At 43.2% G+C, this 69,477-nt stretch overlaps 2 protein-coding genes across 2 annotated transcripts; one reads left to right on the top strand and one right to left on the bottom strand.

Moving 5' to 3' along the window:
* Positions 1-38,436: 38,436 nt before the first annotated feature.
* On the top strand, positions 38,437-43,257 carry LOC120060013 (uncharacterized protein K02A2.6-like). The gene is made up of 3 exons (XM_039009083.1): positions 38,437-38,754; positions 39,770-41,347; positions 42,298-43,257. Exons 1-3 carry the CDS (start codon positions 38,437-38,439, stop codon positions 43,255-43,257), a joined length of 2,856 nt encoding a protein of 951 aa, XP_038865011.1.
* A 4,740-nt stretch (positions 43,258-47,997) lies between these two features.
* sgpp1 (sphingosine-1-phosphate phosphatase 1) lies at positions 47,998-68,878 on the bottom strand. The gene is made up of 3 exons (XM_039009572.1): positions 67,705-68,878; positions 64,855-64,944; positions 47,998-52,724 (listed from the first exon to the last, which is right to left on the bottom strand). The coding sequence occupies exons 1-3, from the start codon at positions 68,551-68,553 to the stop codon at positions 52,173-52,175; spliced, it is 1,491 nt and encodes a 496-aa protein (XP_038865500.1). The 5' UTR covers positions 68,554-68,878; the 3' UTR covers positions 47,998-52,172.
* Between the last annotated feature and the right edge of the window lie 599 nt (positions 68,879-69,477).

Here is a 69,477-nt window from a genome sequence, read left to right as displayed (position 1 = left end):
TGGCTGGCGGCTCTGGCTGCTCATGGCTGGCTGGCGGCTCTGGCTGCTCATGGCTGGCTGGCGGCTCTGGCTGCTCATGGCTGGCTGGCGGCTCTGGCTGCTCATGGCTGGCTGGCGGCTCTGGCTGCTCATGTCTGGCGGAAGGCTCTGGCTGCTCCTGTCTGGCGGAAGGCTCTGGCTGCTCCTGTCTGGCGGAAGGCTCTGGCTGCTCCTGTCTGGCGGACGGCTCTGGCTGCTCCTGTCTGGCGGACGGCTCTGAAGGCTCAGGACAGACGGGCGGCTTTGAAGGCTCAGTACAGACGGGCGGCTTTGAAGGCTCGGGACAGACGGGCAGTTCAGGCGGCCCTTGGCAGACGGACAGTTCAGACGGCGTTGGGCAGACGGGCAGTTCAGGCGCCGCTGGGCAGACGGCAGACTCTGGCCGGCTGAGGCGCACTGTAGGCCTGGTGCGTGGTGCCGGAACTGGAGGTACCGGGCTAAGGACACGCACCTTCAGGCTAGTGCGGGGAGCAGCAACAGGACGCACAGGACTCTGGAGGCGCACAGGAGGCTTGGTGCGTGGTACCGGAACTGGAGGTACTGGGCTGGAGACACGCACCACAGGGCTAGTGCGTGGAGGAGGAACAGGGCTCTGGAGACGCACAGGAAGCCTGGTGCGTGGTGTAGGCACTGGTGGTACTGGGCTGGGGCGGGGAGGTGGCGCCGGATATACCGGACCATGCAGGCGTACTGGCTCCCTTGAGCACTGAGCCTGCCCAACCTTACCTGGTTGTATGCTCCCCGTAGCCCGACCAATGCGGGGAGGTGGAATAACCCGCACTGGGCTGTGTAGGTGAACCGGGGACACCATGCGTAAGGCTGGTGCCATGTATGCCGGCCCGAGGAGACCCCCAAGAAATTTTTGGGCTTGACTCACAGGCTTCCAGCCTCGCTTCCGTGCTGCCTCCTCATACCACCGCCTCTCGGCTTTAGCTGCCTCCAGCTCTTCACGAGGGCGGCGATATTCTCCAGGTTGTGCCCATGGACCTTTACCTTCCAGTATTTCCTCCCATGTCCAGGAATCCTGCGATCGCTGCTGCTGCTTTCCCCCACGCCGCTTGGTCCTTGGGGGGTGGGTGATTCTGTAACGGTTTCTCTCTTCCTCTTCGTCTGAAGAGGAGGAGTAGGGATCGGACCAAAACGCAGCGTGTTGTGAAGACATGATGAATATTTATTAAAGCAAAGACGAACACAAAAAAACACTTGGAAAATTACAAAACAACAAAACGACGTAGACAGACCTGAACTTGTGAACTTACATAAACACGAAGAACGCACGAACAGGAACAGACTAACCAAACGAACGAAAACGAAACAGTCCCGTGTGGTGCGACAGACACAGACACAGGAACAATCACCCACAAACAAACAGTGTGAACAACCTACTTTTGTCAATAGGGGGGCGCCATTTCGACTTTGTAAAAATTCGTTCCCAAATTAAACTGCCTCTTACTCAATTCTTGCTCGTACAATTTGCATATTATTATTACTATTGGATAGAAAACACTCTCTAGTTTCTAAAACCGTTTGAATTATTTCTCTGGGTGAAACAGAACTCATTCTGCAGCACATTTCCTGTCAGGAAGTGAGATTTCTGAAATCGAGGTCCCTGTTCTAGGGTCAGTTTATAAGTCCCCATGTAAGCTATAGGGCTACATGCACTGCATACGCCTTCCTCTAGATGTCAGTAAACGGTGGGAATTTGAATGGAGTGGATTGCACCATCTGGGCCACTATAAAAGCTCATGGAACGGAAGTACCGTTCTTTTCAACGGGGCGCCTGGCGCAAGAGGGACATCACAATGGCGTCCTGCAAAAGCTTTCGTTTTAGCAGTTCTATATCTCCGGTCATGTTTTTATTCGTTATAGGTGTTAAAGACATCATAAGGTAGTTAATTTAAACTGACTTATAGCAGTTTATATCAGTTTATTGCGATTTTCTGGGATTTCTTTGTGACGCGCTATCACGAGTTGGACACCTCTCCAGTGGATGGCTATCGTTAGCTGCTATTTCTACAGGAGAAGAGGACATCTTTCAACCAAAAGACGATTGTTCTGGAGAAAGGACACCTTGCCCAAGATTCTGATGGAAGCTCAGCAAATAGTAAGCAGTCTTTATGCTGTTAATTCGTATTTATGTTGACAAATGTCAAATAATAATTCCGCCATGAATTTCGGTGCGGTCTCGCTTTAGCGCACGCTGTATTGCGCAGTAACGTTAATTTTAAAAATCTAACACAGCGGTTGCATTAAGAACTAATGTATCTTTCATTTGCTGTCCAACCTGTATTTTTTTAGTCAAGTTTATGATTACTTATCGATTAGAATAGGTGCCTCTCCAAGATGGCGCCGGACAGATTGCTTGAAGTTTTGGCCACTAATCACATTGTATAACCACGATTTGTGCCGCTAAATATGCACATTTTCGAACAAACCCTATATGCATTGTGTAATATGATGTTACAGGACTGTCATCTGATGAAGAATATCAAGGTTAGTCAAAAATTATATATCTTTTGCCTGTTTGTTACGATCGCTAACCTTTGCTGCTGGTAAATGGTGTTGTGTTTCTGGCTATTGTGGTAAGCTAATATAATGCTATATTGTGTTTTCGCTGTAAAACACTTAGAAAATCTGAAATATTGGCTGGATTCACAAGATCTGTGTCTTTCATTTGCTGTACGCTGTGTATTTTTAAGAAATGTTTTATGATGAGTAATTAGGTAATACACGATGGTCTCTGTAGTTATTCTAGTTGCTTTGGTGAGAGTTGTGATGGTGGCTGCAATGGTAAACTATGATTTATACCTGAAATATGCACATTTTTCTAACAAAACATATGCTATACAATAAATATGTAATCAGACTGTCATCTGATGAAGTTGTTTCTTGGTTAGTGGCTATTTATATCTTTATTTGGTCGAATTTGTGATAGCTACTGATGCAGTAAAAAAATGGTGGAGTAAAAAAAGTGGTGTCTTTTGCTAACGTGGTTAGCTAATAGATTTACATATTGTGTCTTCCCTGTAAAACATTTTAAAAATCAGAAATGATGGCTGGATTCACAAGATGTGTATCTTTCATCTGGTGTCTTGGACTTGTGATTTAATGATATTTAGATGCTAGTATTTACTTGTGACGCTATGCTAGGCTATGCTAGTCAGCTTTTTTACTGATGGGGGTGCCCCCGGATCCGGGTTTGGGAGGAACTAGAAGTTAATATGGTTCTCAATCAGAGGAAACGTAAAACACCTGTCCCTGATTGAGAACCATATCAGGCTAATAGACAATGAACCTAAACATAGAAACACAGAACATAGAATGCCCACCCCAACTCACGCCCTGACCAACTAAACACATACAAAAACAAGGAAAACAGGTCAGGAACGTGACACACTGTCACGCCCTGGCCTTAGTATTCCTTGTTTTCTTTATTATTTTAGTTAGGTCAGGGTGTGACATGGGGAATGTATGTGTTTTTGGATTGTCTAGGGGTTTGTAGGTTAAATGGGTCAGTGGCTTGTCTAGGGGTTTTGTATGTCTATGGCTGCCTAGATTGGTTCTCAATTAGAGGCAGCTGTGGTTCATTGTCTCTGATTGAGAGCCATATTTAAGGCAGCCATAGGCATTGGGTTTTGTGGGTAATTGTCTATGTAGAACATTTGTAGCTTTTGTATTGCACTTACGTTTGTAGCTTCACGGTCGTTTGTTGTTTTGTTTCGTTTTGTTATAAGTGTTCGTTTCGTGTTTCACTCGTCTCAAATAAAAGAGATGTATTTTTCACACGCTGCGCCTTGGTCCACTCATTATCCTCAAGACGATCGTGACAGAATTACCCACCAGAACGGGACCAAGCAGCGTGTCAAGCGGCAGCAGGAACATACACAGGATTTATGGCAATGGGAGCAGGATCTGGACTATACTACGTGGGAGGAGATCGACAGGTGGGCGATCGACCCAGGGCGAATGCCGGAGCCCGCCTGGGAATCTCTGGAACAGTGCGAGGAGGGATACCGGCGAATGGAGGCAGCACGACGACGCGGTAGGAAGCCTGTGAGTCAGCCCCAAAAATTTCTTGGGGGGGGATACAAGGGAGTGTGGCGAAGTCAGGTAGGAGACCTGCGCCAACTCCCCGAGCTTACCGTGGAGCGCCAAAGTACGGGCAGACACCGTGTTATGCGGTAGAGCGCACGGTGTCTCCTGTACGTGTGCATAGCCCGGTACGGGTTATTCCACCTCCCCGCACTGGCAGGGCTAGATTGGGCATTGAGCCAGGTGCCATGAAGCCGGCTCAACGCGTCTGGTCTCCAGAGCGTCTCCTCGGGCCGGCATACATGGCACCAGCCTTACGCATGGTGTCCCCGGTTCGCCTACACAGCCCAGTGCGGGTTATTCCACCTCCCCCGCACTGGTCGGGCTACGGGGAGCATACAACCAGGTAAGGTTGGGCAGGTTCAGTGCTCAAGGGAGCCAGTACGCCTGCACGGTCCGGTATTTCCGGCGCCACCTCCCCGCCCCAGCCCAGTACCACCAGTGCCTACACCACGCACCAAGCCTCCTGTGCGTCTCCGGAGCCCTGTACGCACTGTTCCTTCTCCCCGCACTCGCCCTGAGGTGCGTGCCCTCAGCCCGGTACCACCAGTTCCGGTACCACGCACCAGGCCTATAGTGCGCCTCGAGAATTCAGTGTGCCCTGTTCCTGCTCCCCGCACTAGCCTTGAGGTGCGTGTCTCCAGTCCGGTACCACCAGTTCCGGCACCACGCACCAGGCCTACTGTGCGCCTCAGCAGGTCAGAGTCGGCCGTCTGCCCAACGCCGCCTGCACTGCTCGTCTGCCCAGCGCCGTCTGAGCTGCCTGCCTGCCCAGCGCCGTCTGAGCCATCCGTCTGCCCAGCGCCGTCTGAGCCATCCGTCTGCCCAGCGCCATCTGAGCCATCCGTCTGCCCAGCGCCATCTGAGCCATCCGTCTGCCCAGCGCCATCTGAGCCATCCGTCTGCCCAGCGCCATCTGAGCCATCCGTCTGCCCAGCGCCATCTGAGCCATCCGTCTGTCCCGAGCCTTTAGAGCCGCCCGTCTGTCCCGAGCCGTCAGAGCCGTTCGTCAGTCAGGAGCCGCTAGAGCCGCCAGTCAGCCAGGATCTGCCAGAGCCGCCAACCAGCCAGGATCTGCCAGAGCCGCCAGTCAGCCAGGATCTGCCAGAGCCGCCAGTCAGCCAGGATCTGCCAGAGCCGCCAATCAGCCAGGATCTGCCAGAGCCGCCAATCAGCCAGGATCTGCCAGAGCCGCCAGCCAGCCATGAGCAGCCAGAGTCGCCAGCCAGCCATGAGCAGCCAGAGTCGCCAGCCAGCCATGAGCAGCCAGAGTCGCCAGCCAGCCATGAGCAGCCAGAGTCGCCAGCCAGCCATGAGCAGCCAGAGTCGCCAGCCAGCCATGAGCAGCAAGAGTCGCCAGCCAGCCATGAGCAGCCAGAGCCGCCAGTCAGCCAGGATCTACCAGAGACACCAAAGCTGGTATTGACAATGGTGGAGTGGGGGTCACGTCCCGCACCCGAGCCGCCGCCATAGGAAGGCCCACCCCGGACCCTCCCCTTCTGTGTTAGGTTTTGCGGCCGGAGTCCGCACCTTTGGGGGGGGGGTACTGTCACGCCCTGGCCTTAGTCTTCTTTGTTTTCTTTATTATTTTAGTTAGGTCAGGGTGTGACATGGGGAATGTATGTGTTTTTGGATTGTCTAGGGGTTTGTAGGTTAACTTCTTCTGGCTGCAAGCCCGAGGCCGGCCACAATATGACAACAGCCACTTCAAGTGCAGGGCGCGAAATTCAAAATATATTTTTTAGAAATATTGAACTTTCACACATTAACAAGTCCAATACAGCAAATGAAAGGTACACATCTTGTGAATCCAGCCAACATGTCCGATTTTTTAAAATGTTTTACAGCGAAAACAGCACGTATATTTATGTTAGCTCACCACCAAATACAAAAAAGGACAGACATTTTTCACAGCACAGGTAGCATGCACAAAGCCAACCTAACTAACCAAGAACCAACCAAACTAACCAACAAACAACTTCATCAGATGACAGTCTTATAACATGTTATTCAATAAATCTATGTTTTGTTCGAAAAATGTGCATATTTCAGGTATAAATCATAGTTTACATTGCAGCTACAATCAGAAATTGTACCGAAAGCAGCCAGAATAATTACAGACACCAACGTCAAATACCTAAATACTCATCATAAAACATTTCTGAAAAATACATAGTGTACAGCAAATGAAAGACAAGCATCTTGTGAATCCAGCCAATATTTCCGATTTCTTAAGTGTTTTACAGCGAAAACACAATATAGCGTTATATTAGCTTACCACAATAGCCAGAAACACAAGCCATTCCCCAGTAGCAAAAGTTAGCGATCGTAACAAACCAGCAAAAGATATATAATTTTTGACTAACCTTGATAAGCTTCATCAGATGACAGTCCTATAACATCAGGTTATACATACACTTATGTTTTGTTCGAAAATGTGCATATTTAGAGCTGAAATCAGTGGTTATACATTGTGCTAACGTAGCATCTTTTTCCCACAACGTCCGGATATTTTTCTGACACTTTTTCTGACACACATATTCTGACCAAATAACTATTCATAAACATAACTAAAAAATACATGTTGTATAGGAAATGATAGATACACTAGTTCTTAATGCAATCGCCGTGTTAGAATTCTAAAAATAACTTCATTACGACATCCAGCTTAGGTATAGCGAGAGAGTACCCAAAAGCTGGGCGCAAACGACTAGCACAACATGTTCGACAGATATATGAAATAGCATCATAAAATGGGTCCTACTTTTGCTGATCTTTCATCAGAATGTTGTACAAGGGGTCCTTTGTCGGGAACAATCGTTGTTTGGATTTAGAACAGCCTTTTTCCCTCTCGATTTAGCAAGCACACTTGCCAAGTGGCGCGAATCTCTCCATCGTCAACAAACTCAGAGAACGGAACACGGCAAAACTCCCAAAAAAATTTCAATAATCTGATTCAACTATATTGAAAAAACATACTTTACGATGATATTGTCACATGTATCAAATAAAATCAAAGCCGGAGATATTAGTCGTCCATAATGACAGCTTATCAGAAGGCAAATCCAGGTCCCTTCTCGCGCTCTCCAGAAAACAGGAAACTGGTGACACGTCATACAAAGAGCATTTATTCGAGCCCAGATCAAGTTACACACTCCATTTCTTCTCTCACTGCTTGTCGACATCTAGTGGAAGACGTATGAAGTGCATTTAAACGAATAAATATCAAGGACTTTAATAGGCAGGCCCTAGAAGAGAGCATCGATTTCAGATTTTCCACTTCCTGTCAGGAAGTTTGCTGCAAAAGGAGTTCTGTTTTACTCACAGATATAATTCAAATGGTTTTAGAAACTAGAGAGTGTTTTCTATCCAATAGTAATAATAATATGCATATTGTACGAGCAAGAATTGAGTACGAGGCCGTTTGAAATGGGCACCTTTTATCCGGCTACTCAATACTGCCCCTGCAGCCCAAACAGGTTAAATGGGTCAGTGTCTTGTCTAGGGGTTTTGTATGTCTATGGCTGCCTAGATTGGTTCTCAATTAGAGGCAGCTGTGGTTCATTGTCTCTGATTGAGAGCCATATTTAAGGCAGCCATAGGCATTGGGTTTTGTGGGTAATTGTCTATGTAGAACGTTTGTAGCTTTTGTATTGTACTTACGTTTGTAGCTTCACGGTCGTTTGTTGTTTTGTTTCGTTTTGTTATAAGTGTTCGTTTCGTGTTTCACTCGTCTCAAATAAAAGAGATGTATTTTTCACACGCTGCGCCTTGGTCCACTCATTATCCTCAAGACGATCGTGACACACACTGTCTGTTGTGGTTCCTTGGTTCGTAGTTGCAGAGCTGAACATATTGTAGCTTGTCATCTTTCTGGATGTTTCCTCTGTATACAAAATGACTGCATCAATCTGGGCAAAATGTATATAGCCTGACCAGTTTGGTTTTATACAAATTAACTTAAACCAGCACATGAAGTGCAATCTGTATTTGGGCAACGACAACATTTTTGTTTTGGCTCTGTAGTCAAGCACATTGGATTTTAAAAGATACAATGACAATGGGGTTAAAGTGCAGTCAGCTATAATGTGTTTTTATTCATATCAAATGAACCATTTAGAAATTACAGCATGTTTTGAATTATGTCACTTTCCAAATAAATACGTATGTTGGGGAATATTGTTCTTTCTTTTCCCCAGTTATAAGAACTATAGTATTACCAAACATGATTTTTGGCTATTATTCGAAACTCAGTGATCCAACCAGATATAACGGTAGCTAACATTAGGTAATAAGCAAGCAAAAATAAGATAATGCACATACCTAAAAATCCCAGGTCTCAAAATGATTTATTTATTTTATCTTCACAAGTTCATTAATTTCACTTTTAGCTATCCCCAACAACTTACATTATGGGATGGCTAGCTATTAGCCACCAAAATGTCAATGCGGTAGCAGCCCGCACAACAGCTTATAATTCCTTCAGCTGTGTAAAGACGTTGGTCAGGGTTAGCTTCTAACTAGCTAGTAACAGGATGAGCTAGCTAATGTTAGCATTATGCTACAGACTGAATGCAGCTGGCTAGTAGCAACACTTTGTTAGCTACATTACATAGTCTACACAACAACGCCATTCATGGCGATAAAATATATTTAGAACTTTACTTTTCGCACCATTACAAGTTTCCTCAAGTTTGACGGAAAGTTTTTGTAGGCAGCCACCTCCACCATCTTTGGTAAGCAGAGCTTACATTCCATAATGTGAGGATCTGTGTTTATTGCACTATAACCCAATACTACATCACGTGATTGAATATTAGCAACTGTTGGCCTGGGCGCCTGGGTGTCTGTGTGTGTGTGCTGGAAGTAACAGTTAGCCCCAGATAAGTGTGCTGGGAAGCTGTGGTTAGCCTTGAGCGAGAACAGTGTGCTTTCTATGCAGGTGCAAGTGGCTCAAACAATGTTACAGAGCTGTCTGACCTCAGTCTCTGGTGTGTGGGAGCGTAATCTACACAGCAACAGCGCCAGACACCAAGGAGCGCCAAGAGGCTGGGACCAGTCTGAGCGCCAGCGATAGGCTGAGCAAAGTTTAAACCACGCTCAGCCTCTACTGTGATAAGCCAACAGACGGGTTGGAACTACGTCTGTCACAGTATAAGAACAGCTGTTTACTTACATCCTGCCAGTTCTCTGTTCTGCCATGCGAGGTGATACAGAGAACCCGTATATACGAAAATTGCATTTACCATTTATCGCTTGAGTTTAATAAAAATACTTAAAGTATATTCAGTGACTCTGAATCACATTTTGTCCTGATACCAGATTTGAATTGACGCAAATCCCTTATATGGTGACCCCGACGTGATCTGGTGAAGGACTTCGCTGGACATTGGCGTGCCAGCCAATTGACCATTGCTGTCGTCAGACGGGTGTGTCTCACAACTCCAGACCGGTCAACTAAAAAGGTAAGCAGAAACCTATTGTGAAAAACTAAATTTCTGCACATTGGCATTATCCAAATTTAGTTTTGTGAGACAATTGTTTGATGTAAGTGACCAAATTATATGATTGATAAAATTTGAAATATAAATAACAATAGCTGTTGAATGTAAGAAGCGTATGTTGTGGTGAATGCAATTTTGATTGGCCAAGTAAACGTAGGTATAACAGCGAATGTACTGTACTAGATACTGGGTATCAAGTTTGATTGTAGTTAATAAGTCGGGGACTATTAACAAGTGTGTGTGTGTAAGCGTAGGTGTAACAGCGAATGTAATGTACTGGATACTGGGTATCAAGTTTGATTGTAGTTAATAAGTCAGGGACTATTAACAAGAGTGAGTGAAGTCCTGGAACTACTGTTGTCAGAACGTATGAGTGATGTACATTAGGTATTAGTCGGCGTACTAATACTGGTTTGAATGATCTGCGGATAACGGTACAGGCGGGGACCTGTGTTATACTGAGATTGGCTTACTGAGTGACTGGCGTACAGTAGGTATTAGTCGGCGTACTAATACTGGTTTGAATGATCTGCGGATAACGGTACAGGCGGGGACCTGTGTTATACTGAGATTGGCTTACTGAGTGACTGGCGTACAGTAGGTATTAGTCGGCGTACTAATACTGGTTTGAATGATCTGCGGATAACGGTACAGGCGGGGACCTGTGTTATACTGAGAATGGTTTACTGATTAAAGTTCATTGGGTATTAAGTCAGAGCGCTACTGCAAAGTTTGAATGACCTGCGGGTATTTTTGAAGTTATAACATTTAGCTATTAAGATATAAACTGAACGTTTTAGCAGCTTGCTTAGTTCAAATTGAAAGGCTAATTTATTCAATATAAATAGTGAGGCGATTTCGATGTAATACGTTGTCTGTTGCCTAAATGGTCTACTGGAATAACATATTGAGAATCGAGTCGTATTTAAATAACTGAATCCAATAAGGGACAGTTACCTACATCTAATGAATTCTAATAATATATCTAAATATAATAATATTTCTAATATATCTAGATATCTAAACATGGGTATAACTTATTGCAGGATACAACTGCAATGAACTGAAGTTGTAGGCAGGAAAAGGCTCTGGTATTCCAAAATGTGTTTTTTCCTTATGGATTGACTGATGTAGTTTGTACATTTGGCGCATTACATGTTACTTTTAAAGTCTTGGACATTTCATAAGTGTGAAGCCGAAAGAGAAGAGAAAGTTGTCAAGTTTGTTTTTAACCTTAAGATAGAGGTAAGCGCTGAATGTTGTTGACAATGGGTATATATATATTTTCCTACTGGTAAGAATACAAGAGTTTCCATGTTTTAGACCGCTGGTGAAAATGAGTCATGCTCTCTAAGCTATATCGGGATGTAAGGGATTCAGTGGGACATTTGCAGTAGAGGTCTGAATAGTTGAATCGGAAACATTCTTTGATCATTTCTGATTACTGTTGCTGGGTTTTATAGTTTAGGTAACACCAGTTAATTTGAGCAGGAAGTTAATGTATTCTAACATTATAATCTGTTTCCATTACGTGGAACAGTGTCTGGTCATTAAAGTGGATTGCAGTTTGAGATTAACATTTTTACAGGGACAGTGGACATTAATCAACGTTTCAGTAAAAGTGCCGGTTTTAGCCAGCCGGCTAATTTTCAACCGCAGTCCCTTATTAAAAACATTTACAGTAACAATACAGACAATCACAGAGCAATAGCACAAAAAGCAACAAAACAAAATACATAAAAGCAACAAAGTGTTTCAACACCTCACAAGCTACAGGCAACATGGAAAGTGACAATACACAGCTAGGGATTATGTTCACAAGTCTGATTGGCCTTTAGCCAGCCATTCACCTTGTGGATCTGCTGCCATAGGTTTGGGTTTTCTGTAAAGTACTGAGTGGAGGGGGAGCCAGGCCATTTAGGATCTTGAATACAAGACATGCATCGGTGTACTGCACAAGATTTTTCCAACTCAGGAGCTCATGCTGAGAATGTAACAGTGCTGATGGCTATTGGGCTTTCTATCAAGCACTTTGAGAGCCTGTTTGTAGACAGACTGAATGGGTTTTAATGTTGTACAGTACGCTTGGGCCCAACTAGTCAAGCAGTATGTATGTTAAGGAGACGTAGAAGACCACGTTTCAAACAACTTTTTAATAGATGCCTGGGATCAAATATCACTGATTCCTTACACTGAGAAATTGACTACATTTGCGACAGTAAAAAAGAATAACATTTAGTAACGATACCAGGATAACGTTATATGGTTATGGAAAAGAGAGACTAGTCAAATAATATAATATGGGAGTGAATTGTTAGACTCGGTGGCGAGATATACTTTGCTGTGTCTAATGGTAGCACATGCTAAATTAAGCGCACATAAACGTTGGGGTACATTAAAACAAACGATTAATGATTTGAGGGAGTACAATGGACTTATCATTATCATAAACCTTTGGGTTACTGATTATGATATTAGTATAGTGAATGCTAATGAAATGTTTTTAAAAATTCCAGGATAATGGGGGTAGTCATTTTCTCTCTTTGGAATGTTTCCGGAGGCTATGGGCTTGGGGGAGCAGTGAGTGAGATAAGGCCGTAAACTACCAAATTAAATAAGGCCTGGCCATTTTTGTTTGTTTTTACCTTAAGGTTTGCAAATACCCACATACAACACACTTGTTTTGACTATTTGTTGGTGTTCTATTTCATTTGGGTTTAGTGAGTTTTCCATTTGTCTTCATGCCAAGGTATCTTAAAAGGGGCACACACACACATGGACATTTCTGAAGTTTTTCTTTTCTGAGTTTTAATTGAACACGTGAATTCTTTTAATAAGACATGTACTGGAAACTTACTGGAAACCTGGGATACGAAATGTATGAAATGTTTGACCGTTTTTCATTAATTAGTCTAATATAGCAATAAACACTTCTTTGAAGGGTTTGCATGACCTATGACCTCTGTCCTGACTTTCCAGTGTGGTTTGATCAACCTCATTGGAAAGCCATTTGGATAATGAATTTAAGGTAATTTGTAATACTGATTTGAATGTAATTTGTAATATTGATAATTATGATGAAGTTTATAGTTCTTAGCCATATTTGTGATTTGGACCAATGGGAAGAAGGAGAGGGCGTTGCCTTTGACTAAGGGTAGGCTGTCTTAAGTCTATTTTACTATGACCATATGGGTACAATTATTTTTCTTTATGGAGTTATTAAGGGTAGTGATTCTAATTAAATTTTGTTATTTGAAATAATTTTTAGTTTTTGACCAGTAATAGTGTTGTTGTTTTTTTGTTTTGTTTTTACATATTACTCACATTGGGAGTCGTGTCAAAATGGGTGGAGGTAACAGTCCTCTGTGGTTTTGGATTGAAGTTTACACACCGTGAGTGATATGTAGGGGTGTATTGTTGTGTTGTTTGTTCTGTTCTGTTTTGATACAAATCTCACCAGATTAGGTCTGCTGGATTGTTGTGATTTCTCCTGATGGGTTATAGGTCTAACTTCCTGATCCCGTGGCTCTGTGATGAAGATGAAAGTGTGATGGGGAGTGTAAGCCAATTTGAGAAGAAAAAAATTCAATGGAATGTGTTGTTATTCTCTTTGACATTGGTATTAAGAATAATTGGGAAAAGTAATAATTTATCATATAGTCAATGCTTGTCTGGATTTCCTGAATCAAAAATGAACTGAACTTAACTGTTGTTCTGATATGTCCTCTCTTTAGGTTATAATGAAAGGTGATGTCAGTCGGTCTCTTAATGCATGGAAGAGATAATTGGACCAAAAGGTGTGTGTACCTCAAAACCCCCTCTAACTGGCTGAAGAAAAGCGAAACGAAGGCGTTCAATACGGCCCTGTCCACACCACTTCTACCGAGAGACCTAGGTCCGAGCCAGCAACCGGTGTAAAGCATCCAATCTAAGCTGTTTTTTCTCTCATGTCTTTTCTCTCAGGAATGTGACAGGAGTCCATGTGGTGTGAGCATGGGGAGAAATCTACACACCGTAACTTCTCTTACGTTTCTGGTATAATGGTTGATGAATGGACAAGACATAATGGGTGGTAAAGCTGGTGGCGGCTCAGGTGACACATTGAAATTGGGACATTATCATGGGCCATCCACTTTGAACTGTAAAGCTATCTGAAGAAGACAATGAAGAAGATGGCAGAAGAATCAGTGCCTGAGGGGGTGAGTTGGTCAACTGTGCCCAAAATTGATTTAGACTTGTTTAAAAAGCAAAAAAAGAAATGTCCTCTCACAGTCAACTGCGTTTATTTTCAGCAAACTTAAAATGTGTAAATATTTGTTTGAACATAAGATTCAACAACTGAGACATAAACTGAACAAGTTCCACAGACATGTGACTAACAGAAATTGAATAATGTGTCCCTGAACAAAGGGGGGGGGGGTCAAAATCAGAAGTAACAGTCAGTATATGGTGCGGCCACCAGCTGCACTAAGTACTCCGGACATTTCTGGGGGGAATGGCCCTGGCCCTAGCCCTCACTCTCCGATCCAACAAGTCCCGGACGTGCTCAATGGGATTGAGATCCGGGCTCTTCACTGGCCATGGCAGAACACTGACATTCCTGTCTTGCAGGAAATCACACACAGAACGAGCAGTATGGCTGGTGGCAATGTCATGCTGGAGGGTCATGTCAGGATGAGCCTGCAAGAAGGGTACCACAGAGGGAGGAGGATGTCTTCCCTGTAATGCACAGCGTTGAGATTGCCTGCAATGACAACAAGCTCAGTCCAATGATGCTGTGACACACCGCCCTCAGTCCAGCCTTTCTCAGCCTATTGCAGACAGTCTGAGCACTGATGGAGGGATTGTGCGTTCATGGTGTAACTCGGGCAGTTGTTGTTGCCATCCTGTACCTGTCCCGCAGATGTGATGTTCGGATATACCGATCCTGTGCAGGTGTTGTTACACGTGGTCTGCCACTGCAAGGACAATCAGCTGTCCATCCTGTCTCCCTGTAGCTCTGTCTTAGGCGTTTCACAGTACGGACATTGCAATTTATTGCCCTGGCCACATCTGCAGTCCTCATGCCTCCTTGCAGCATGGCTAAGGCACGTTCACGCAGATGAGCAGGGACCCTGGGCATCTTTCTTTTGGTGTTTTCAGAGTCAGTAGAAAGGCCTCTTTAGTGTCCTAAGTTTTCATAACTGTGACCTTAATTGCCTACCGCCTGTAAGCTGTTAGTGTCTTAACGACCGTTCCACGGGTGCATGTTCATTAATTGTTTGTGGTTCATTGAACAAGCATGGGAAACAGTAAACCCTTTACAATGAAGATCTGTGAAGTTATTTGGATTTTTACAAATTATCTTTGAAAGACAGGGTCCTGAAAAAGGGGCGTTTCTTTTTTTGCGGAGTTTATATCTCTGAATGTGTACATTTCTCAATTATGAGGTTTGCATCTAATTCAGGTATAAAATGAATGAGTAAAGATGAAACTATTTGTGAAATTATGTAATGTGAAACCTTAATGTGAGAGAACTGTATTCCCTTTAAAGTTTAACTAAGTCATTGGTCCGCCCCCGTGACCACAGACATGATCTGACATCATAGAACCACCTTTTCTATTGTTACGAATAAAAACTCCTCCTGAGAAAATCCTCTTCAGACCACACGTACCTAAGTGGACACTGAGGGGGCACAGGTTTGAGTTTAGACTAAGCAAACCCACAGCGTGAGCTGTGATTGCAAATAGTTATTGATTTCCTAACCATACCACGTGGAGCATTGGCTACACGGCTGGAAATTTTTCAACTCTGAGACTATCGATCCCTACAGAATAAGAGCAAACCTTAGATACTAATTACTAGTCTGCAGCTAGAAATGATGTAAACCTGGGAATGCGATTACCGACAACCTCCGAAACATCTATTCTATGTGAACATTTCTGAATGGTACTCTGAAGTATCTATTCTAACCACAAAAGACTTCAGGGAAGCAGAGAGAAAGAGACTCAGAGGAACTCTCCAACAGACGGACTGACGATTCCAACAGAGATCATGACTACACACTGGGCGTAAATATATATTGATTGCAATTATTCCTGAATGAGTGAGCGTTCATGTGCAAAGGATTACCATCTCAATTAATACAATTATCAACTGTGTAGTGATCCCTTTTGTCTTTCCCGCATGTTCTCAGTCCACACCCACTTCCCTTTGTCCACCAATCCGTCATATCGGCTTAGCCCACTAGGGAACCTCCCCTATCATTTCCTTGTAACCATATCTACTGTTTGTTTGTTTATGCATTTCTGTGATTATTTAATTAGTTAGTAAATAAATGATTAAGCCAATTGGTGTATGGATTATTCATAGGAAAGGTTGGGTTCGTGCAGATAACCAATAATTTACGACGTTTGGAATGAGACTGACGTGAGCTAAGTAATAATTAATTAATAAGAAGACTAATTGATCAGATATTAAAATATCTGAAGAGTTATATTAGGAAAATTATAACTTTGTAATCTGAAGATTTTCCTTGGTGTCCCGACTTCCTAGTTAATTACATTTACATGATTAGTTTAATCATGTAATAATAATTACAGAGAATTGATTTGATAAAATAACAGTCTTCACTTTTAATGATGCCTAAGACACGACAATCCTGTGGTGGATAAGAGGACATCCCAGGGACTCATCTGGACTAAGTTAAAGGGGAATTTCAACATGGCTCTGCCACGGCATATAGTCATTAACAATGTCCCCTCTACATGCACAGAAATATGAGCCCGTGCAGAGAAGCATGAGATTGAACTTCACTGAACTTTCAACAGTTTTCCCCTTTAGTTAACACTATGAACATTTCTCACTACTGTGGGAATTGTGATCGAATCAATGCAATACTAGCCACTTTCAATGTAATATACCGAAACAAAACAAACTATGCAACATTTATTAAGCAAAACGAAGGCAGAGTGCATTGGAGTAGGATTCTATTGCATTGACAGACACACTCAGGCCCATACTCTACACAAACCGGTGTGCCATAACCAATCAGAGCTGCAGCAGGCCTATATGCAAATATACTGAACTGAACTGTGTTTAGGCTACAGTATGAGTGGTCATGAGTAGATGTGCTTGTTTTGAGATCAAAGTGAGAGCTGCATGTAGCCACGTGTGCACAATTGTTCATATTCTTTGCTAGTTAGTGAGTTATTAGCCCAGTTATAGCAACAATGGGGAGTGGTTTCTTCCAACAAGAGCACAAAATGTGTGCATTTCTAGCCATCTTTGAGAAGCTAGTCAGGTAAAGAGAATTTTTATGTCTTAAAGGGGAAGTGTTGTATTTTGAGATGGTCTTGAATAAGCTAAGTAGCCAATAGGCAGAGCGTAGCATAATTTGTCTGATTTTCTGTAATAATGGTATGGAAATAATAATACATTTTATTTTGTAAAGTGGTTTCTTGCATTTAACACATTTTCAGTCACCTCCTTGTCTGTCGCAAAGCTAACTAAAAAGCAGCATTCCCCAAGTGAGGATGGCTTTCACTTCAGCAGTAATAAATTCATGATCTTCTTTGAGGAAAAGATCATGATCATTAGAAAGCAAATTACGGACTCCTCTTTAAATCTGCGTATTCCTCCAAAGCTCAGCTGTCCTGAGTCTGCACAACTCTGCCAGGACCTAGGATCAAGAGAGACACTTAAGTGTTTTAGTACTATATCTCTTGACACAATGATGAAAATAATCATGGCCTCTAAACCTTCAAGCTGCATACTGGACCCTATTCCAACTAAACTACTGAAAGAGCTGCTTCCTGTGCTTGGCCCTCCTATGTTGAACATAATAAAAGGCTCTCTATCCACCGGATGTGTACCAAACTCACTAAAAGTGGCAGTAATAAAGCCTCTCTTGAAAAAGCCAAACCTTGGTCCAGAAAATATAAAAAACTATCGGCCTATATCGAATCTTCCATTCCTCTCAATTTTTTTTGAAAAAGCTGTTGCACAGCTACTCACTGCCTTCCTGAAGACAAACAATGTATTCGAAATGCTTCAGTCTGGTTTTAGACCCCATCATAGCACTGAGACTGCACTTGTGAAGGTGGTAAATTACCTTTTAATGGCGTCAGACCGAGGCTCTGCATCTGTCCTCGTGCTCCTAGACCTTAGTGCTGCCTTTGATACCATTGATCACCACATTCTTTTGGAGAGATTGGAAACCCAAATTGGTCTACACGGACAAGTTCTGGCCTGGTTTAGATCTTATCTGTCAGAAAGATATCAGTTTGTCTCTGTGAATGGTTTGTCCTCTGACAAATCAACTGTACATTTCGGTGTTCCTCAAGTTTCCGTTTTAGGACCACTATTGTTTTCACTATATATTTTACCTCTTGGGGATGTCATTTGAAAACATAATGTTAACTTTCACTGCTATGCGGATGACACACAGCTGTACATTTCAATGAAACACGGTGAAGCCCCAAAATTGCCCTCGCTAGAAGCCTGTGTTTCAGATATAAGGAAGTGGATGGCTGCAAACGTTCTACTTTTAAACTCGGACAAAACAGAGATGCTTGTTCTAGGTCCCAAGAAACAAAGAGATCTTCTATTGAATCTGACAATTAATCTTGATGGTTGTGAGGTCGTCTCAAATAAAACTGTGAAGGACCTCGGCGTTACTCTGGACCCTGATCTCTCTTTTGACAAACATATCAAGACTGTTTCAAGGACAGCTTTTTTCCATCTACGTAACATTGCAAAAATCAGAAACTTTCTGTCCAAAAATGATGCAGAAAAATTAATCCATGCTTTTGTTACTTCTAGGTTAGACTACTGCAATGCTCTACTTTCCGGCTACCTGGATAAAGCCCTAAATAAACTTTAGTTAGTGCTAAATACGGCTGCTAGAATCCTTACTAAAACCAAAAAATTTGATCATATTACTCCAGTGCTAGCCTCCCTACACTGGCTTCCTGTTAAAGCGAGGGCTGATTTCAAGGTTTTACTGCTAACCTACAAAGCATTACATGGGCTTGCTCCAAATCTTTCCGATTTGGTCCTGCCGTACATACCTACACGTACGCTACGGTCACAAGACGCAGGCCTCCTAATTGTCCCTAGAATTTCTAAGCAAACAGCTGGAGGCAGGGCTTTCTCCTATAGAGCTCCATTTTTATGGAATGGTCTGCCTACCCATGTGAGAGACGCAGACTCGGTCTCAACTTTTAAGTCTTTACTGAAGACTCATCTCTTCAGTGAGTCATATGATTGAGTGTAGTCTGGCCCAGGAGTGTGAAGGTGAACGGAAAGGCTCTGGAGCAACGAACCGCCCTTACTGTCTCTGCCTGGCCGGTTCCCCTCTCTCCACTGGGATTCTCTGCCTCTAACCCTATTACAGGGGCTGAGTCACTGGCTTACTGGTGCTCTTTCATGCCGTCCCTAGGAGGGGTGCGTCACTTGAGTGGGTTGAGTCACTGACGTGGTCTTCCTGTCTGGGTTGGCGCCCCCCTTTGGGTTGTGCCGTGGCGGAGATCTTTGTGGACTATACTCGGCCTTGTCTCAGGATGGTAAGTTGGTGGTTGAAGATATCCCTCTAGTGGTGTGGGGGCTGTGCTTTGGCAAAGTGGGTGGGGTTATATCCTTCCTGTTTGGCCCTGTCTGGGGGTATCATCGGATGGGGCCACAGTGTCTCCTGACCCCTCCTGTCTCAGCCTCCAGTATTTATGCTGCAGTAGTTTATGTGTCGGGGGGCTAGGGTCAGTTTGTTATATCTGGAGTACTTCTCCTGTCTTATCCGGTGTCCTGTGTGAATTTTAGTATGCTCTCTCTAATTCTCTCTTTCTCTCTTTCTCTCGGAGGACCTGAGCCCTAGGACCATGCCTCAGGACTACCTGGCATGATGACTCCTTGCTGTCACCAGTCCACCTGGCCGTGCTGCTGCTCCATTTTCAACTGTTCTGCCTGCGGCTATGGAACCCTGACCTGTTCACCGGACGTGCTACCTGTCCCAGACCTGCTGTTTTCAACTCTCTAGAGAGCAGGAGCGGTAGAGATGAATGATCGGCTATGAAAAGCCAACTGACATTTACTCCTGAGGTGCTGACTTGCTGCACCCTCGACAACTACTGTGATTATTATTATTTGACCATGCTGGTCATTTATGAACATTTGAACATCTTGGCCATGTTCTGTTATAATCTCCACCCGGCACAGCCAGAAGAGGACTGGCCACCCCTCATAGCCTGGTTCCTCTCTAGGTTTCTTCCTAGGTTTTGGCCTTTCTAGGGAGTTTTTCCTAGCCACCGTGCTTCTACACCTGCATTGCTTGCTGTTTGGGGTTTTAGGCTGGGTTTCTGTACAGCACTTTGAGATATCAGCTGATGTAAGAAGGGCTATATAAATACATTTGATTTGATTTGAAGTGGAAAAACAGGTTAATGTCAACCCCTGCATGTTTTTTTTTAAAGTCTCATGGAATCTTTTTCACTAATGTTCGTCATCATGCCAGGGTGGTGTTCTGTGCCTGGCTGTGCTAATTACAAACAAGCATGGGAAAAAAGTTCACCGTTCTACGTACCAGAGAATCCCCTCGATTCTGCCAGTGCCTCATGGCTATCAAAAATTATGCAATGATCAAAGATTATCAGAGGGATTTTCAGGCTGAACTGAAGGGGACTCCATTTCGACAACAGCTGAGAAGTGACCATCGATTTATTTATTTATTTTTTCATTCACAACAGAACGGAATATTCTCAATTATAGGTAACCTAACGTTAGCTAGCTTGCTAGCCTAGCTGGACAAACTGGGTAAGTTAGCTAACGAGCTAACATTACAGTCCTGTATTAAACTCTGAAAGCCATCAGTTAAATCATATAGCTATCTTTTGGTATACACACTGTCAATCAATTTTGCTTATGCCATGTTAGTCATTGCTAGACTGGTAGTTACCTTCAGCAGAGCACACATGTTTGTTTGTTCAATCTATCTTTGACTGACGTTAGCTAAAGTAAGCTAGCTAATGTTACTCTTATTTGGTATCTCAATTTGGTAGCAATCTATTCCACCCTTGTTTGCAAAACACTCCATTACTAAAAATGGAATTGCAGATATAGCAAACTCACTCTGTGTGTTGATAGCAATGATGGATGTGTATAAATCATCTATGGTTGGTTACTATTGGCTGGGTTTTCGTGCATCGGCAAGACAGAACTGCCACCTCAGGTAAGACAAGGGGTGGTGGTCAGTGTCTATTTGTCAATATTCTAATATTAAGGAAGTCTCAAGGTTTTGCTCGCCTGAGGTAGAGTATCTCATGATAAGCTGTAGAACACACTATTTACCAAGAGAGTTTTCATCTATATTTTTGTAGCTGTCTATTTACCACCACAAATTGATGCTGGCACTAAGACCGCACCGAACGAGCTGTATAAAGCCATAAACAAATAAGAAAATGCTCATCCAGAGGTGGTGCTCCTAGTGGCTGGGGACTTTAATGCATGGAAACTTACATCCGTTTGACCTCATTCTATGTGCAGCCAGAGGGAAAAAAACTAGACCACCTTTACTCCACACACAAAGACGGGTACTAAGCTCGCCCTCTATTTGGCAAATCTGACCATAATTATATCCTCCTGATTCCTGCTGACAAGCAAAATCTAAAGCAGAAAGTACCAGCTCAATACGGAAGTGGTCAGATGACGCAGATGCTAAGCTACAAGACTGTTTAGCTAGCACAGACTGGAATATGTTCCATGATTCATCCAATGGCATTGAGGAGTATACCACATCAGTCATCGTCTTCATCAATAAGTGCATCAATGGTGTCGTCCCTACAGTGACAATACGTACATACCTCAACCAGAAGCCATGGATTACAGGCAACATCCGCACCGAGCTAAAGGGTAGAGCTGCCGCTTTCAAGGAGCGGGACTCTAACCCGGACACTTACAAGAAATCCTGCTATGCCCTCGGACGAACCATCAAACAGGCAACGCCTCAATACAGGACTAAGATTGAATCCTACTACACCGGCTCCGAACTCGTTGGATGTGGCAGGGCTTGCAAACTATTACGGACTACAAAGGGAAGCCCAGCCGTGAACTGCCCAGTGACATGAGCCTACCAGATGAGCTAAATGACTTCTATACGCACTTCCAGGCAAGCAACACTGAAGCATCCATGAGAGCACCAGCTGTTCCGGACGACTCTGTGATCACACTCTGCGTAGCCAATGTGAGTAAGACCTTTAAACAGGTCAACATTCACAAGGCTGCAGGGCCAGACATATTACCAGGACGTGTACTTTGAGCATACGCTGACCAACTGGCAAGTGTCTTCACTGACATTTTCAACCTGTCCCTGACGGAGTCTGTAATACCTACATGTTTAAAGCAGACCACCATAGTCCCTATGCCCAAGAATACCAAGGTAACCTGCCTAAATGACCACCGACTCGTAGCACTCACGTCTGTAGCCATGAAGTGCTTTGAAAGGCTTGTCATGGCTCACAACACCATCATCACAGAAACCCTAGACCCACTCCAATTTGCATACCGCCCCAACAGATCCACAGATGACGCAACCTGTATTGCACTGCCATTTCCCACCTGGACAAAGGAAACACCTACGTGAGAGTGATGTTCATTGACTACAGCTCAGCATTCAACACCATAGTGCCCTCAAAGCTCATCACTAAGCTAAGGACCCTGGGACTAAACACCTTCCTCTGCAACTGGATCCTGGACTTCCTGATGGGCTGCCCCCAGGTGGTAAGGTTAGGCAACAACGCATCATCCACGCTTATCCTCAACACGAGTGCCCCTCAGGGGTGTGTGCTTAGACGTAGCCTATTCTCCCTCAGGACATTTGGCATAGGTCCTCAGATCCTCAAAAAGTTATACAGCTGCACCATCGAGAGCATCCTGACTGGTTGCATCACCGCCTGGTATGGCAACTGCTCGGCCTCCAACTGCAAGGCGCTACAGAGGGTACTGCGTACGGCTCAGTACATCACTGGTGCCAAGATTCCTGCCATCCAGGACCTCTATACCAGGTGGTGTCAGAGGAAGGCCCTAAATATTGCCAAAGACTCCAGTAACCCTAGTCATAGACTGTTCTCTCTACTACCGCACGGGAAGCGGTACCGGAACCCAAGTCTAGGTCCAAAAGGCTTTTTAACGGCTTCTACCCCCAAGCCATAAGACTGCTGAACAGATAATCAAATGGCTACCCAAACTATTTGCATTGATCCCCCATTTTTTGTTTACGTTGCTGCTACTCACTGTTTATTATCTATGGATAGTAACTTTACCCCTACCTACATGTACATATTATCTCAATTACCTTGACTAACCTGTACACCCGCACATTGACTTGGTACTTATTGTTATTTTTTTACTTTAGTTTATTTATTAAATATTTTCTTAACTCTTATTTTTCTTAACTGCATTGTTAGTTAAGGGCTTGTAAGTAAGCATTTCACGGTAAGGTCTACACCTGCTGTATTCGGCGCATGCGACAAATACAATTGTATTTTATTATATTTAGTTGGTTCTCAGGCAGTCTCAGCTGGCTAGCAATCTTGCTGCAAATTTAGTGACACTAGTTAGCTAACAGCAAGCTGACAATATTGAAATGTTCATGTTAGGTATGCTTACCTAGCCAGTCTAAGATTAGTGGGGAGGGTAAGCGTTTACTGCTGCTCTTTAATTATTTGTTATTTTAATTATTTATTTATTTTTACTTAACACGTATTTTTCTTAAAACTGCATTGTTGGTTAAGGGCTTGTAACTAAGCATTTCACTGTTAGGGCTCCTGAGTGGCGCAGCGGTCTAAGGCACTGCATCTCAGTGCAAGAGGTGTCACTACAATCCCTGGTTTGAATCCAGGCTGAATCACATCCGGCTGTGATTGGGAGTCCCATAGGGCGGCACACAATTGGCCCAAGGCCGTTATTGTAAATAAATATGTCCCATTCAGTTGATACCTTTACCAACAAAGGTGTGTTGCCCTATGTCCCTTTCACAAAAAGTATAAAATGCTAACACCACGACCATGTCTTTCCAAGAGATGTGCAGTACCAGCAAATCTTCTGCAAATAGTTGGTGGTTAAGAAGCCCTACACCACTTTCGGCAGAGTCTTATCCAGCTGGCCAATCACCGCTGACAGGACAAGCCCATCGCCATAAGCACAAAGAGTCTCAGCTTCCCCAGTCCACCATGCCAAACACAATTGCCAGTGTACCGAAGCCGGATAAAGGGCTGTGGTTGCGGTGAATGGCAAGCTGGATAAGACTTTGCCGAAAGTGGCGTAGGGCTTCTTAACCATCAACTGTTTGGTCCTCTTGCACTAATTAGTATTTTTACCAATCAGATCAGTTCTGAAAACAGATCTGATGTGATTAAGACCAATTAGTGGAAAAAAGATCAGAATTGGGATGCCTGTGTAAACGGAGCCAGTGTGGCTCAGCATAAGACCATGGTCTCCAACCCTGTTCCTAGAGAGCAACCCTCCTGTAGGTTCTCTCTCCAGCCCGTTTTAACTAACCTTGTTCAGTTTATCAAGCAGCTAATTATTAGAATCAAGTGCTAGATTAGGGTTGGAGTGAAAACCTACAGGACGGTAGCTCTCCAGGAACAGGGTTGGAGAGCCCTGATATAAATATGGATATCAATCTTAAACATTTGTCTGCCCTTATGGATTTACATAAGATATTCATATAAGCTGTACAGGGCTCTGTATCATCTAAGAGATGCTAGACATTCAGATATCCAAAGAATGTTTCTTTATTTGTCATATTCTGAAATACAGGGGAGTGTACACTATGTAATGCTAACTCAAGAGAATTGGGTATTCAACAAGAACGTTATATGGTAAAAGTAACATACAAAAAGAATAGTATGAACTGTGTAGTACAGTTCAGTGTGTCCGAGTGTGTCTAAGGTGTAGACTCAAGTGCAGAGAATTGTAGCTACAGATTATTACACCAGACAATGCGATTTACCAAAAGATTTTTGCAGGCATCTTGTCTATTTCATGTATTCTCTCATTGATCGAGGCAGTGCTGCATGTCATGTGGACAGAGACCTGTCTCAATCAATGAGTGAGAAGACTTGAAATAAACATGATGGCGGCGCACAAAAAAAGTCTTTATTTTAATAACAGAGCATTTTCTAAGTTCAAACTGACCCCCTGCAACTGGACATGGACATTTTATGAGACTCCTGTTTCCCCAGAACCGAGGACGAAGACAGCATCATCAAGGTTGATCGAAAATTCTCTGTGCTACACCAAACAGTACCTATCCTGTAACTCCCAGTAATGGATACCAAAAATCTTTGGTTAAATCACATTATCTGGTGTAACAATCTGTAGTTATGAGAACTGGTGATCAGCAGATGGGAGGAGTGTTTTCACAATCAAACTGCCATTCAGCTCCTCGTGAGTCATCTGCTTGAAATACAGCATCATGTCTAATCCTTTGAGAGGGATACAGTTTACAGGATGCAGTTTTGATACAATGACACATGCAGGCAAAGGTTTCTGTTTCTGTATCTAGAATCCCCCCCGGAAGAAGCCCAGACACCACACGGTATTGTCAGAAAGACAAAAAACGAAACAAATTATAATATTGTACAGTTTGAACAGTTGAACCATGCCAGCATAATATCAACATTAGGGTAGACTAGTTGAACATGCATACATGTGCACAGACCCAGATTACATTTACAAAAATGTGTAGCCTAATAGAAGGAAATATGGCATAACTCTTAACCTTTGCACAGTGACCAGACAGTGCAAATGAGCCTAGGTAGGTAGGCAGACAGTATCAACATACAGACATGTTGATCAGGCATGCTAAGGCAAATATTTTTATAGTAAAACCAGCTTCAGTTTTAGAGGTTAACAGTAAATTGTTGTATTGTTTCTCCTCCCTGATTGCTAGTAAAGTTAGCTTGCTGGATATGGAATACTCATTATTTACATCTGTTTGGAATCCTATCTTGCATCATGCCTATCATTTTGTGGGATTAAAATGCATACACAGTCATAATCATAACCAATGTCAACCCTCGTCAATTATGTTACATAGCTAGCTAGTAAACGTATTTACAGTTGCTGATGTTACACGTTTGCTAACAAGTTACAAATGCAAGGCATGGTGCATGTTATGTACGCCTCTAGGAAGAGGGAACGCAACACCCTGCTACAACTCAACTCCCCGTGGAGTAAAAGAGGTATGGGATTGTAGGTGCGAGTAAGGATGACAAAGGCAGAGAATTTACCGTTTACTTTGAATTTATTCCTTCACACGGTAAATTTGGGGAAAAGGGGCTGAAAGGAATCAAAGTAAATGTCAAAGCCCCCTCTCCTACCTTACCTGCCTACCCACTAGTTACCTAACTTAGCACCACCTGGTGCGCTAACCAAAACACAGGGGGTGGTCCGCCCAGGTCTTACCTAGTGTGTATAGATAGTAAATACTACGGGTTATGTATGCCCACAGGCCTCTTGCCTAAGCACTCCCTAGGTGCTTTCCCCTTCCCCCCTGGGAACAAATGAAACAGAATATTACAAACAATTTCACCAAAAAAACTCTGAGAAACACAGGACATCAAATAAGCTCTATCTGACTGAGCAACAAACTAACACAGAACATTACCATCAGCTCTCTCAGCCTGACACCGCCTGGTATAGAGGTCCTGGATGGCAGGAAGCTTGGCCCAGGTGATGTACTGGGCCGTATGCACTACCCTCTGTATTGCCTTGCAGTCGGAGGCCGAGCAGTTGCCAACCTGTCAGGATGCTCTCGATGGTGCAGCTGTAGAACCTTTTGAGGATCTGAGGACCCATGCCAAATCTTTTCAGTCTCCTGAGGGGGAATAGGTTTTGTCGTGCCCTCTTCACGACTGTCTTGGTGTGTTTGGACCATGTTAGTTTGTTGTTGATGTGGACGCCAAGGAACTTGAAGCTCTCAACCTGCTCCACTACAGCCCCGTCGATGAGAATGGAGGCATGCTAGGTCCTCTTTTTCCTGTTGTCCACAATCATCTCCTTTGTCTTGATCATGTTGAGGGAGAGGTTGTTGTCCTTGCACCACATGGTCAGGTCTCTGACCTCCTCCCTATAGGCTGTCTCATCGTTGTCAGTGATCAGGCCTACCACTGTTGTGTCATCAGCAAACTTAATGGTGTTGGAGTTGTGCCTGGCCATTCAGTCATGAGTGAACAGGGAGTACAGGAGGGGACTGAACACGCACCCCTGAGGGGCCCCCGTGTTGAGGATCAGCGTGGCGGATGTGATGTTACCTACCCTTACAAGCTGGGGCAGCCCGTCAGGAAGTCTAGGATCCAGTTGCAGAGGGAGCTGTTTAGTCCCAGGGTCCTTAGCTTAGTGATGAGTTTTGAAGGCACTATGGTGTTGAACGCTGAGCTGTAGTCAATGAATAGCATTCTCACATACAGTTGAAGTTGGAAGTTTACATACACTTAGGTTGGAGTCATTAAAACTCGTTTTTCAACCACTCCACAAATTTTTTGTTAACAAACTATAGTTTTGACAAGTCTGTTAGGACATCTACTTTGTGCATGACACAAGTCATTTTTCCAATAATTGTTTACAAACAGATTATTTCACTTATAATTCACTGTATCACAAATCCAGTGGGTCAGAAGTTTACATACACTAAGTTGACTGTGCTTTTAAACAGCTTGGAAAATTCCAGAAAATGATGTAATGGATTTAGAAGCTTCTGGTAGGCTAATTGACATCATTTGAGTCAATTGGAGGTGTACCTGAGGATGTATTTCAAGGCCTACCTTCAAACTCAGTGCCTCTATGCTTGACATCATGGCAAAATCAAAAGAAATCAGCCAAGACCTCAGAAAAGACATTGTAGACCTCTACAAGTCTGGTTCATCCTTGGGAGCAATTTCCAAACGCCTGAAGGTACCACGTCCATCTGTATAAACAATAGTACGCAAGTATAAACACCATGGGACCACGCAGACGTCATACCGCTCAGGAAGGAGACGCGTTCTGTCTCCTACCAGATGAACGTACTTTGGAGAGAAAAGTGCAAATCAATCCCAGAACAACAGCAAAGGACCTTGTGAAGATGTTGGAGGAAACAGGTACTAAAGTATCTACATCCACAGTAAAACGAGTCCTAAAACGACTCCTATATCAGCAAAGAAAAAGCCACTGCTCCAAAACCGCCATAAAAAAGCCAGACTACGGTTTGTAACTGCACATGCGGACAAAGATCGTACTTTTTGGAGAAATGTCCTCTGGTCTGATGAAACAAAAATAGAACTGTTTGGCCATAATGACCATCTTTATGTTTGGAGGAAAAAGGGGGAGGCTTGCAAGCCGAAGAACACCATCCCAACCGTGAAGCACGGGGGTGGCAGCATCATGTTATGGGGGTGCTTTGCTGCAGGAGGGACTGGTGCACTTCACAAAATAGATGGCATCATGAGGGTGGAAAATTATGTGGATATATTGAAGCAACATCTCAAGACATCAGTCAGGAAGTTAAAGCTTGGTCGCATATGGGTCTTCCAAATGGACAATGTTACCATGTTACCCCAAGCATACTTCCAAAGTTGTGTCAAAATGGCTTAAGGACAACAAAGTCAAGGTATTGGAGTGGCCATCACAAAGCCCTGACCTCAAACCCATAGAGAATTTGTGAGCAGAACTGAAAAAGCGTGTGCGAGCAAGGAAGCCTACAAACCTGACTCAGTTCCACCAGCTCTGTCAAGAGGAATGGGCCAAAATTCACCAAACTTATTTTGGGAAGCTTGTGGAAGGCTACCTGAAACGTTTGACCCAAGTTAAACAATTTAAAGGCAATGCTACCAAATACTAATTGAGTGTATGTAAACTTCTGACCAACTGGGAATGTGATGAAAGAAAAAAAGCTGAAATAAATCATTCTCTGTACTATTATTCTGACATTTCACATTTGTTAAAATAAAGTGGTGAACCTAACTGACCTAAGACAGGGAATTTTTACTAGGATTAAAAAAACTGAGTTTAAATGTATTTGGCTAAGGTGTATGTAAACTTCCGCCTTCAACTGTACGTGTTCCTTTTATCCAGGTGGGAAAGGGCAGTGTAGAGTGCAATAGAGATTGCATCATCTGTGGATCTGTTGGGGCGGTGTGCAATTTGGAGTGGGTCTAGGGTTTCTGGGATAATAGTGTTGATGTGAGCCATGACCAGCCTTTCAAAGCATTTCATGGCTACAGACGTGAGTGCTACGGGTCGGTAGTCATTTAGGCAGGTTACCTTAGTGTTCTTGGGCACAGGGACTATGGTGGTTTGCTTGAAACATGTTGGTATTAAAGACTCAGACAGGGAGAGATTGAAAATGTCAGTGAAGACACTTGACAGTTGGTCAGCGCATGCTCGGAGTACACGTCCTGGTAATCTGCCTGGCCCAGCGACCTTGTGAATGTTGACCTGTTTAAAGGTCTTACTCACATCAACTGCGGAGAGTGTGATCACACAGTCATCCAGAACAGTTGATGCTCTCATGCATGTTTCAGTGTTACTTGCCTCAAACCGAGCATAGAAGTTATTTAGCTCGTCTGGTAGGCTTGTGTCACTGGCCAGCTCTCGTCCGTGCTTCCCTTTGTAGTCTGTAATAGTTTGCAAGCCCTGCCACATCCGACGATTTGATCTTAGTCCTGAATTGAAGCTTTGCCTGTTTGAAGGTTCGTTGGAGGGCATAGCAGAATTTCTTATAAGCTTCCGGGTTAGAGTCCCGCTCCTTGAAAGCGGCAGCTCTACCCTTTAGCTCAGTGCGAATGTTACCTGTAATCCATGGATTCTGGTTGGGGTATGTACGTACGGTCACTGTGGGGACGACGTCCTCAATGAACTTATTGATGAAGCCAGTGACTGATGTGGTGTACTCCTCAATGCCATTGGAAGAATCCCGGAACATATTCCAGTCTGTGCTAGCAAAACAGTCCTGTAGTTTAGCATCTGCTTCATCTGACCACTTTTTATAGACCGAGTCACTGGTGCTTCCTGCTTTAATTTTTGCTTGTAAGCAGGAATCAGGAGGAGAGATATGGTTAACAATTCTAATTAAATCTATAATCGGCTTCCTATTTCGCAACACAGCATCCTTCTCTCATGCTGCCAAACATACCCTCATAAAGCTGACCATCCTCCCAATCCTCGACTGCAATGTCATTTACAAAATAGCCTCCAACACTCTACTCAATAAATTCGATGCAGTCTATCACAGTGCCAGGCGTTTTGTCACCAAAGCCCCATATACTACCCACCACTGCGACCTGTATGCTCTCTTTGGCTGGCCCTCGCTTCATACTCACCGCCAAACCCACTGGCTCCAGGTCATCTACAAGTCTCTGCTAGGTAAAGCCCCGCCTTATCTCAGCTCACTGGTCACCATAGCAGCACCTACCCGTAGCACGCGCACCAGCAGGTATATCTCACTGGTCACCCCCAAAACCAATTCTTCCTTTGGCCGCCTTTCCTTCCAGTTCTCTGCTGCCAATGACTGGAACGAACTGCAAAAATCACTGAAGCTGGAGACTCATATCTCCCTCACTAGCTTTAAGCACCAGCTAGCAGAGCAGCTCACAGATCACTGCACCTGTACATAGCCCATCTGTAAATTGCCCATCCAACTACCTCATCCTCATACTGTATTTATTTATTGATCGTGCTCCTTTGCACCCCAGTATCTCTACTTGCACATTCATCTTCTGCACATCTACCATTCCAGTGTTTAATTGCTATATTGTAATTACTTCGCCACCATGGCCTATTTATTGCCTTACCTTCTTATCCTACCTCATTTGCACACACTGTATATAGACTTTTTCTACTGTACTATTGACTGTATGTTTGTTTATTCCATGTGTAACTCTGTGTTGTTGTATGTGTCGAACTGCTTTGCTTTATCTTGGCCAGGTCGCAGTTGTAAATGAGAACTTGTTCTCAACTAGCCTACCTGGTTGAATAAAGGTGAAATAAAATAAAACATTTAAAAATAAATAAATGGTCAGATTTGCCAAATGGAGGGCGAGGGAGGGTGAGGGAGAGCTTTGCACGCGTCTCTGTGTGTGGAGTAGAAGTGGTCTAGAATATTTTTTACCTCTAGTTGCACATTTAACATGTTGATAGAAATTTGGTAAAACTGATTTGAGTTTCCCTGCATTAAAGTCACTGGCCACTAGGAACACCGCCTCTGGAAGAGCGTTTTCCTGTTTGCTTATGGCGGAATACAGCTCATTTAGTGCGGTTTTAGTTCCAACCTCGCTCTGTGGTGGTATATAGACAGCTTTGAAAAAAACTGATAAACTCTCTGGGTAAATAGTGAGGTCTGCAGCTTATCTTAAGATACTCCACCTTAGGCGAGCAAAACTTTGAGACTTCCTTAGACATCGTGCACCAACTGTTGTTTACATAAATGCTTTCCCCCCCCCCCCCCCCCCCCCGTGTCTCACCAGAGGCTGCTGTTCTGTCTTGCCGACAGTGTATATAACACACCAGCTATATGTTCTTAATATCGTCGTTCATCTACGACTCGATGAAGCATAAAATATTACAGTTTTTAATGTCCCGTTGGTAGGATATACGTTCTTTCAGTTCGTCCCATTTATTTTCTAGCGATTTAACGTTAGCTAGCAGAACGGAGGGCAAGGGTAGATTAGCCACTCGTTGCCTGGTTCTCACAAGGCACCGTGATCTTTTGCCTCGGAATCGCAGTTTCCTTCTCCAGCAAATCATGGGGATCGGGGCCTGATCGGGTGTCAACAGTATATCCCTCGTGTCCGACTCATTGAAGAAAAACTCTTTGTCCAGTTTGAGGTGAGCAATCCCAATTCTGATGTTTAGAAGCTCTTTTCGGTCATAGGAGACAGTAGCAGCAACATTATGTACAAAACAAGTTACGAACAACGCGAAAAAACAAACAAAATAACATGATTGGTTGAGGGACGATAAGACGGCAGCCCTACCCACCGGCATCATCATGTTCTATAACTTACTTAGCTAGGCAAAGTATTTGTCATCTGCTCTCTTGGTGCTGGCATCAGCTGTAGCTGAGCTTCTAACGTTAACTAAATCCAACTCTTTGTTTAAAATCCTCTTCACTATATTCAGGTTGAAAAATGTATGGTTGAATGTCACCATGTAGCTAATAGATGCTCCATCGTCGAATTTGTGTTGATAAGAGGAATCACTTGAAACCATCGCGTCTGGTCAGTTCTTTCAGTTTTGCCCAAAGGATTGTTGTTAGTGTCCGCCTCCTTTTCAAAAAAGTCTGCCTTGGGGGAGGGACGGATGCTAGAGCAGGAAGCAAAGCCCAACACAAGTTGTAGTCTATCAGAGACTGGAAAAACTGTTTCCTTGTACATTTAGCAATGAATCCGCCAATATGAACATTGCTGAAAGACGTGAAATGGCTCTATCGAACAAGGACAACCACATCTACACCCACAAAAACGTGTAGTGCGATCAGTATTAACACAGAACCTTCGCGAAATGCCACTACCACCCCCCCTCATCAATACACTGGAAGCTGTCATATGGTGTGTCATTCAGCGCTCAAAGCCTTGACCTGCATTCTTCCTAGGTAATCACATCTCACTTTTCTACAAATGCCTCAGATATGATGAACACAAGCCAAGATTCCCCCAGGATGAAATTCCCCTTTAAAACCTGTTTGGGCTGCAGCCCGACACCGGTACACTTATGACAACATCCAGCTCAAGTGCAGGGCGCGAAATTCAAAATATATATTTTTTAAATATTTAACTTTCACACATTAACAAGTCCAATACAGCATATGAAAGGTACACATCTTGTGAATCAAGCCAACATGTCCGATTTTTAAAATGTTTTACAGGGAAGACACAATATGTAAATCTATTAGCTAACCACGTTAGCAAAAGACACCACTTTTCTTACTCCATCAGTTTTTTACTCCATCAGTAGCTATCACAAATTCGACCAAATAAAGATATAAATAGCCACTAACCAAGAAACAACTTCATCAGATGACAGTCTGATAACATATTTATTGTATAGCATATGTTTTGTTAGAAAAATGTGCATATTTCAGGTATAAATCATAGTTTACATTGCAGCTACAGTCAGAAATTGCACCGAAAGCAGACAGAAAAATTACAGACACCAACGCCAAATAACTAAATACTCATCATAAAACATTTCTGAAAAATACATAGTGTACAGCAATTGAAAGACAGGCATCTTGTGATTCCAGACAATATTTCCGATTTATCAAGTGTTTTACAGCGAAAACACAATATAGCGTTATATTAGCGTAGCCACAATAGCCAGAAACACTTGGGCGCCGACGTCCAGTTCACATGCACGACAGATATTAGAAATAGCATCATAAAATGTTTCTTACTTTTGGTGATCTTCCGTCAGAATGTTGGACAAGGTGTCCTTTGTCCAGAACAGTCGTTGTTTGGATCTGGAACGGCAAATTTCCCTCTTGATTTAGCATGGGCACTTGCCAAGTGGCACGGATCTCTCCAACGTCAACAAAGTCAGAGAACGGAACACGGCAAAACTCCCGAAAAAATTTCAATAATCTGATTAAACTATATTGAAAAAACATACTTTACGATGATATGGTCACATGTATCAAATAAAATCTAAACCGGAGATGTTAGTCGTCCATAACGACAGCTAAACAGAAGGCAAATCCATGTCCCCTTTCGCGCGCTCCAGAAACAGGAAATGGACGGTCACGTCATACAAAGAGCTTTAATTCCACCTCAGACCAAGATAAACACGAAATTTCTTCTCTCACCGCCTCTTGACAACCAGGGGAAGGTGTATGAAGTGTACGTAGACTCTTACGTATCATGCCCATGTATAGGCAGGAAGTTGAACAGAGCATCGATTTCTGACATTCCACTTCCTGGTCAGGAAATGTGCTGCAGAATGAGTTCTGTTTCACTCAGAGAAATAATTCAAACGGTTTTAGAAACTAGAGAGTGTTTTCTATCCAATAGTAATAATAATATGCATATTGTACGAGCAAGAATTGAGTACGAGGCCGTTTGAAATGGGCACGATTTAACTGGCTACTCAATACTGCCCCTTGCAGCCATAAGAAGTTAAATGATGAGTTATCCCGCTCTGTTGTTGGGATGACCTCTTTGGTACAGACTCTCCCATACATATTTTGGCAACCTGTTACGAAAACTAAAGAGAACGTTGGGTTATGGATGTAACCGTGGTTCTCTGAGTAGAGTAACGGGTCCCCAAGCTTTCATGTCGTTCCTCCGCCTTCGTGGGGTTCAAGTAAAGTAATACCCAGTATGTCACGCCACACCGCCTTTCATAGTGATAGGTCATGTGGGTACAGTAAGAGTGTGACGTGACTGTAAACATCTTTGATATTAAGCATCTCAATCACATCGCATGAAGGGGAAGGAGTTCCCATAAGTCATTTGGAGAACCGTTACTTTACTCAGAGAACAATGGTTACATCCGTAACCCAATGTTAATGTTAGCTAGCTTGCAAGTGGAAAGTTGTTGAAGGGTTCACTCAGACAGTACACATTCTGTGGTTCACTTCTTGAAAGACCAAAATAAGTTTTTACATTTTATTGAACCTTTATTTAACTAAGAAAGTCAGTTAAGAACTAATTCTTATTTACAATGACGACCTACCCCGGCCAAGCCCTCCCCTAACCCGGACAACCCTGGGCCAATTGTGCGCTGCCTTATGGTACTCCCGGTCACGGCCGGTGTGATCAAACCAGGATCTGTATTTACTCCTCTAGCACTGCCGTAGACCGCTGCGCCACTCGGGAGTAACATTTTAATTCAATGCCCAGTATGAACCACAAATACAAAAAACGGAAAATAATATCTGTAACATCTGCACTCTTGTGGACGTCACAGGACACATTCCCGGCGAAATAGTGTGAAGGATGGTTTTGTTATCTTTTTAACAATAATATATGCCTTATAGAAATAGGACATGTTAATCACAAAACATAGCGTGACTGCAGAAAAGCCGGATATCTGGATCCTGTGTGCTGTGAGGCTGGGACCAACCACGCTAAGCCTCTACTGTGACAGGCCAACTAAAGTTGGAACTACATCTGTCACAGTATAAAAGAAGATGTCTGTACTATTTCAGTCAGTTCTCTGCTTTACCCTGCGTGGTGATACAGTGAACCCGTATATACGAAAATTGCATTTACCATTTTTTGCTTATGTTAAATAAAAATACTTAAAGTATATTAGGTGACTTTGAATCACATTTTATCCTGATACCAGATTCGATTGACGCAACCTTTTACATGGTGACTCCGACGTGATCTGGTTGAAGGACTAGGCTGGAAACTGTCCGGTAGATTGGACATTACTGTTGTCGGACGGTGTTTCTCACAAAAAAGACCGGTCAACTAAAAAAAGGTAAGCAGATACCTATTGTAAATAACTAAAGATCTGCACATTGGCATTATCCAAATTTATTTTGTGAGATACCTGTTTGATGTAAGTAACCAAATTGTATTAGTTTATATTGGTAAATGATCATAAGGAACACATAGTGGTGAATGCAATTTTGACTGGCCAGGTATTCTATGATATAACGAACAAATGTGATGTACTGGGTGAGATGCCAAGCGTGTATGAATAAGGGTGAGATGCCCAATGGGCTATATGTCCAAAAGCATGAGTGAGGGTGGGGATTAATGCAACAGTGAATGAAGTGTATTAAGGTGAGATGCCGAGTTTGTATGGTGTAAGTTGAAGCTTACTGGTGTGAATGAAGATTTAGAGACGCTCAAATCGTATGAAAGAAGTACACTTGATATTTCAGTAGGAGCTGGTATCAGTTTGAATGAGGTCAGGGACCTTCAGATGAGATGTCTACGTTGTATTAACTGAAACTGCCAACTGACTGCAGTACATTAGATATTTCAGTTGGAGCTGGTATTGGTGAGAATGATTTTTAAAGGTCGCGGACCTACGGATGAGATGTCCGTAACAGAGTTATATCATTGAATATTGAGGAGGTGTGCATGAAATTCGAGAAAAGTGATACAGTAAAGTACGTTAGGATTGGCCCTGAATGTATACAATTTATACCCTCCATATTGTATGTGACTGTGATTAATTTGAATACATATTTGATAAACATCTCTTATATTAGGGATTGTTATTTTCATTTAGTAATAAGTACTATAGTTGAGGAGTTTTTAATTAAAGAGGGCAACGGTGTAAATGTAAATCTGTTGAAGGAATTTGATTCCTATATGTTCATTAACCAATTTAATTATACAAAGCAAACACTCTGTCCGTTTATAAGAATTTGTAAAATCCTTATTTGCATAAAATAGACATAGACCAGTGGCCAAATGTAATCAGTAGTGTTTATTCTCGAAAGTGCTCAGACGTGCATATAAGAAAGGGCCGTTCTTTGTGTCCCTTCTTTTGCTAGCGCACATGCATACACACTAATCTGGATTGTCTCCTGAGGCTTTTTGCCAGTTTATTACCCCTTAGCTGACAGTTCCAGTCCCCCCCAGATACGGAAAACCCAGAGGTCTTGAACTATTCTCCCTTATCTCCACAGAATTGGAGCTGAGTCGGTTCAAACATAGGTTAACTATCAATTTCGTTTTCTTTAGAGACACACAGACATTCCTTTCTACCCTCATAAAAGATCCAATACCTCTTCCTTATAAACTAACATTATTCATCCATATAGAAACACAGTAATTCAATTAGTTATAGTTATAGCTGGATGGGTACATGGTTTGGTCATTTATTCATAAAATTCATAACAATATCCCTATGTAAACGCATATCCTGATTTGAACTGTACTAATCTATTAGAACATTAGACAATAATTACCAAATCTGTATATTTAACCACAATGTTGAATTTAGCATTGGGTATTGTGGGAAATTGACTTTTTAACTTAATTGATGAGTATTAAGTAAGGTACATATTAGATACGGGGAACGTGATACAATTTGTACATTCCCCACCGGGTGTGGCTGTGATTGACGGGTGGATTACCTTATTCTCCCGTGTCCAGTTAAATAATTACTGTTTCAGAGATATAAGTATATTAATAAAAATAATAGAAAAATTAGTTGAGCCCAATTTTAAGCCTTAAAAATATATTCCTATTTCAACATACTCCAGGAGATAAATAAAATCATTACCATGGAACTCCAAAAAATTGAGAAGGTGTTGAAGACACTGAAATCCACATTAGAAATAAATGGTGGAAAAGAGGGAAAGGAATGGAAGTATACAGAGGAAAAAAACTATACAGAGAATGGACAGAGGAGGGCAGCATTGTCGCACCCTCCGGTCTCCCTGTTGAAGGAGAGCCGGGCAGAATACTAGACTCACTAAAAAGGAGAACATATAAAGCCGCATCTGAGTGGAAGCAACAGGGGGAACAGACGAAAGGGAAAGCAAAGGATGCGATGGAGAAGGCAAAATTGAAGGAACGCATAGGATTGACTATGTTGGAGAAACTCAAGAAAATGTGCACAGAAGATAACCCTCCAAAACCTCAGAGCGGTAGGTTGTATCCAGCGCTTCCTACAGAACCACCACCCTATGACGGTATGCGCATAATGGCTCCTGTGCTGGATCTCACAGCCACGGTGAACTACCACAAAAGACCAGATGATGGCAACAGTGTGCAGGCATGGTGCCCTGTAACTGAAGACAGAAAAGGAGAAGTACAGGCTCTAGTGGAAGCTGCCAGAGAGCTGAGCAGAGGGGTGACTGGGTTAAGTAAGATACAGATGGAAGGAGAAAATATGAGCATGGATGGGGGAAGTGAAAATGGATCCTCTGTCCATGGAGTCAGATGGACTGAGACAAGCCTGACAAAAACACAAGAGGGAGAAGAGAGACAGAGAAGAGCATGGAAGGAACTCCAGGAAGATCTCAGAAAGGAAAGTGAAGAAGTGAAAATATTAGAACAGACCCTGAAAGATATGGAACAGGTTGAAAAAAGATATAAAGGACTTGCCAAGCTGGAACAGTGCACAACAAAACCAGGAACCGGTGGTCATTTCATCAGGCTGGGTACACACAGCCAAGAAGCAGAGGAACATGAGGACGGTGTGCTGAGAGCACCCCTAGTTGGACCCCCACTGAGTGAACCTGAGCCAAAGTTCATATGTGGCATGTTTGAGGGAGACCTATGGGATCAACAGTCTGCCCCCGTACACCACACCAGAAGTAAGACCAGACAAGGTGGGGCTAGCATGATGCCGTTGAGACAACTACCTGGTGGACAGACAGTATACAAGCCCTGGGCTCACAGGGACTTGCAGACTCTAGTAGATGCCCTGCCTCTACCAGAAGAGTCCGGATGTAGATTGGTGAAAACATTTGAGACCCTGACTGCAGCTGATGAACTGACAGTGGGAGACATGGTTGCTGCCATGAATAGGTGTATGGGGGACCAGGAGTGCCGAGAACTCATGAATGATGCAGGAATGCGAGGCAGGTTTGCAATACAAACCCCATTTGATCAATATCGTAATGGAATGTGGACTGCCATCAGGAGAAAATATCCAACTCAGCCCAGGCCTCAACTGATGAAGTCCCTAACCCTGGAGGACGATGAAACGGTGCCAGTATACATGAAGGAGGCCAGAATTTTGTGGAGACAAGCATGGAATGCTGAGCCTGACAAAAACGAGATGAAACACCTATTCCTAGAGCAGTGCCTGAAAGGTTTGCCTGAACATGTTCGCACTGAATGCGAAAAAGTTGTTGGTATCACTGCAAAAAAAATTATGGAATTCACTGAAATTGCTCAACACCATGTGGAGAGATACAGGGAGGGTAAAAGAAAGGAGGAAGAGGAGCTGAAACAACTACAGAAGAAGGTGCTGAAGAAACAACTGGCAAAGGACAAACCTGCCAAACAGATGCCCCTCACTAGCACACCACAACCTCCTGCAGCTGATACCAACACCAATGACGCAGTTGCTGCGGTGGTGCAGACAATGGCTGGACTAATGGCGCCCCAGAGGAATGCCTATGGCGGACCTCCGCAAAACACAGGATGGACCCCCTACAACCAGGGGCCACCTGCATATGACATTTCAATGGTAAGATGTTATCGATGTGGAGGGAGTGGTCACTATGCTAGGAACTGCAGTCAACCCCTTTCCTTCCAATAAGGCCCACAAAGGGGCGGGGGGATACTATGGACCCCCAAGGGGACGCGGTAACTGGGCACCAAGTGGGCGTGGAAATTGGGGCGGATATGGGGGTGGTCAGCAGGCCCAAACCCAACAACCATATTACCAACAGCAGTCACCCAACCCTGGGATGCCCACTGGACCCACAGTTCCGAATCCAAGCTTGATCCCAAGCATGGCCTGGCTGGGCCATGAAACTGGACCACACCAATGAAGCTGCCCAGAGACCCTAAACAGCACCAGTGCCACCATCTTCACTTTTCCACCAAGTGAAGAACCAGTAGTTAATTGTCAAATTGGAGGAAAACAGCAACGTATGTTGATTGACACGGGATGCACCTGGTCTTCTGTTCAAGCATCATACCCCCTAACTGACAAAACACAAGCTTTCTCAGGGGTCTCGGGAACAATTATGCGAAAGCCTTTTACTGTACCACTTGATGTTTACTGGGATGACCAGAAGGTCACCCATCAATTTTTATACAATCCAGAATGCTCCATAGGATTGATGGGGAGGGATCTGCTCTCAAAATTAGGATGCAGTATTTACTGCAATGGAAAAGGATTGCATGCCACCACTATTTCTCCATGTGAATTGATGCCTATACTCATGACTGAAAAGTTTTCAGACCCACCTAGGATGTTGTACTTAGGGGACACTCAGGAGGACCTGGAAGACGAAACCTATATCTACTGGCTGAAGCTGTTAGACTGTGACCCTGATACCCCGAGAGTGTGTCGAACTTTCCAGAAGTGGAAACGATGGATACAAACACTGAAAGCCTACTACCCACCGGATGACCCTCCACATGTGACAATGAACTACTCCAGGGAGAAGGATGAAATATATGATGAAGCATGGTATGAGGATATGGCAGACAGAAGGCCTATTGTACACAGCAATCATTTATATGTCCTTAAGGAAGGTGTGGCCACCAGCTGCGTGATGATGGACGGAGATGTGGATCTCAGAGTTAAATGGTTCACAATGGATTCTGACTCTACACCACATGTTACACTGATGGTGGGGTTTGGGTATGAGGCTCGTTCCCTTGGACCTGCTGTAAAAAAGGCTGAAGTCCTGACATGGACTAAGACCAACCTTCCCAATGTCTCCGCTGCCCACATGGGTGAAACCCAAGTCTGGAGGATCAGGATCAATGAGGAGGACACCTCAATCCCGGAAGTCGTAAGAAGAGCCCGGTTCCATGGCAGGGAAATGACAGATCACCCAGACACTGAAAACATGCTTTCTCGGGTCCCTGACCACCTATGGACCACCAGTCCTGAAGATGTGGGCCTAGTTGATGTGCCGCCTATTCAAATCCAGATCAGGACCGATACATCGCACCGGTTACCTGTGTACAAGCATCAATACCCCCTGAGTGACGAAAAAGTCAGGGGCATTGAACCTACCATTCACGGTCTGCGAGGAAGTCAGGTATTGACGCTATCAACATCCCCATGGAACACACCTATCCTTCCTGTGAAAAAGGGGGATACTGGAAAATGGAAGATGATTCAGGATTTCAGACCCATCAATGATGTCACAGTTCCTGATGTCAGACCTGTTCCTGATCCCTACCTGGCACTACAGAATATCTCACCAACCCAAGACTGGTTCTCTGTCATTGATCTGGCAAATGCGTTTTTCTGCATACCACTCCATGAGGACTCACAGCCTTTGTTCGCTTTCTCGTATCAAAATCAGCACCTTATGTACACGAGAATTCCACAGGGCTACAGGGACTCACCGGGAATATTCAATTCCATCCTGAAAGAACATCTGGAAGAGCTCATCTTGCCTGAAGGGGTTACCCTTCTCCAATACGTTGATGACTTGCTGTTGGCTGCTCCCACTGCTGAAACCTGCCTCCAAGCAACTGAACTCCTGCTTAAACATGTTGCAGATAAAGGTTACAAGGTAAAGAGGGAAAAAGTTCAATGCTGCCGCAGAACTGTACAGTTCCTTGGAAGAGTACTGTCAGGTAAAGGTCAGGCTGTATCCACAGCACAGTGTACCTCCATCTTGGAACATCCTAAACCCTCCACAGTTCATCACCTACTCTCCTTTCTGGGATTCACTGGTTACAGCAGGACTCACATCCCTGAGTATTGCCTTAAGGTTGACCCTTTGCGGGAAATACTGAGAGAAGCAGGAAACAGGAACCTTACTGCCAACCTCACCTGGACCACTGAGGGTGAGTTAGCATTCATCGCTCTGAAACAGACATTAGCACAGGCCGAAGCTCTGTCTCTGCCCGATTACACACTGCCATTCAGGTTGGATGTTTCTGAGCAGGATGGTTATGTCCATTCCATCCTGTATCAGAAACAAATGGGGGAGAGGAGAGTACTACATTACTACAGTGCCCAATTGGATAACATTGAATGTGGACAAACTGATTGTGCGAGACACATTGCAGCCCTGTCCAAGGCAATTGGGAAAACTGCACATATTGTTATGAGACACCCTCTGGAAATCAACACAGATCATGGAGTAACAGCTTTCATTGGCTCTAAACTGTTAACTCTATCAAGCAAAAGAAAATCAAATATCACAAAAAGGATCACGGCCAAACACAGAGGTGACCAACATGACTGATGGGATGGGGAATGGAGAACCACACATCTGTGAGGACAGGGCAGTAAAACAAGTAAAGGTGAGAATGGACCTTGAGAATGTTCCACTGGAAGGAGCAGTGGAGACCCTTTTTACAGATGGATGCTGTTACAGATCAAAAGACCCAGGAGAAGGTAACTTTGCTTCGTATGCAGTGGTGAAACAAGAAGGAATGACAGGAACGCACGAGGTGATGGAAGCAAAGAAATTGGACCCATCTGAGGCCTCAGCCCAGTTGGCTGAACTCAGAGCACTAAGGAGAGCTCTGGAACTGAGCAAAGGAAAAAGTGAACATCTACACAGACTCTGCATACGCACATGGTATTGCACACATAGATGGCCCACAGTGGATGAGGAGGGGCTATCTGACCAGTTCAAATGAACCCATAAAACACAAACAAGAAGTACAACGGTTGATTGAATCGATTCATCTACCAACAAGTGTGGCCATTATGAAATGCAAAGGGCACAGTAAGGAAAACACAAAAGTGAGGGAAGGAAATGATATGGCGGATCAAGCAGCCAAAGAAGCAGGAGGATATACTGCACAGCAGATGGTACAGAGGACGGGAGAAATGCAAGATGAACTGACAATGGACACAGTCAGGCAGCTACAAGACGCCGCAGACGTATATGAACAGACTGTTTGGAATAGACATGGAGCCAGAAGAGATCACCAAGGAATCTGGAGATCACACATGGGAAAGACAGTAGCACCCATCAAACTGCTCAGGTCAATGATACGAGAAGAACATAACAAGGCACATGGGGGTTGGAAGAGCGTGGCTAAAGCTCTGGAAATTGTGTGGTGGCACCCCCACATGCAGGACATGACAAGAGAAGTTTCAGAAAGCTGTGAGATCTGCCAAGGATACAATAACAAGATCTCATTGGGAGCAGTAATAGGGAGTTTCCCTATACCTGATGGACCTTTCCAGGACATATGCATTGACTTTACTGACATGGGACAAGACAACCGGGTGGAAGGTAAAAGATACCTGTTGGTGATGGTGGATAGATTCACCAGATGGGTTGAGGCCATACCAACTGCCAAAGAAGATGCAAAAGCAGTCATCAAGTGGCTGAGAAGAGACCTTATCCCAAGGTTTGGAGTCCCTCGAATGGTCCGATCCGACAATGGCTCCCACTTCAAGAATGAACACCTGAAAGAGGTGGAACAAGCATTGGGGATCACCCACAAATTTGGGTCAGTGTATCACCCCCAATCTCAGGGCCTCGTAGAGAGAGCCAACCAGACTTTGAAACGAAAAATGGCCAAAATAATGGCAGGGACCAAGCTAAAATGGGTAGATGCGCTACCTCTAGCTTTAATGTCCATGAGAAACTCACCAGGGTCAGACACACACCTTACACCACATGAACTGTTGACAGGGAGAAGAATGCCAGGTCCACCTGCTGATAACATGAGTGTGCCTAGGCTAGACATTGCTAAAATCATATACACAGACTACATGCAGGCACTAACCTCTCTTGTCGAAAGACTGTCCAAACAGGTGGTGGAGGTTCGTACTCCTGCAGTGGAGACCACAGACGAAAACAGGGACATCCTGGTTGGTGACTGGGTGAGAGTGAAGGTGCACTCCAGGAAGTGGACAGAGCCCAGGTGGAAAGGACCATTCCAGGTGAAAGAGGTAGCCAGTCACTCCTTGAGGGTAAGCACTGACCAAAAAGATACTTGGTACCACATGACCCACTGCACCAAGGACTCAGTCCCAGAGAGGAAGTTGGACCAGGTAGTAGTAGACCTGACTGAGGCTCAGCCCTAAATCATGACTTCCTGGGTAGTGGCATGGGTAGGTTTGATATGGCTAACAACGGGGTGGGGAAAATCAATGGTAACAGTTAGATTACAAGAAGGAGATTCCAGTGTTGTAGTACTAAAAGCATGCGAAATCTGGGTCCAACAGGGCAGGAATCGAGATATCTGTGGAACTAGAAAGAATGACCCAAAATGTTTGGTACTGACATCATCCTATAAGAGGGAGCCAACGTATCTTTGCAATCAGGGAGGATGTCCATATTGGGATTACATGATAGCTAACGTGGGCCAAATGTGGGAATGGAGAAGAGGTTACCCATACAGTATAGGGGATGTCTCCAAAGTAGATAGGATGTCCATAGTGTGGGGAGGGGCAAGTAGTATGCAACAACCCTGTAAAGGTGATGAAATCCTACTAACCATCCAATCCATCAAGCTCTCCGATGCAGGTGCCTATACCCTAGGTTTGGAAAGAAACGGGGCTGACACGATGGGAATGTTTGCCATAGCAGTACTGCCAAAACCGCCACCAGCTCCCACCGGACAGGAACAGTCGAACGGTTCCACCACTCCAGGTCCAACTCCAAATCCACCAACCAAAATATTGAACCCAGTACAGGTAATTCATGTAAAATATATTACGGAGAGTGATCAATTAGGCACTGAAACAGGATATGAAGGAAAGGAAAATATGTGGCTGGCATACATGCGCTACACAGCTAAGACACTTAACAGGAAGGACTGTGTTATTTGTGGTCATGCCAGGCCTGTTCTGGCAACACACCCATTTGCTCTAGGTAACGGGGAAGGTTGGATGTGTATACTGAAGGGATTTTATCATGTTAAACCTAACTCAACCCTGTGTCGAGCTTTGAGTCTTGTGTTCCCAGAATTTCCTCCCCAGAAGGCCCCGTGGGGTGTTAAGGCATATGGGGGAAAGTACAGCTGTATCACTGGTACAGGTAGGGGTATAGACTATGGGCGGCTCCCTGAAGCTGATTGCATTAGTAATGTAACCATTAATGCTACCTGGCCGGTAGAAGGACTGAATCAAACTAGAGGCGTTGCTGTTGGATTGGATATGTGGACCAAACAGGGCCTTAACACCTATTCTTAAAGGCGATTGGCAGGGTATATGCGCCTTAGCCAGTCTGATAATACCATTAACCATTATTGAAGTTACAGCTAACCAACTTCTAGGATCCACACAGGGGGGCATGCACGTGACCCATCCATTAGGAGACAGATACGTAGTGCACCGTGGACTGGGGGGGTGGACAACATCCACACCAACCTGTTGGGGGTGCCGGTAGGTGTCCCACAGGAATTCCAAGCCTTGAGCAGAAATGATGGTTTATGGCATCTGTTACCCTTTATCGGTCCAGCAATTGTTGATGCTAGACAAACCTCCTGGATAAATTATATCTATTATAATCAGCAGAGATTTGTTAATTACACCCACACTGCACTCACAGGTATGGCTGAACAATTGGAGGCTACCTCTAGAACTTCCAGGCAGAATAGGCTAGCTTTGGACATGCTCCTTGCCAGTCAGGGAGGGGTCTGTAAAATGTTTGGGGAACAATGCTGTACTTTCATCCCTAATAACACCAGCCCTGATGGAAGCATTTCAAAAGCTCTAAGTGGTCTAGATAAACTATCTGTGGAAATGAATGCTTGGCTGGAGTGGAGGAGAGTGGACTGTTCTCCTGGTTGGGTGGCTGGTTCGGTAAGTACACTGCATTGATGGTTACTGGGTTTCTGACCCTCGTTGTTGTATTCCTTATGCTGATGTGCTGTGCTGCTTGCATCATACCCTGTTTGAAGAAATCTATTACAGATGTGGCACGGGCTTCAGGTATGATGCCATTGCTTGAGGCTCCGGAAGGAGATGCTGACACTGAGTCTAACTTCCGGAGAAAAATGGGGCTGACTGAGGATGACCCCTGGTTTGCTGTGGGTGAGGTTGTGGAATGACAGAAGTTAACAAACAACAGCGTGATGAAACTAACATACATGTTGTCCTCCCTTATATGAAGGTTTAAAGTTCCTGGGTGGCAAGGAGCCCACCTGGTACAGGATAGGTGTAGCAGGGAGGACCAGATGGTTTATAATGTTTTACTCTGTGTTTTCTAATATCAATAATGTGTTTCCTAATATCAATATTGTTTTATAAAATTAATAATGTTGTTTTTGGTGAGTGACACCCTGGCGGGTGTCAAAAGGGGGAATCATAAAAACACCAATAAACTAGAGCTGTGTTCTGAATGGTCTTTAAGGGTTTAAAGTTCCCGGGTTTAACTACAACCTGGTATGTGTGTCTTGATCATTGAACGTGATGGTAACTTTTTCTTAGTATTTATACCCGCAAGGGGTGTAAAAAGAGGGATTGTGAAGGATGGTTTTGTTATCTTTTTAACAATAATATATGCCTTATAGAAATAGGACATGTTAATCACAAAACATAGCGTGACTGCAGAAAAGCCGGATATCTGGATCCTGTGTGCTGTGAGGCTGGGACCAACCACGCTAAGCCTCTACTGTGACAGGCCAACTCTAAAGTTGGAACTACATCTGTCACAGTATAAAATAAGATGTCTGTACTATTTCAGTCAGTTCTCTGCTTTACCCTGCGTGGTGATACAGTGAACCCGTATATACGAAAATTGCATTTACCATTTATCGCTTATGTTAAATAAAAATACTTAAAGTATATTCGGTGACTTTGAATCACATTTTATCCTGATACTAGATTCGATTGACACAACCTTTTACAATAGACAGGTTCTGATTTTCATGAGCACATTGTGACACGGTGTCGCCACAGATAGATATTTCACCGGATTTATAAATGTGAAGCATCCGGTTGGCTTTTTCAGTCCCTGAGAGGAGAGGAAACCCAGCGGCTGGCAGTGGGAGACGATGGTGTGAGATTTTATCAGACATTCTGCAAATTGTCTCATCGATTGAACATTTGATCTCCATACAGTTTTCTGTTTACAAAACTAGAATCTGTAACAAACAGAGTGGACTGCGTTTTGTAGACTTTACCCTTTGCCAAGTTTCAAAATATTGTAATGAATATTGCACGCGCACTTCACAGAGTAGGCATTCCTTAGCGAAAATATGCAAATAAATGCTAGAGCACGCCAACAGGATCTCACTAGCTCGTGCTTAGCTCTGCCCTTCTCATTATTTGGTCTGCGCACTATGATTAATTTGCTACCATTGGAAACAGGCTCTGCTCTATCTTGGGTTAGTTAAAAAAATATGTTAGGGAACGCCTACTCTGTGAAGTGCGCGTGTGCAATAACTCAATTTGATCTTGCACTCCATCTAAACAATGTCGTTTTTTACAATTTTGGCGAAAGGTAAGTTCTACAAAACGCAGTCCATTCTGTTTGTTACAGATTCTAGTTTTGGAAACAGAAAACTGTATGGAGATCAAATGTTTTATCGATGAGAACATTTGCAGAATGTCAGCCAAAATCCATCTCGCTCCATCTTCTCCCACTGACATTTCTGTGGCGATCTAGTGACAGGCTTAGGTGTGATCTTCATGGACTTGGCCACCTGGTGGGAGTAGACCCCTGCAATCTGGTTGCCTCTGCTGTTTACCAGTTTTGATACAATAAACTCAACCAACAAATACAATGAATACTAGTTCTGATAATGATGTAAAAAAAAAACACAATGTGAGCTTTTGCTATACATCTTGTCTTTGTACACGTTTATATACATTTAACAATACTTTTAAACTGTTCACAGACCCCCCCCCCCCAACAAATGTTCAAATAACATTTTACACATTTCTAGACAGGAAAGGTGGATGGCTGAATTAATTAAGAGCTACCACATGGGTGGAGTGCCCTACGAATCTTTAAGGGACAAGCAAGTGTGAGAGTCATACAGGCACACATAAACACACATGCACACACACAATTGTAAGAAGTCATTTGGTGAGTAAGTTAATGTTTGAGCAAACCAAAGAAGAAAAAAGGCCGTTGTGAGGCACTTTTATTGTTGTTCCTCTAGCTGCCTGGTGAAATAGAAACAGAGGTGGTGTGTGTCAGTTGTGGCTGGTGTCACTTTATAGTAATGGTTGGAAGGGAATTAATGGATTGGTCTCAAACACATTAAACACCTGATTTTCCATGTGTTTGATACCATTCCATTCATTATGAGCCATCCTCCCCTCACTACAAGTCTAAGTATTGTGCAGTTCTGGATATCAGATGAGGGTTTCCCATATTATACAGCCTAGGTGCTATCCTACTGTCAATCTGTGACCCCGGCCCTCCCTCCCTTGGTTGCGTGATCGCATACTGCTGGTGAACTGTGGACTGCTGTGAGGCTGGCTCGTAGCAGGTGGCCTAGCTGGCTGCTAGTGCAGTGTGAGTGTGTAAGCACTGCAGGCAAGGTACAGCAAGTGTTCCAAAACATTCAGCAAGGTTGACCAAGTCCCACATGCTTCGCTTGCATCAACATGCCTCACTGCAGAAGAAAATATATTTTATCTTGGGCCAGTGGTTGAAGCATGTTTTCACTGTTCCTGACAACCTTGGCAGCACATATTGGAAACTTTGCTGCATGTCTTCAGTGCTTAGAAAAACACATACCTCACCACGTCTACATAATATACAGAACCAACAGGGCTGAGGTAATGCAGAGAAAGGACACAAAAGAAAGACCCTTCAACATGGTAAAAACTAGAGCCATTTCAAAGTGAAACCACACAGACACTAAGTGACCAAAAATTACATCGCTTTATTGAAATTGTTAAAAATGGACTGGAGTGGACAGTCACTTTGTTTTGATTAGCTCACTAGATTATTTTGATTAATTCACTCATACAGTCTGACAGATCAGAGCCTCATATAATGAACATCCTCATCATAGATTGAACCCAACCATTAAAATGGACATACACATTTTTTTAGGTTGTAAAATAATGACCTACCATGTCAAAACTGCATAAAATGGTCATTTCAAATAACATTTGATCAAACAAATAACTGAATCATCAAGAGATTTTCCGGCGGACACATATAAATCTCAGTTTCACGAATATTTCTAATATTAAATACAGTTCAATATAAATATTTATTTGGTCTATAAAAAGATGATTCTGTAAAACAAGCAATTTGACATGGACATTTGTTGTAGCCATGTCAAAAATCATCACAAATACTGCATCTAAGATTTGGTCATGCAAATATCTTATATAATGCAGTTTGACAAATTAAGAACTAAGGACCAAATGCTTCAAATTAAAATGAGAAGCAAAAGGGAAACAAGTAACAGTGAAAAACATGGATAACTGTTTCAAACATCTGCTGTTTGAACAAAGTACTAAAGTAGTAATGACAATCAACCTAATCTGCAGTTACAAGTGCAAAGGCAAACGCACAGTTTTTAATATAATTAAAATGGAATTGAAATAGGTTGAACCCAACAACACTTTTTTTTACATGTCTCTCACCACACTCCAGTTCAATGGCTACAAAAAACATGAAAGGTTACAACTCCTTCCTGAAACACGGTAAAAGGCACTAGGGTAGTAAGAACAGAGTTCTACTAAAGCTACAGTACAGCTACATCACTGAACCCTTTTCATTTGGTAGAAAAGTTGAAAAGAAACAGTGATCAAATCACCATCCAAATGGAAAGTCATTGGGAGTATCTTGAAAAACGTCACATTTTCATGTTGAAACTAAATGCTTTGAAATAAGACATTGATAACACAACCCAACAGTTAACCATATAATTTCTTACATTTATTTAAAATATTTATTTAAAATAGTTTCTGATTAAGATTCACTTCAGAATTCGGAGGCATTCAGTATAGAAATAACTACTGTAATCAGCATCAGGAAGTTGCCAACCCCCCCCCCCCAATACACACGTAAATATTGGACTACAAATTATACCTTCCTATATGATACTTATGCTAAAAAAATATACATACTCTACTGCTGTTTACTTTATGCTCGTAATCTTATGTTTTCTTATTGTTGCATTGTCGAGAAGGAACACACATGCAAGTAAGCATTTTGATAGACGATGTATACCATGCGTATCCCGCACATACAACTAATAACACTTGAAACTTGAGTTATCTGCATCGATCCTCAATCTGCAGGGAGACTTCCTGGCCAAGATAAAATGGTAGTGCTAAATTAACTGACAGTCTAGGTCCAACCACACTGTTTATTAGAGGATCAGAATGATGTGCTCTATTTTAGTCCAAGTTTATTATCATATCAGAGCCCTGTACTGTCTGTTCAGCATAACCACAAAAATGACCTACCTTCTCACTGAAATGGAAGGAGACAAGCACAAATAAAACAAACTCGCACACGTAAGACAAGGCCACAACATAGCTGTCTCCTGAGCGCTTCCAGTCAACAGTGGCCAGTAAGACACAGACAGATCAGCAAATGGACAGGACAACAGTGCATTGCGGAAACAGTGCATTCCCAGATAGCACATAAAATTCTGAGATCCCCTACGTTTCTTAGAGCTTGGTGAGAGCGTGGTTGTCCTATGGTTATTTTGCATACAACCTTCCCACAACTTTCTGGGAATGGTGCAGGATAGTTGATTGGCTTAGGAACATTCACAGCACATTTAAATAAGTTGACAAAAAAAGTTATTCTCTTAGTATTTCATTACTTTAACAGAACGTTTCCTAAGAGTTCAAACATGGTTACATTTAATTATAATGTTGGTAATGTTCTAGGAATGTTCTGCAACTGGTTTGACATTGGGAATGTTCTCAAATAGTTCAGAGAACATTAAGAAACAATGTTCTTCTGTGGGAATTTCAGTACTTCAGCATAACATTTTCTACAAGTTTCCTCATTGTTCTATTTAAAGTCACGTTCTCAAATTGTTCCGAGAACGTTAAGAAAACTTTACATAAAAACCACAAGAAAACATTCAGAGAACGTTCTAAGAATGTTATTAAAAAACATACATTCCGTTTTCAGCATCAACAAAACTGTCTCTATCCTCCATCTTGTTAAGTTTGCTCAGGTGTGTTGGTTGCACCCACTAATTGGCCACACCTGATCTTAATTAATGCTTGTTTCCTTTGAAATGGGGTCTGTTTGAATAGACTAAAATGAATAGCTTTATATACAAAAGAAAAAGGCATACTAGCTCCATCCTGGTGGCGCAGTGACTAAGTCCATGGATAGAGAACAGAACATTATAGGTTTGAATCTCACTAATGTGGTCAAAATAAAAATGTATTTGCATGATTAATGCCTCAGGATATTCCTTTCCATGTGTCCTATCTATGCTTGGAGTTTAAAAAAAGTTAACCCACTACAAGCTAGCATTGTTAAGGAAGTTATTAAAAAAACTCAAAATAGCATATAATTTCTGTTCTCAGAGCATTAATAAAACCTCCCAGGAAAACTTTCAAGGAACCAGAGTAAAACGTTTTCAGAACCTCCATGCAACCTAAAAATAAAAGTTCCCAGAACAGGCAAAATTTTCACTTCTGTTCTCAGAATGTTTAAAAAAAACTTCCGTTTTAACAGTCAGGAAACATATGGCTTCGTTCCCAAAAACATACGTTCCCACCACTTACAAGGAACAAAATGTGCTAGCTGGGTTTCTATTAGGACAGTACTATAGACATCTATATATCATATGTATTCCATAACCACACTAGGATGTACAGTTTAGCTTTCTTATCAAGCCTCTGCCCCTGTGGGCCAAGATAAGATACAGTTCTGTTGTTTGACAGTTGGTCCAGGAACAATATTGTTTTTCCAATAATGGATGTATCTACAGTATATCTATATCAGTGTGATCAGCACAGCAACGGGCTCCAGTCCTTTCAGTCTTTTCTCTGCTAGTGGGAAACTGCTGGCAATCTTCCGGTCAGCACTCTTTTTTTGTTAAAAACAATCAAAAACAAACAAATCAATTAGCCAGACAATTTACAATACTATGATAGTATACCTATACTATATACCACATTAAAGCAGTGGAAGCCTTGGTCACTTCTGGAAAGAGATATAGTAAGAACACTGAGGTAAGAGTTGGGGTTGGTGTTATCTCCTCTAATCCTCCCTTGGCCCCTCCAAACACGAGACCCGCAGGAAGTGATTCCGTGCAGTCAGGTGCATCCCCTCCTATAAAACAGGAAGTTCCTCACTGTGTGTCTGAGCCAAGTCCTCCTGACGCTCAAAACAATCCCACTTTTAACCATCTGACTTATAGGGCTAATGTCCTGTCCTCTATATATCCCACAGTGACACCGCTGCATCACATGTGCCCAGCCCCAGTCATGGCTTTTCTCTCATCAGTACAAATCTATATATTCAAACCTCAACCGATCATCTTCAATAATAATAGATAAAAAGAGCCCTTTAGAAAAATAGATAAGAGAACACAACCAGGACGCAGGCTGAATTTATCAGATTAGAATTGAATCCTTATTTTCTCCCAAGTACAAAAAAGCAGAGAAAGTATTTTAAATAAATACTCAGGATAGACAATGTATGTACGGTTGGGGAAGGGGTGACTAATAAGAGAGAGAAAATTATTAGTCTGGTTGATCCATAACTTGCTCTGATGCCCAAAATCATGAGTGCATTTCCATTCAAATTGAGACCATAAAATGGGAAATTAAGATAAGAGGTCAAATTCTGATTGACAAAAAGAAATTGAAGTAAGATAAAGCGAATAGGATTTAGTAATCAGTGCTGACATCCTGTCAAATCAGTCTATAGGAGTTCCCTGATAAGAGGTTTCTGTCATTAGAACTGGCAGGGCCAAAGGTTAGTGGTATAGGGGGTGGATGTACAGGATATGTAAGGTGTGAATTTCCCATGTTCCTAAGGGCTTGGTTTTAGATGAGCAGGGGTGAGGACAGGGGACTGGGGCATCCACAGGGCTCTCTCATCAGGACAGCTGCAGGTAGGTGAAGAGCTGGGGCACCAGGAAGAGGGTGCTGAAGCCCACCGTGCTGTACACAATGTACCTGTAGGGCAGCTCCACCTCCATGTGCTGCCGGGCCTTCCTTACGTCTCCACTGGGGATGCCAGAGATACGGCAGGCCAGAGGGATGGTGATGGCCTTCATGAGGGCCCTGATGGCCAGCAGCACCAGGACGCCCAGGCACATCCTCAGCATGGCTACGGCCAGCAGGGCGGCGTTGAGAGCCGGGGGGGATAGGGGCAGCTGGTCCAGCGGGGGGTCGGGCATCACGCCAAGGTAGTGGTTAAGGTGGGAGGCTAGGGCCACGCCAGCGCCAGTGCCCAGGATTTGAGCTGTATCGCCCCGCGAGGTGCTCCAGGTGTCCAGGGTGAAGGAGAAGAGGCCCATGCCCAGGTGCAGGGAGATGATGATGAGGGGGGCGTAGCGGTATGTCAGGTTGAAGTTGTCAATCAGGTCCAGCGCTGGCTGGAATACCACCAGGATCAGGAGGCTGTACAGGAAGCCAGCAATGATGTCCTAGAAAAAACAACATCAACAACTTAGCAAAGTATACATTATACAGACAGCACTCCTTAATAAACGCATATAATCTTAACAATGCTTTAATCATGTGAGTAATGTATGACAGATTTTCAAGTCTTGCTTAACCCGAGTTTTTTTTATTTGAAATTGACACAATAGAGGAAGACATGGGGTTGTCACAGCAACAAAGTCAGAAGGTCTGCCTACCCGACCAATCAGTTGAGGGAGTGTGATGCCGGTTTGTGGGAAATGCCTAATTTTCGAAATGGCATATCTCGAGTTCAAGTTTGAGGACCAAATAACAATATAAATACATACAGGAACAAGAATTGCAAACGTCATTAAAAATGCATAACATTAAGAAATGACAAAAGTTTTTGGCAAAAGGGTAAGTTGTCCTTCCTAGTAGCTAACTTTCCCTATTCTTATCTAAAATGAGCTAGCTAGCTAGCATAAGGGGTTCCATTCCAAGCACAGAGGAGTAATTCTATTTGACAGAGCAACCTTCTTAGTTTCCCTACTAGTGTTTCATTCTAATAGTAATATCATATTCTTGACCTTCACTTTATATCATACACTTTTACAATATTAATTTCATTTTAATAATGTTGAAGTACTAATTAACAATGGAATGTTCCTCAATAAAATTGAAGAAGGTGGGACCTTAAACGAGTGTCCCAACTCTGTGGTCACTAAAGATCCCATGTTTTCACTGGATGTGTATATCAAACTGTTTTCCTACCATGTAATACTGTGTATAAAAGTACCATATATGTGAAGTCTTTGAATAATGTATATGTAACAAAATATCTGTAAAAACCTTTTATTTTAATTTCAATTGTCCTCCGAAGGGGGATGGATGGGCCAAAAAGTAGCGAGGACCATAAAATGGTGGTGTGACATGTTGTGCAAAAAAAGTACTGGCTGAGGAGAACAACCCACCATTCTGAAAAGAATCAGGCCAGGGGTCATGAAGCAGGCTACTCTGTTTAACCGAGTAGCCTGTGCTCATGTGTGTGTTTTAGTGAAGTTGACGTTCCAGATCACTTTATCATTTAGTGTGCGATTCCATGGAGGCCACCGAACAAAGACTATGCACACAAACAGCCTAATGTGACTCATGTCCAATAAAGCTCATTCTCTACAGTGATTATTTTCCTGGGAAAGTATGGGGAACGTATCAGCAGGGTCCAACTACATATATGTGAGACAGTGCTATAATCTACATTTGATTTTCACTTTAACCATGGTGAAACACCTCTTATCTACCTACGGTTCAGTAACCAGAGGGTTAAACTACGACAGAAGCTAGATCTACTCAGACTTTTATAAAGTTAGCCAGCTTCAGTTAGCTTCACATTCCAACTCAGGCTTCATCCATACTACGAAGGTGGATATTGATCATGCAGTTGCTGCTAACTCAAGCTGGCTTGTTACTGCCCGTGCATGTCACACATGGCCAAACTATTAATTGAAACAATGCATAACCATCAATCGATGGTCTAGTTAGTGTCACAGTTTCATTTTTTCCAGCAATCAACATGAAAGAAAAGTTATCTTGCAAATTCAGCAGGCTATGGTATGAAATAAGCTATTAGAAGTGCCGTCATTCATTTATTACGTATCGTTAATGCCGTCTTTGGTGTGCTTATCAATGCACAACCACCTTCCCCCCCCACTCCTATCCATACAATTATTTGATAAAGTCATACAAAGGTTTTACTGTCAGTGAACTTTCAATTGCATCCTGTCATTACTAAAGGTGTAATGTGGTAGAAATAGTCATATTAAAATATCTAACACAAAAAAAGTATATATTTAATCAAAGATGGTGGATAAATGAAGATGTCCCACTCAAGCTGTTTACCATTGGAAAAAATAGGTAAGTTCTGGTCTGCTTAATGGGGTGGCTCTTCCATAGGCACCAAAGCATTAGCAGCTGGGTCTGGTCTGCGTATTTCATTGACTGTATTTGAACCAGGAAAAAAAAGAGGGAGTGGGATGTCTTGCGTACGCTTCCGTCTCTGATTTAATCGTCTTCCTGAAATGAAGGGGATGATGACGCAATCTTTGCAAGAGGGAGGGGAATCTGATTTCATTTGCTCAGTTATTTCATTCGGTGTAAGTAGAGTTAGCAGTGAGTTAGCCTGCCGCAGAGCAGGTCAGTTCTGAAGGATTCGTTGCCATAGAAACTTACCTGGCTAAAAGGTGAGCAACTTTCGTATGACCGGTTATCCCAAGTTGAACTCAGAGTTGACCCAGCCAGTTTCTTAGAGCTTGGTGAGAGTGTGGTTGTCCTATGGTTATTTTGCATACAACGGTGCAGGATCATTTCTTGGCTTTGGAACATTCTCAGCACATTTAAGAAAATTTGATTTTCTTGGCATTTCATTACTTTAACAGAACGTATCCTAAAAGTTCAAATTCATTTCAATGTTGGTAATGTTCGAGGAACAGGTTTGCCATTGGGAACGTTCTCAAACAGTTCAGAGAACGTTAAGAAACAATGTTCTTCTGTGGGAATTTCAGTACTTCCGCATAACGTTTCCTACAGGTTCCTCATGGTTTTATTTAGTCATGTTCTCAAATTGTTCTGAGAACATTAAGAAAACGTTCCACAAGAAAACTTTACTAATGTTCAGAGAATGTTTTAAAAATGTCATTTAAAAACATACATTCCGTTCTCAGCATCAACAAAACCCTCTCTCTCCTCCATTTTGTTAAGTGTGTTCAGGTGTTTTAGCCATGCCCAGTAAATGGCCTCACCTGACCTTAATGAGTGCTTTCCTTTGAAATGGGGTCTGTTAGAATAGACTAAAATGAACAGTTTGTATGTGTCAAAAAACATGCATGCTAGCTCCATCTTGGTGGTGCAATCCCCATCCTGGTGGCACAGTGGACTAATTTAATGGATAGAGAACAGAAGACTATAGGTTTGAATCTCACAATTTCTGTTTTCAGAGCGTTAATAAAACCTCCCAGGAAAACTTCAGGAACCAGAGTAAAACATTCTCAGAACCTCCCTACAACCTAAAAATAAATGTTCCCAGAACATGCAAAGTTTTCAATTCCGTTCTCAGAACATTTAAACAACTTTCAGTTTTACAGGTTAGGAAGCGTATGCCTTCGTTCCCAGAACCAATGGGAAATAAAAAAACGTACATTCCCACAACTTCCAAGGAACCAAACGTGCTAGCTGGGGAACAAAGCTACCTCACTAACTCCTCATACAGTATCCGATTCATAGTATAGGGCTCAGGACAGTTAACTATTTACACTCCACCCACTGGACAAAAACTGGTTGAATCAATATTGTTTCCATGTAATTTCTACAAAAGAATTGTACATTGACTCAACGTGGAAAACTGATTGGATTTGCAAAAAGTCCTCAACATAAGGATATTTCGTCTTTTCACACCACTTTGAACCTAAATCCAATGACATGGCGACATTTTTTGTTGTTGATTTCACATTAGCTGACAACTCAACCAAAATTAAATAAAAAATAGATGTTGAAATGTCATCTGTGCCCAGTGGGCATAGATCATCCTACCTCTACCCCGCTCGCCATGCTGTCAGTCATTAACCCACCCTTGCCTACACGTGTCTACTACAGCCATGTCAAAGTCATTCCACGTTCACGTGTTTGCACTTGGCAGCCTCTCTGTGTGACCTCAAGTGGTAAAATCACTGCAAGGCCACATGTTACAATCAAAGGGACTTTCAGAGCTCCAGAGGCGAGATAGGCCAGAGGTACACAGTGAAATAGCTCTAAGAAGCACTTTCAGACCAGCTTCTATTTCCACTACTGACAGGGTTTCTGTTAGGAAAATGTGGCGCCGGACAACATGACCGGGAAGATTTTAATTTACCGCCATTTGAGAAATTTACCAGACCCATATGCATTGGCTGCATAACCCAGTAGGGTCCACCCACGGTGCCCAGAATTATAATCACATTTAGATAATGGTAATGCATCTAATGCATAAGCTTTTTTTAAGCTTTTTTCTTTCCAACAATCTACTCTTCCATAATCACCAATCCTCAGTGTGAAAGAGCAATGGTAGGCCTACTGCTGCATTGGCCTGTAGGCTATGAGTTCCATGCGCTCATTTCTTTAGCCGCCAATCATTACCGTGTATCAATGTGTCCATATGGCAGATGCTGGTGATCTCTCATTAGTTTACTTTTAGGTTATCATTTTCATTCAGATTTTTAGAGTAACCAGTTGACAATGATTTTGAGAAACGAAAGCGTTATTAATGAAGTTAAATTGTTCCACGAAAATGCGCATTTGAAAATCATAACTGGCATGCAGAACGGTATTAATGGTAGGATAAATTGTTTGTTTCCCCAAACTTTAAACTCACTATGAAGTCACTATGAAGCCTATGAAGTCTTTATAAAATAATTGCCTCCATGTTTCCATTGTCGGATTTTGCCTATAGGTTACTTTGAAGTGAGGTAAGACATGCCTCATAACATGAAATAGAACATTCAGGTTTCAAACCATTAAGTAACCGGTTTTAAAAATGTATACTGCCTCCAGCTCACATTGTAAAGGGATGGGTGATGTGCTAATAGCCTGTTGCCTACACTTGAATGGTGAATGGGAGACGCGCTTCAATTACAAGTTGAGAAGGGGGGGAAAAATAGCTATTTTTAATCGTGCACCAACTGTTTTTAACACACTATTACATTTAGAATTGTTGTGCAATTAATGGTCTTATAAAAGCACATGTTTTACTCCAGCAGCAACCAGCTGAGGAGATGCAGGAGAAATCCAGCTCCAAATAGGCTCTGTATGCTGTGTATGTGTGATAGTTGTGTTGGATAAATAAGAATCATGATGACTAACGAAAATACACACAGACCAATTTAATACCACAAATTGCAAGTGAACCTATAGTCCGATAAACATGACGGTGAAATGTATTTCCATTAATGAATAAAAAGCATTATTTTGGAATGGGATTTTTTTTCTCCCAGTCATTTTGGCCGGCAACAGTTTTATTTCTCGGCTTTTCTTTTGTTCGTTTTTTGGCCCGGCTAACTGAAAACCTGTTACAGCCTCTCACAGTAACCTATGTACCAATAATAAGTATCAATACCGAATTGAATGTCGGAAGTGAAGGGGGAACTTGTCCATACAAGTTCAATATCTGTATTATTCAAGATTGATTATATTACACTGTATTAATTTCAAATGCAGGGACTTAAAAATAAATCACAATATCCTTCAATGTCAATGACAGTGAAGGCTTTACCAGGCATGCCTCAGTACCAGGCTAGGAGAAAATGGGAGTCTTTGGCTCCTCTGGTCCAAAGTTTGACTGTTAACTGAAGTCAACAAAAATAAAAGTAGCAGGAAATATTCCATAGGTGGGGTCACGAGTTTATATCCTTATCAATGCCCTTGTAATGTTTTATCACCTTTTCTCTTTTAATCATTAAGAATTAGTCTCTCATTGTGAATGCTATCACTAGTCTGTCCCAACCGTTGTCTCCATTGGTCCAACTAGGCTAAACTCAGACACCCTGAAAATGTAGCTTGTGCTGACACTACACTAGCATTAATCTAGTGCTACTCAGTGCTCACTCCAACCCCAGCCAAACCAGCACTCATAAAGCCTATAGAGAGAAATACCGTGAACTGTGGCATACAACCCACAGAATCATTTATGACATAGGTCCTACATTGCCTACCATTACTGAAAGCTTGGGAGGAGGATAGAGAATAGACAACTCCTGGTCTCTTGTATTACCTCTTAGATCCTAAATGACTTAATAGGATCAGCTATCAAGCCTCATTAGTTCCAATGACCGTATATTCCCAGCTTAATGAGAGACAGGCCTGGCGGATCAGCCTTTGTTAGCCTCTCAGATGGTGGAGAAGATGGTGCTGGCATATCTACGCTAATTCCTTTAGCTACATTTCAAACCATTCCTGTGTAGGAAAAGAGGGGGAAGCGTATTCATTGAGCGAGATAAGATTTTAAGTTGATACAGAACACATTAAGCAGTGAAGCCTGGCAGTGGTCAGAGACCACAAATGGATGTTCTACACTCCAGCAGACCCCAGAATACAGTTTCTGATATAATGTCCCCCAGACACAACATTTAGCCCCATTAACAGCGTTAGCCATTAAAGGGTTATATGAGCTGGAAACAAGCCCCCCCCCATGTCCTGTACAGAGAGACACAGATCAACAGTGTACATGAGGGGGTCAGTGAAGCTATAGAGAAGGAGGAGAGAGGCTACACAGGGTTACTGCCTGGGGCTGGGTAACTACTAACTCCCTTGCCTGTGCCTAGTTGACTGCACTGTATCAGTCCATCAGTCAACTCCCTGAGACATGATACAGGCATCACCAAAGCAACGGTTGCCCATGCGACCGGCAGTCAAACGCAACACTGCAGCCAACCAGGCCAATGACATCATACCAGTAAGCGACAACAACATCACCCCTTGGGACTTAATTGGAGCTGTGGAAACAAACGCACACGTTCTGAAAAACACAGACACTCTCACTCACAAACAGCCACTGAGTCAAACATGCACAGTTCTGTATCCCTGGTGCTTAGATGTAGAAATGGAGGCCAACAGGCAGGTCCATATTAGGACAGACAGCATGCCTCATAGCTACTAGTCTGACTCTCCAGATGGGCCTACTGCCTGCCTGCCACATCTGAGCTGTGTGTTCTATTACATAAGAGAAAAAAACATGTTGGGATAAAAAGGTTGGAGAAAATACTAAAAATGGCCTTTACTTTCTTCTTCAAAGAAAGTTTCAGGATAAATACTCATACAGCCCCCAGCTGTGCTCTGGACACCATATGTGAACTGATTGCCCCCCATCTATCTTCAGAGCTCGTGCTGCTAGGCGACCTAAACTGGAACATGCTTAACTCCCCAGCCATCCTACAATCTAAGCTTGATGCCCTCAATCTCACACAAATTATCAATGAACCTACCAGGTACCACCCCAAAGCCGTAAACACGGGCACCCTCATAGATATCATCCTAACCAACTTGCCCTCTAAATACACCTCTGCTGTTTTCAACCAAGATCTCAGCGATCACTGCCTCATTGCCTGCATCCGTAATGGGTCAGCGGTCAAACGACCTCCACTCATCCCTGTCAAACGCTCCCTGAAACACTTCAGCGAGCAGGCCTTTCTAATCGACCTGGCCGGGGTATCCTGGAAGGATATTGATCTCATCCCGTCAGTAGAGGATGCCTGGTTATTATTATTTTTATTTTTTTTAAATGCCTTCCTCACCATCTTAAATAATCATGCCCCATTCAAGAAATTTAGAACCAGGAACAGATATAACCCTTGGTTCTCTCCAGACCTGACTGCCCTTAACCAACACAAAAACATCCTATGGCGTTCTGCATTAGCGTCGAAAAGCCCCCGTGATGTGCAACTTTTCAGGGAAGCTAGAAACCAATATACACAGGCAGTTAGAAAAGCCAAGGCTAGCTTTTAAGCAGAAATTTGCTTCCTGCAACACAAACTCCAAAAAGTTCTGGGACACTGTAAAGTCCATGGAGAATAAGAACACGTCCTCCCAGCTGCCAACTGCACTGAGGACAGGAAAAACTGTCACCACTGATAAATCCACTATAATTGAGAATTTCAATAAGCATTTTTCTACGGCTGGCCATGCTTTCCACCTGGCTACCCCTACCCCGGTCAACAGCACTGCACCCCCCACAGCAACTCGCCCAAGCCTTCCCCATTTCTCCTTCTCCCAAATCCAGTCAGCTGATGTTCTGAAAGAGCTGCAAAATCTGGACCCCTACAAATCAGCCGGGCTAGACAATCTGGACCCTTTCTTTCTAAAATGATCTGCCGAAATTGTTGCAACCCCTATTACTAGCCTGTTCAACCTGTCTTTCGTGTCGTCTGAGATTCCCAAAGATTGGAAAGCAGCTGCAGTCATCCCCCTCTTCAAAGGGGGGGACACTCTTGACCCAAACTGCTACAGACCTATATCTATCCTACCCTGCCTTTCTAAGGTCTTCGAAAGCCAAGTCAACAAACAGATTACCGACCATTCCAAATCCCACCATACCTTCTCCGCTATGCAATCTGGTTTCAGAGCTGGTCATGGGTGCACCTCAGCCACGCTCAAGGGCCTAAACGATATCCTAACCGCCATCGATAAGAAACAATACTGTGCAGCCGTATTCATTGACCTGGCCAAGGCTTTCGACTCCGTCAATCACCACATCCTCATCGGCAGACTCGATAGCCTTGGTTTCTCAAATGATTGCCTCGCCTGGTTCACCAACTATTTCTCTGATAGAGTTCAGTGTGTCAAATCGGAGGGCCTGTTGTCCGGCCCTCTGGCAGTCTCTGGGGGTGCCACAGGGTTCAATTCTTGGACCGACTCTCTTCTCTGTATACATCAATGATGTCGCTCTTGCTGCTGGTGAGTCTCTGACCCACCTCTACGCAGATGACACCATTCTGTATACTTCTGGCCCTTCTTTGGACACTGTTAACAACCATCCAGATGAGCTTCAATGCCATACAACTCAACTCTCCTTCCGTGGCCTCCAATTGCTCTTAAATACAAGTAAAACTAAATGCATGCTCTTCAACCGATCGCTGACTGCACCTGCCCGCCCGTCCAACATCACTACTCTGGGCGGTTCTGACTTAGAATATGTGGACAACTACAAATACCTAGGTGTCTGGTTAGACTGTAAACTCTCCTTCCAGACTCACATCAAACATCTCCAATCCAAAGTTAAATATAGAATTGCCTTCCTATTTCGCAACAAAGCATCCTTCACTCATGCTACCAAACATACCCTTGTAAAACTGACCATCCTACCGATCCTCGACGATGTCATTTACAAAATAGCCTCCAATACCCTACTCAATAAATTGGATGCAGTCTATCACAGTGCCATCCGTTTTGTCACCAAAGCCCCATATACTACCCACCACTGCGACCTGTACGCTCTCGTTGGCTGGCCCTCGCTTCATACTCGTCGCCAAACCCACTGGCTCCAGGTCATCTACAAGACCCTGCTAGGTAAAGTCCCCCTTATCTCAGCTCGCTGGTCACCATAGCAGTACCCACCTGTAGCACGCGCGCCAGCAGGTATATCTCTCTGGTCACCCCAAAAACCAATTCTTCCTTTCGGCCGCCTCTCCTTCCAGTTTTCTGCTGCCAATGACTGGAATGAACTACAAAAATCTCTGAAACTGGAAACACTTATCTCCCTCACTAGCTTTAAGCACCAGCTGTCAGAGCAGCTCACAGATTACTGCACCTGTACATAGCCCATCTATAGTTTAGCCCAAACAACTACTCTTCCCCTACTGTATTTATTTATTTATTTAGCTCCTTTGCACCCCATTATTTCTATCTTTACTTTGCACATTCTTCCACTCAAATCTACCATTCCAGTGTTTTACTTGCTATATTGTATTTACTTCGCCACCATGGCCTTTTTTTTTGCCTTTACCTCCCTTATCTCACCTCACTTGCTCACATTGTATATACTTATTTATTTATTTTTCTACTGTATTATTGACTGTATGTTTTTACTCCATGTGTAACTCTGTGTTGTTGTATGTGTCGAACTGCTTTGCTTTATCTTGGCCAGTCGCAATTGTAAATGAGAACTTGTTCTCAACTTGCCTACCTGGTTAAATAAAGGTGAAATTAAAAAAATACTCTTCTCACACCCTGACGACAGCATTGCCGCTTATAGGACAGATGGGTCTGCACTGTAGACCTCAAGGCACTACACGAAGGCAAATATAAATCTGTAATGTTCACATTTCCCTAAAGCCCAGTGGCAGTCAGACTAAACAAGTCTACTGTACAGTCATTTACAGTCTGCCAGGATGCCCATGGAGTTGTGTGGTAGATGACACAGAGTGGAGTAGTGTTTATAAACTGTGCCTGAATGCATCCCATAGTAAGCCACTGTTTCAATCCAATGCATTTATTTTAGTATCTTTCTGGTGCTGGGACTAGTTATTTCTCCACTGGTTCCTGTTATTGGAGATTGGTGATAGTCCCTATGATCATAGAGGAGTAACCTAGAATATGTTAAATTACCAACAACAACCTCTCTCATGTTGTCCCAACTTCTAGCTGGAAGTAGTTGAGGGCCACCAGCACCAGCCTTTGTGGGTATGTGGTATAGAGAGACCACTTCCATAGACCAACATGTTGCCTGCCATGTGGGGGTCAGAACCCCTCTTCCGGCTTACCAGACCACCAGCTTTGTATCTGATAAGCCCTCTCTTCCCTAAAATGCCTATAATCATTTGATCTACTGCAGAATCACTATGCTCTCCCCTCCCAAAGAAATCATCCTTTTTTGCAGTGTTGTAACTGTCCTATACAGGCCTCTACTGAGGTGTCTATAACCTACAGGCAGTCCGGGAGAAGACACTAGAGTAGAGCCAGCGCCTGACACAAAGCTCAGGACAAGGTGACATTACGGTTTAGATACTGTTTCACATAGGTTAGGTATCAAATTCAAGTGCTTTCAAGACATGCCAGCAGTGAACAGTCCTGAATCAACTAGCTGAGTGGTTGACAGTAGAGGTCGACCGATTCTGATTTTTCTGCGCCGATGCCGATTAAATCGGAGGACCAAAAAAAGCCGATGCCGAATAATCGGACGATTTTTATATAGATATTTGTAATAATGACAATTACAACAATACTGAATAAACACTTATTTTAACTTAATATAATACATAAATAAAATGTATTTAGTCTGAATTAAATCATGAAACATGTTCAATTTGATTTAAATAATGCAAAACAGTGTTGGAGAAGAAAGTAAAAGTGCAATATGTGCCATGTAAAAAAGCTAACGTTTAAGTTCCTTGCTCAGAACATGGGAACATATGAAAACTGGTGGTTCAATATTCCCAGTTCTTCAATATTCTCAGTTAAGAAGTTTTAGGTTGTAGTTATTATAGGAATTATGACGCGTCGACTATTTCTCTCTATACCATTTGTATTTCATATACCTTTGACTATTGGATGTTCTTATAGGCACTTTAGTATTGCCAACCTAATCTCGGGAGTTGATAGGCTTGAAGTCATAAACAGCGCTGTGCTTCAAGCGTTGCTAAGAGCTGCTGGCAAACGCAGTAAAGTGCTGTTTGAATGAATGCATACGAGCATGCTGCTGCCTACCACCGCTCAGTCAGACTGCTCTATCAAATATCAAATCATAGACTTAATTATAATATAATAAACACAGAAATACGAGCCATTGGTCATTAATATGGTCAAATCCGGAAACTATCATTTTGAAAACAAAACGTTTATTCTTTCAGTGAAATACGGAACCGTTCCGTATTTTATCGAATGGGTGTCAACCCCATATTGCTGTTACATTGCACAGCCTTCAATGTTATTTCATAATTTTCTAAAATTCTGGCAAATTAGTTCACAGTTCGCAACGAGCCAGGCTGCCCAATCTGTTGCATATACCCTGACTCTGCTTGCACTGAACGCAAGAGAAGTGACACAATTTCCCTAGTTAATATTGCCTGCTAACATGAATTTCTTTTAACTAAATATGTAGGTTTAAAAAAATATATACTTCTGTGTAATGATTTTAAGAAAGGCATTGATGTTTATGATTAGGTACATTTGTGCAACGATTGTGCTTTTTTGCAAATGCACTTTTGTTAAATCATCACCCGTTTGGCGAAGTTTAAGTAGGCTGTGATTCAATGATAAATTAAAAGGCACCGCATTGATTATATGCAACGCAGGTTAAGCTAGTTAACCTAGTAATATCATCAACCATGCGTAGTTAACTAATGACTATCTGAAGATTGATTGTTTTTTTTATAAGTTTAATGCTAACTAGCAACTTAACTTGGCTCCTTGCAGCCACAAGGTCCTTTTGACACTGCACTTGCATAACAGGTGGTCAGCCTGCCACGCAGTTTCCTCATGGATTGCAATGTAATCGGCATCCAAAAAGGCCGATTACCGATTGTTATGAAACCTTGAAAATCGGCACTAATTAATCGGCCAACCTCTAGTTGACAGCCTGGTTGATATTAGTGTAAACGGCAGGTACCACCACAAATATGTGAAGTAAGGTAGACTTACCAGGATGGAGTGCATACCCATGTAGATGCGGCTTATGCAGACCAGCACACACCAGCACATTGCCAGAGTGAACCCAAACATGAAGGGGTACTGTAGAGAGAGAGAGTAAGAGAGGGATGAGGAAGGAGAAAGCATGGATGAAATTATACTTCAATAGAATACGTCAACCCCTGATCTATAGCAGGGATATCAAACGCATGGTTTTGTTTTTTTTCCTTTGAATTAAGACCTAGACAACCAAGTGAGGGGTTCCTTACTAATCAGTGAGTAAGTACAAGGGAGAAGCAAAAACACGTACACTCAGCCCTCTGTGGAATGAGTTTGAAACGTGATATATAGGCATATATACACTTCTCAGCAGTGCTCATTGAAATTGATTTGACAGACCTTTGGGCTAGTACTCAAAAGAAGGGGGGCGAAACACACATCGTTCAGTCACACGAGGATTATGCATTTTTCTATACAGCATGCCACTTGAGTAATTTTCTTATCAGATGGAGTGCACTTGGTCCATAAAAAGAGAGAGATAGAGGTAGAGGACTGCTGAGGTTTGCACAGAATCCCTGTAACCTCCCCCGGTTGTCCTTCCTCCCACTCATCTGGGACTGAAACCTTGAGGGGAAATCAAGATGATGACTTAATTAACCAGAGTGGAGCCTAAACTTGCCGCAACACACACATCATCATACTGGATTCACAGCACACTACTGGTTCCTCTGCAGAACTGAACACACATATGGTTGGAGATTTCAGTGTCAAATGAAAGGTAATTAGTCCATCCAGTGAACAATGCCTCTCTGAAGGCTTTACACACAAGAGACTGAGAAACACTAGGGGAAACACTAGGGGAACAGAGAGCGAAAGAAGGAGAGGAAAAGCTCATTTGTGTGTGTAGTAGACACAAAGCCAGGCCACACACATAGCCTGCTGCCCTACTGCCTGCCCTCCTAAACTGTCCTGAGGTCAGTGTTTCTGTGGGAGCAGAGAGCAGGGGGTTGATGAAATCACAAGCCTTGTGGTGGAAGACTGTCCAAACAGCCCTGTCAACACATGGACTATCTGTTGAGGGGCCCCACAGGTCCACATCCATGTTAACATGCTCGTTTGGCTTGGAAGCCCACTGACAGACCTCTTATGCTCTGGTGTGTGGTCATACTGTGGCTAAGTCATGCAAACATTTATGGAGGTGGTGTGTGTACAGCACTATGCTGTGTGCAGCTTGTGGTTCACTGGCCGCTTGTCATTGAGAAGGATCTCTGCTGGGCTTGTAGCTCTGTGATCACTTGGTGGTGGTGGATCCCTACATTACTCAGTTGAGATGCTGACAGAGACGGGACTGGATTGTCAGTGCAAAGTCTACAGCAGCATTCTGTGTTATATCAACACAGCCAAAATAAAAGGTCACATCTGTAAACATGGTTTGAATGGTTGTCCTCCCGACCAGGCCTGTAGCAGCCTATTGCCAGGGAAATGTTTTTCTCCATGTATTAGATCTGTCCCACAGAGGACCTTGGTTGCCTCTCCCTCTGGCTGTCCTCTCACTGCCAGCTTCTTCATACAGAGAGACATCTGGCTCTAATTACTCGTGCAGGGCCGGAAAGACTGTGTTGGGAGGGGGTCTGCAGCACATCCCAAATACTTGCTCTGCTCAGGCAAGTCAGCGGCAGGCATTCCGCATGAAGACTACGGCATGCCAGAGCAAGTCAGAGAGAGAACTGTAAGGACGATACAAAAACAGCCTAATGAAAGAGCATGATAGGCCTATAATGTTGAGAGGACTGTCTTTTTGAGTCAAATCTGAAACAACACAATGGCTGGGCCCGTGGCATAACTCTAGTGCTGAGGCAAAAGATGTGAATGGCTTATCTGATGACCTGCAGGAGGCTTAGTTCCTCTCTTATCTCCAGGCAAACAGACCGTGAGCAGTGCACATACATCAATCCCTCCCCTGCACTCATGGCATGATTCAAACAGCATCATTGTCGCCTCTGAAATGATTCTCCAGCAGAGCTCTTTAGAACTCGGCTGCCAGAAGGAGTAGGTCAAACTCTGCAACTCTTTTCCCAACATTGCTGTAAGTAAGAGTATGTTCTCTATCAGCTAACCTGGTAAATTAAAAGTAATAATAAGAGTAGGAACCATATGGCCAGCTGTATATGTAAACCTTACAGACTATTATGTCAACATTTGCATACTGTGCAAGGAAACAGGGAATGTATAGGAGGGATGTAGCCTACAGGCAGTGTAGGGGAAGAAGGCAGTGCACTGTCAAGGTAATGACAGTGGAGCCATGAAGCACGACTTTCTTTCCTTTGGCTCTTTCACGCTTCATGATGATTTGGTATGAGACAATGAGTAATAAGGCCAGGGGCTTACAAAAGACTATAAAAATGAGCACTGACTGTGGGAATAATGCAATAGCTTCTGCAACTGCACACTGAAAGGAATCATGTCTGAGACACTGTATAACTCTATGATATAATTGTATAATTAACCCTTAGTGTAGCTAGGCTGCTTGGGGGAGATTGAAGTTCAATGTTTTGTCCCCCAAAAAATTACACTTCACAAGTGACAGTAACATTAATAAACAAATCCATAGAACAAGGGCTTCATATTTGCATGACTGTCAGCTGAAGCAGCCTTGAGGAAATTTGACCCTTACAACTGTAACAAGTTGATGACACCACTTATAGTGGGGTGACTAAGAGGAACTTGATGTTGAAACTTGATGTTTTCCCTCAATAGCTGCCAGTTCCATGAAAACACTGCCAAGTGGGGAAGCAATTTGATCAAACTGTGCATTGATACTTCCTCCTCCTAACTGAAAACAATAACACAGCAACACTTTACCTCCCAGCGGCCATAGGTCAGCAGTAACAGTGAGAATGGAATGGCCGTGCCTGACATGGCGTGTGTAGAGGGCATACTGTACTCAGAGTTGTAGAACATCTCCACCTTGACCACGGGCGGTGAGGCTGGCCTGGACAACCGAATGACATCCTTGGTGCTCTGGCCAAGGTACATGACCCAAACCCAGATGGCGATCAGTCGCCGGCTTACGTAAGCGTCCACGTTCCATATGATGAACGGGAAGAAAGTGATGTAAAACAGCTCGTTGCCCAGCTCAGTTCCTAAGGTGAACAGGTAGTACAAAAACTTGTTCTCGATTAAAAACTCCTGGCCCACATCACCTGTCAGGGAATTTTTGCGCAGCGGCTTGACAGTAGTCTTAGAACTGGGGTCCTCACTAATCCGTTCATCAGGTGACTCAGAGGTGCATTCCACCCTGGACCCGTTTTCTTTGAGGTCCCGTACCCCGACATCACTGGATCTTGCGAGGCGGCAACCGCTCCCGATGTGCCCGGCCGTTTTCCCCGCAGGAGTGACCACTGACCCGTTCTGAGAATAATTGTCTACTCCTTCCTGTTTCAAACTGTTCCCCGGCGAGGTGACTTTTCTCTGCCGAAGACTCTTGGTTTTCTCCCCTTCACCTCCGTTGACAGTACATTTCTCATTTTCACCCTGGAGATGGCTAATGCTGTTGTTGTGCAAGCGAGCTCGCTCCACTTCTTCGGTCTCTGCTGGGTTCCTTGAAAACGTCCCGCTCACACCGCAAATCTGCTGAAACCGTGCTACATGAATCGGGTCTTGGAGATAATTACAGAGTTGTCCAATTTGCGTTATAATATTGTGTGCCATGTTGATTCAATATAGAGCACTGTGTATTTACTATAAATTACCCGTTCCTAGCTAGCTAACGTTAGCCATATAGCAAGCTTCCTATGCTTTCAAGCAGCAGCTCGTGCATCATGAGTTATTGCTCATTCCATATAGCTTATTCCCATAAAATAAACACGTGTATCACGTTTTCCTGTCGAAGGCAGCAACAAGGCCGGTTAAAAGATCAGGTGATACATTACAATGCTCGGCAAACACGTTTTAGATGACAGAGGCTTTTTCTCGGAGCTAGTCGTCCTGGAACCTCCGCTATCTCAAGTAGTATCCGGTTAATGATAGATCTATGAAGTGCTCGCGAACGCGCACGCATGGGTGACGCACTCACGATTTCAACGGGACTGCGCTTGTATTCAGGTTAGTGCTTACCGATTCCTTTGGACGTCCCTACTCTAAAGCCTAACCCTAACATGAACCCCTACCCATAACGCGTACGTAACCATAACCCATACCTTAACAATTTAAAACGTAAACTTCAATGCGGTAGGGACGTAGATTGTGGATTCCAAGGACCCTTGTATTCGCGATTTCGCGGTGCTGTGGACGCGCTTCACAATTTAAATAGGGCAAATCATGGGTATTGACCCAAGCTTTTATCTAATCGTTTTAGCTTGTCACTTTAAATACATTTGCTTCCATAGAGTAGAAGATATACCTATGGATGAATGAAACATCATAATATCCCTGAATTGTCAGAGTCCCTCTTCTATCATAGTCTGACCAGTGGATGCTCTGTAGCTCATCAGAGTAACGTTACCAATAATCACTCCAACACGTAATGGAGGTGTCATTTTACACACTTTATTTTATAGCATTAGCAATCACCTGAAAAAAGACAGATTCATGGTGCTACTTAAGTCTTTTGGCAAAATAGCTTATCTTTAATAA

The sequence above is a fragment of the Salvelinus namaycush genome, chromosome 15 (genome assembly GCF_016432855.1).
Source record: "Salvelinus namaycush isolate Seneca chromosome 15, SaNama_1.0, whole genome shotgun sequence".
NCBI lineage: Eukaryota > Metazoa > Chordata > Actinopteri > Salmoniformes > Salmonidae > Salvelinus > Salvelinus namaycush.
This window is presented reverse-complemented; position numbering and strand designations above follow the sequence as displayed.

Coding starts and splice junctions, on each gene's coding strand:
- LOC120060013 (XM_039009083.1), top strand. CDS start 38,437: ATGGAATTCACTGAAATTGCTCAACACCATGTGGAGAGATACAGGGAG. Junction 38,755..39,769: donor CTGCATATGACATTTCAATG/GTAAGATGTTAT, acceptor TATGTCCTTAAG/GAAGGTGTGGCCACCAGCTG. Junction 41,348..42,297: donor AAATCAACACAGATCATGGA/GTAACAGCTTTC, acceptor CCCCACATGCAG/GACATGACAAGAGAAGTTTC.
- sgpp1 (XM_039009572.1), bottom strand. CDS start 68,553: ATGGCACACAATATTATAACGCAAATTGGACAACTCTGTAATTATCTC. Junction 64,945..67,704: donor TGACCTATGGCCGCTGGGAG/GTAAAGTGTTGC, acceptor CTCTCTCTACAG/TACCCCTTCATGTTTGGGTT. Junction 52,725..64,854: donor TGGGTATGCACTCCATCCTG/GTAAGTCTACCT, acceptor TGTTTTTTCTAG/GACATCATTGCTGGCTTCCT.